This window comes from Pangasianodon hypophthalmus, chromosome 27, assembly GCF_027358585.1.
Source record: "Pangasianodon hypophthalmus isolate fPanHyp1 chromosome 27, fPanHyp1.pri, whole genome shotgun sequence".
Classification (NCBI taxonomy): Eukaryota; Metazoa; Chordata; class Actinopteri; order Siluriformes; family Pangasiidae; genus Pangasianodon; species Pangasianodon hypophthalmus.
In genome coordinates this window covers 9730457-9790121 of record NC_069736.1, presented here as the reverse complement: position 1 = coordinate 9790121, position 59665 = coordinate 9730457, and the positions used below count along the sequence as shown (strand labels likewise).

At 39.1% G+C, this 59665-nt stretch overlaps 4 protein-coding genes and 4 non-coding genes across 10 annotated transcripts; 6 read left to right on the top strand and 2 right to left on the bottom strand.

Moving 5' to 3' along the window:
- Window positions 1–855: 855 nt before the first annotated feature.
- fkbp15a (FKBP prolyl isomerase family member 15a) lies at window positions 856–22276 on the top strand. Of its 2 annotated transcripts, XM_026921642.3 has the most exons (27): window positions 856–1088; window positions 3804–3910; window positions 4021–4099; window positions 4229–4298; window positions 4421–4495; window positions 4584–4682; window positions 6263–6412; window positions 7869–7937; window positions 8046–8189; window positions 8312–8442; window positions 8922–8970; window positions 10692–10799; window positions 10965–11064; window positions 11154–11227; window positions 12258–12324; window positions 14051–14154; window positions 14384–14482; window positions 14631–14719; window positions 14927–15023; window positions 15225–15272; window positions 15615–15786; window positions 16558–16694; window positions 16991–17146; window positions 17964–18053; window positions 18143–18208; window positions 18873–18980; window positions 20410–22276. In XM_026921642.3, exons 1-27 carry the CDS (start codon window positions 1024–1026, stop codon window positions 20674–20676), a joined length of 2820 nt encoding a protein of 939 aa, XP_026777443.3. In that variant the 5' UTR covers window positions 856–1023; the 3' UTR covers window positions 20677–22276. The 2 variants fall into 2 exon arrangements, with proteins under 2 accessions (XP_026777443.3, XP_026777444.3); XM_026921643.3 differs by lacking the exon at window positions 15225–15272.
- A 25-nt stretch (window positions 22277–22301) lies between these two features.
- On the bottom strand, window positions 22302–41512 carry lrsam1 (leucine rich repeat and sterile alpha motif containing 1). Of its 2 annotated transcripts, XM_034300523.2 has the most exons (25): window positions 41381–41512; window positions 40988–41133; window positions 40808–40864; window positions 38634–38678; window positions 38475–38552; window positions 38320–38388; window positions 38129–38213; window positions 37732–37853; window positions 36171–36261; window positions 35961–36070; window positions 34874–34903; window positions 34650–34772; window positions 33933–34072; window positions 33764–33808; window positions 33234–33304; window positions 32000–32099; window positions 31832–31919; window positions 31638–31712; window positions 30224–30304; window positions 29783–29878; window positions 27165–27263; window positions 26919–27050; window positions 26329–26389; window positions 26054–26226; window positions 22302–24836 (listed from the first exon to the last, which is right to left on the bottom strand). In XM_034300523.2, the coding sequence occupies exons 2-25, from the start codon at window positions 41057–41059 to the stop codon at window positions 24714–24716; spliced, it is 2166 nt and encodes a 721-aa protein (XP_034156414.2). In that variant the 5' UTR covers window positions 41060–41133; window positions 41381–41512; the 3' UTR covers window positions 22302–24713. The 2 variants fall into 2 exon arrangements, with proteins under 2 accessions (XP_034156414.2, XP_026777893.3); XM_026922092.3 differs by having other exon boundaries at window positions 40988–41512.
- Window positions 41513–41624: 112 nt separating this feature from the next.
- Window positions 41625–47154, top strand: rpl12 (ribosomal protein L12). Its single transcript, XM_026922538.3, has 7 exons — window positions 41625–41783; window positions 44880–44953; window positions 45269–45367; window positions 46048–46129; window positions 46558–46644; window positions 46905–47017; window positions 47102–47154. Exons 1-7 carry the CDS (start codon window positions 41747–41749, stop codon window positions 47105–47107), a joined length of 498 nt encoding a protein of 165 aa, XP_026778339.1. The 5' UTR covers window positions 41625–41746; the 3' UTR covers window positions 47108–47154.
- On the top strand, window positions 44656–44782 carry LOC113531681 (small nucleolar RNA SNORA65). Its single transcript, XR_003403283.1, has one exon. It is a non-coding gene; the product is annotated as a small nucleolar RNA SNORA65 (small nucleolar RNA).
- LOC113531679 (small nucleolar RNA SNORA65) lies at window positions 45030–45156 on the top strand. The gene has a single exon (XR_003403281.1). It is a non-coding gene; the product is annotated as a small nucleolar RNA SNORA65 (small nucleolar RNA).
- LOC113531682 (small nucleolar RNA SNORA65) lies at window positions 46321–46445 on the top strand. Its single transcript, XR_003403284.3, has one exon. It is a non-coding gene; the product is annotated as a small nucleolar RNA SNORA65 (small nucleolar RNA).
- Window positions 46693–46819, top strand: LOC113531680 (small nucleolar RNA SNORA65). The gene has a single exon (XR_003403282.1). It is a non-coding gene; the product is annotated as a small nucleolar RNA SNORA65 (small nucleolar RNA).
- An 843-nt stretch (window positions 47155–47997) lies between the features above and the next one.
- pole3 (polymerase (DNA directed), epsilon 3 (p17 subunit)) lies at window positions 47998–52131 on the bottom strand. Its single transcript, XM_026921577.3, has 4 exons — window positions 51600–52131; window positions 49765–49850; window positions 49555–49673; window positions 47998–48854 (listed from the first exon to the last, which is right to left on the bottom strand). The coding sequence occupies exons 1-4, from the start codon at window positions 51663–51665 to the stop codon at window positions 48673–48675; spliced, it is 453 nt and encodes a 150-aa protein (XP_026777378.1). The 5' UTR covers window positions 51666–52131; the 3' UTR covers window positions 47998–48672.
- Between the last annotated feature and the right edge of the window lie 7534 nt (window positions 52132–59665).

Here is a 59665-nt window from a genome sequence, read left to right as displayed (position 1 = left end):
GTTTAGTATTTAACACCTTCATTTTGTTCAAACAAAATGTTCATTTTCCAGTTCGCTTTCATAATTAGTGAACTCAAGGTTCACTAGTGTGGGTTGATCCCAATATAAAGCTAAATTGTCAAGGTTTTCAACTGTGTCAAAAAAGTGCAAAGGGGTCTCTGCATGTGATTTACAAAAGGGACAACTTGTACTGATATCTATTTTAAATCATGCCACAAGGAAGAACTTGACTGAGGATGCAATGGATAGAACTTCTTTAGGTACTCGGGGTACAAGGTGGGGGGACACCCTGGACAAGGTGCCATTCCGTTCCAGGACACAATCTCACACACACCGATTCACACACTACAGACAATTTAGAAATACCAATCAGCCTACAATGCGTGGACTGGGGGAGGAAACCGGAGTACCCGGAGGAAACCCAGGGCGGAAGCAGGAATCGAACCCCCAACCCTGGTGAGGCAAATGTGCTAATCACCAAGCCACCATACCCCAGATTCCAAACATCCTTCCATCAAATGTTTTTGACACATTTGTACCAGGATATAACTACACACAGAGTAGAGACATAATCATTTTGGAATAAAGCAGGAAGTTTATTATTATTATTATTATTATTATTATTATTACTGAAAACCTATTTTGTTCATGGGTGTGTCAACTGGATCAAGTGATGGGATGAGAAAAATTCAAACAAGCAAATCCCTTATACACCATAACAGCAAACTGGATGGCATCAAAAACAACAGTAGATTGTGTCAGCCTGACCGGAAGTATGTAATAACTACGTAAGCAGACGCACTTTCTAATTGAATAATTGATTAACTAATATAGGTTTGCGCGTGAGCTTGTTTACCTGCACCTGGTAGCGTGACGTCACCGGCCACCTGCATCGCGGAAAGCAGCGGCGTCCTCGCGTGCGCTGGGTTTTAGGGACGAGCGCGTGCCCTGCAGTGTCTCTGTGCCCTCTCTCTCTCTCTCTCTCTCTCTCTCTCTCTCTCTCTCTCTCTCTCTGTGCTGAGGATGAAAGAAATTAAAGATATTTTTCCTGATTATCACGACGGGGAGTTTCTGGCTCCTAAAAGCGGGTAAGAGCAGCTGTGTTTAACAGGAGCAGGCAGCACTGAGGGAACTTTAGGCTAGTACAGCTCCTGAATTCACCACAACACTAGGCTGAACATGAACTCGAGCTGAAATGTTGTTGTTCTGTTTGTTGCTCAAACAGAATGAAGTGAAATGTTTCATTCTGATTAATAATTCACTCTCAGTCTGGCTAGCTTAAATCATTCTTGCTGACTGATGGTATGAAGTGATTTAAATGCATTTCCAGCAGTATCTGCTGAGCTGAAATGAAAATGTAGCTGTAATATTCAGAAATGTGAGCTTTCCACACTGGGCCTGTTGGTCAATAACATGATAAAGTTTCAGGACACAGCTCACTGCTTGTGAATGGGATTTGTCTAGACAAATACTAAATATTAGATAGATTCTTTGTCATTGTACAGGGTACAGTGAAATTGAGTGTCCCTCCTAATGGTGCATAAGAATAAAATAAAAGGAGTAAGGGATAACATAAATATAAAAGGATGCCATCTGAAAACTGCTGATAGTGGTGCAAGCGCTTCACCTCATTTCAGAGAACGATGCAGCAGCACTTTAGTCATTTATTCCATCTCTCTCACCTCATCATCTGTACTTTCTGCATAAAAACAGTTCAGCTTCCACAGCTTCAGCTTTTTTGTTTTTTTTTGTTAATGCCGCTTTCAATGCTGTTGTACTTATTTCGTAGATTGCAATCTATCCAAGCTGAGATTTTGCTCTAATGCAGAAATCCAGTGTCCCTTATGGTTGCAGTTGTTAAAGTTCTCTATAGTCAGTTGTCTTGGTCATCTTCATCCTTAGGGAATTTGAAAATAATCAGACCTGATATACATCCATTTTAATTTTCAGACATTTATAGAAGTCCTGCTTTATGCATTTTCTTTTTTTTCCTGCGTTTCCTATAGTCAGGAGTTTTACACGATTTGCATGATTTAATCTGCACTCATGGTTAATACTTGTGGCTTGTCTCGTAGATAAGCCACATTAACTTTCCCATTTATGAGGAAAATATCACAAAGCTCAAAGTTCAGTTTAGATTGGGTGATCTGAGGGGATGTTTGTGTTTTTATATTGCACAAATGCATGATCAGTAGTCTTTCAGGAAAAAGGAAGCAAGAAAGCCTGTAATAGCTTACACAGAGATTCCATGTGATGGGTAGAGCGTAGATTACCTCAAAAGCGCAAGACTCCTTGCTGTAATTCCTCTCACATGCTAGTTGTTACGGGGCAGGCTGATTGGGTGGAGTCACTAGCTGTGGTCCTCAGTGAGGAATAACACAGGATAGAGTGAAGGAAGTGAAAAAGCTTTTCATCTTCTGGAGCCTTCTTCCCTGCTGGGAAGTGACTGAAACCTGGTGCTCATGTCAGCTATGTGGGACACTGACTATCTGTGGAGGGAGGTGCAGGGGTCAGTACACTCAATTCTGAGCCCCAGAGATGGAAATCCTCCTGATGGATTTATCACACAGAAGGATGCGCTAAAGGAATATCAGCCAAAAGCTTTTTAGGGCTACAGGAACAGGGCTCAAGGCTGGCAGCCTGATTTTGAAGTTTTGGTGGCCACGTGGTGCCGTGATACTCTTCTAGTTAATCATTCTGAGAAGTTACTTAGAGTTATTTTGATGCAAATACGGCTTTCATTTTTCCATTTTTTTCATTTGTAATGTGTTCAAATTCAAATCGTGTGGAAGCTCATTAGACCTTCTGAGAGTCTGGTTTGGAGTTTCTGTTCTTAACTCATGTAAAGTAGGGGCAGTATATTTATAAATTTATATTTCATGATATTAAAAGGTCTGACTCTATTACAGAGAAATGTATATCTTTATTGCAACTTTATTAACTAGACTCACTTTTAATAAAATTGTTGCTGCTGTGTCTGCACTTTGAGTTATCAGTGCAGTTCAGTCAAGGAAATCACCATTTTTATATATATATATGAATATATATATATATATATATATATATATATATATATATATATATATATATATATATATATATATATATATATATATATATATATTAGTTGTAAGTGAAGGTAAGGGAAGTTGTTGGGGCATCCAACATTCATTGGAAACACATTTTTGGAGAATTCTTTGATGAATTTGTTAGTTAAAGCTATTTGATTTGTACAATTAAGCTCTAAGTTTAGAGCTTTCATCTTTTCAGAGATAGTGCTACTTTTTCAGAGGGACTATTTTGTGGTTTTGTGGGTCTGATCATACATCAGTGTCGTTAAAATATTATTTTAAATATTTATTAATAGAAAATGGGCAGACAAATCATAAATGTATTAGTTAGCCCACGAGGCAAGAGGAAACCTCAGTCAGTCACATGGTTTTACTCTAGGATCTGGGGTTTATTTCCTTTCTCTGGTCATTGAACACTTGTCCACTGGGCAACTATGAATTAAAAAAGAAAGGGCCCGGACAAGATATCTGCTTGTTTGGCACCCAAGGTAGTGATTCGTGCGCCTTGATAAAATTCAACAACTTCTCTTAGTTTTTCCACTATAAAGTTTTCCATTCTTTTTCTGTCTGAGGACATGTGTTGAAATTTTGGTTTGTCATCACTTTAATGCTACACTTATGGTTTTTGGAGATTATGATGAACAACACGTATTGCTTTAATAAACTACTTTTATGGATGAATATAAGATATTTAAGTGGTGTGTGTGTGTGTGTGCGTGCGTGCGCTCACAGGGCGAAGCTGGCCTCTCTCTTTGGTCTCTGCCAAGCTGAGTCTGAAGGAAATGATTCTTTCAAGTTCACTGCCCCCAAGCAACCCAAAAAAGTCCCCTCTACTCTTGGTACACATGATGGCACATTTCAGCATTCATAATATAATATAAATAATATTAAATAATATGTAGCATTAGTGGATGTTCATGGATGTGGTGAAATGTGTTTTCCATTTTAGGTCCACCTCCTCAGAAACAAGCCCCTCCTCCAACAGCACCAGCTGTCTTATTGGCTGTTGCTGTCCATGCGTTTCACTTGTAAGTAAATGTTACAATAAAATAGTGACTATGACTGAGATATATGAAATAGCTAGCTTATTCTTACATCTGATTATAATAAAACTATAACATAATAGCTAAGGGATGTCTAACAAAGTGAGTTTTCAGTGTGAATGGACAATACGTGAAGCATGGCAAGTTGGGAGCAGCCATCCTGGGAAACCATGTGACTAAAGAGGTGAGAGGATAATGGTGAAGAGAATGAATGATCAAGCACGATAAAATCAAATACACCAGCATGGTGAGTGAGTTTGCACGTATGTATGATTAATGGCCTGTTGTGTTGCTCTGTCCTCACAGTATAAAGTCCTGCTGTATGGGAGTCAACAGAAACAAATCACTACAGCACGAATCCATCATGGATTTGTCCTCACGGCAAGCGGATCCTGGCCTTTTTATTCACTGCTTGTATTGTTTTCAGTAGCATCAGTGCTCTAGAAAATAACTTCATTTCTTGCCACAGGTTCAGACTGGGAACTACACTGCCTTCTATGATGATCAGCGGCAGAGCTGGTCTGTGAAGTTCGACTCGGAGGAAGCTAGGATAGATTTCTGTAAAGAGGTACCAGTTTCTTAATTAATATGATTTTGGAGTCATAGGACAAATATATACAGATCTTAAATCATCATCAAGTTTATGTATATTTCTTATGATTAAATCAGGGGCATTTAATTGGAGTGTGAAAAGGCTTTGTTGCATTCTTGTAAGAAACAGCTGGAAATCTCACTTGAATATCTTAGAATTAAACATGTTATTGCTTATTATAGCACAGCGTGATTAAATTCTCGACTCAGAAGACACACAGCTCTGGTAGTAGTTCCAGCTGTAACATAAATGACAGGTTTATATTAATTCAGTCGTTCTAATGTGCTGTTGTTTGTATAGTAACAGCTTGATTGGTGGATGCTCCACATAATTTAAGGCTAATAAACAGATTTAATAAGATTGTTGTTATTTAACAAAGAAAATCCTATAACATAGTGAAGGTTTCTGTGAAGAGATGCTTATGTAATGTTTTAATTGTTGGCAACTTGCTGTGGTGTAAGACGAATAAGAGGAATAACGGTAATAATTTGCTGTTATCCGAAAATAATCTGCTTTAGGGTGGTAACCTGTGGCGTCACACCACTCTGTCATGGATTGTTTTCCTATAAATGCATGCCCTGTTGTGTTTTATTCCTTACATAACATATAAGAGCCATACATGTTCCAATATGCAAACTGTGTAGGGGTGGTGGCATTTCTTTTTTTGCTAATTGTATAAAGGCGAGAATAAGAACAAGTGTGTAGGAAGAAATGTGTAGGTGCTTCTGCGTTGTTTTCTGTTGTCTAATGACACTTTTGTGTTGCTTAAAACCACAGCAAGGGGAGATTTGTCCTTGAAGAGGTGGCATTTGTAACATTTCTGATTGTGGCTTTGTGGTAGAAACATCCTGAATTTGTTTGCTCTGTAATGATTCTAGCATGGTCTTAGTTTAGTAATATTTGTAATTTCTGAATGAGGTATAGCTGTTCTATTGCTGTGTTTAGACTGAGTAAAAATATTGCAAATGTAATTGCAAAATAAAGTATGAAAGCAAAAGTACCAGAACAAATTGCTAATGAGAGAGAAGTCTGTGCTTCAAAACACACTAATTTTGCTTATTTAGGGTAAATTAGTCACCTTTCACCAAGGAACATGAACAACATGGCAGCTAATAGCTTTGACAAAAGAACAAGTTTGCCTGCTAATAGCTCACTGCTGTGATCCACATTGGCTAGCTGTAGTTAAATGTAGCTACTGACAGACGGATAGGAAGGTCATGTGTGGTGTTTTTATATTTTGATGGGAGAAGACAAGAGCTTGTATGTGGTTTTTTTTCTTTTTCCTCTCTGGTATAAGACATTCAAGAAATATAAGATTTTTCTTTTAATGAATACAACAACCTCTGTTCTTGTTTGTCACATTAGTTTAGATTTGTTAAGAATTTTAATCAAGCGCTTTAAGCCATCTTTCATTTAAACCATACTTAAAGCAACAGAGTACTTCCCACTTCTGTTTTGCCATCAACTTGATTCTTCCAAAATTGTTTGAATCATGCTATCTAGGTTTTTTTTTTTGTTTTTTTGGATGTATGTGAATAAACTGTTCTGTGTCTCAGGTTTGTGTGGCCAAGTGGAACAGTCAGACCTGCAGGGACACTCTGCTGACTCAGGACTTGGTCCATGGAGAGGGACAGACCATCAGCATGGGGGACACAGTGGAGGTGGCCTTGTCTAGCTGGCTGCTTCAGAATCATGCTGTGCGACAGGTATGGTCATGTTTACAAATGTGTGTTTTTGTTTGCCAGGATTCCTCTAAAGTCCTTAAAGTGCGTGATTTGAGCTTTCACAAACTGAAAATACTAGAAAAAATATAAATGAGTTTTTGTAGGATGGTGCATAAAATAAAATAATAAAATGCATAAAAATAAGATGGGATTATATTGTACGTATGCTGGGTCCCTGGAGGACTAGTGGTTAGTCCATGGTGTTCTCACCACCGCGGCCCAGGTTCGACTCCCAGCCAGGGAACCGACCCCAGCCACTGGGGTTACACACGACAGTGCACTCCCAGTGCCGGACCCAAGCCCGGATAAAACCGGGGAGGGTTGCATCAGGAAGGGCATCCAGCATAAAAACTGTGCCAAATCAAACACACGGACCAACGATCCGCTGTAGTGACCCCTAAAGGGAGCAGCCGAAAGATGATCAGCAAAAACATATTGTATGTATGCTCTGATTACTGAATACTAGAGCACAGTGTTTTCTGAATTTTCTAGAATCTTTGGTCATGACCTATCTATGTGTTTAATAATATGACAGAGATATTTAATGTTTACTTCAGATTGGTCAGAAGGTATTATTTAATTTTCTGTAAATTTCATGCACTTGTTCTATTATGTTATCATTTCTATAGTAATTAATTCCCATTGACTTGTATCGTGGATGCTCCATGTAATCTAATTGTGATTTGTAAATGGATTTTTAAAAAAATTATTTAACAGAGGAAAAAACTAAATTCTAAACTGATTGTTGACATGACGAAACTTCTCACTTCCAAGAGACATTTATTTAACGTTTATAGAAGGAGTCTCTGGAGTCAGCGCTTTGTAACAGTCAGAGCTAAAGCTGTTCCTTTACGTTTACAGCTTCAGGAAGGTCTAAGGTTTGAGGATGTGCACTCTGAGATTTTTGTGTAACTTTATCTTTTGCTATTGAGGGAATGACTGTTCAGAGGTTTTATAAATTATAACAGGAACTAGCTTGTTCATCATAAAATGTAGCTGTTTTTATTTAATTAATTTTTAAAACATGTAATCGCAGACAGATTGCTGTGGCATAAGAGGAATAAAACAGTTTGAGATGTGAAAGAGTTTTATGTTGAAAGTAGAAAAAATATGCTGGGAAATGACCTTGAAAGTCTTTGATCTTCATTCACTGATGAAGGGTTTAGAAAAAACAGCGGGGGGAAAGGGGACACATAATTAAATCCAAAATGTTTTTAAATCAATTTTCATTTTGAACACATTCACTAGACAAATTATTGCTATTTTTAACTGAGGACATCTGAGCCGAGCAGCAGAAATTCAAGTCATGCTGTACTCAAGTCATGGCATATTTGCAGTTTGAAATTAAGCACATAATTGCTTCTCTGCTGTGTGTCCTGTTCCACTCAAGAGAGGTTTGTTACAGCAGGAGACATGTGACCTTTTTTTTTTTTTGCAGTTATTTGATTCCAACTCGTGTAAAGACGAGCTCCAGCGAGTGAGCCTGGGCTCTGACACGGCTATGATGGTGAGACTTTCATTTGATTTGTGAAAGCTAATCTTTACACGTTTGACTTGATAAATTGAAAACGAGTCAGATCTGCTAAGTTCTTCTGTTCATCACTGTCTTGGGTAGGGATGGGAAAAGGGGATGTTAGGGATGCAGAAAGGAGGTCGACGTCTTATAATTGTTCCCCCCAGCATGGGTTATGGATCAAAAGGCGTTCCACACCGTGTACCACCTTCTAGCACACTAGTGTTTGCCGTGGAGGTTCATCAGGTAGGCTGTGCCTGTTTCTTCATATTGCATTGAATGAGAAATCCACATTTCAGTGAAGGTCTGCTCAATGGTAGATAGCTGATGTTTAAACTAAGTGATGTTTTTTTTCCCCTTTTATTTAGGTTAATTTCTCCAAAGATGCAGATTGCCTTGCTGCAGGATCTACACACCGCAACAAGTCTCTAGTCCCTGGTCTAGACAGAATAAATATTGAGAGTTCAGTCCAGTCTGCTTTGAGCTGCTCGGACCAAGGGTTTGTTCAAGACTTATCACAGTCTGACACTACATACTCCACTTACAAATTTTGTCTCTGCATACCACTGCACCACCACTAACTAGCAAGCTACCTAGCTAGCATTAGCAAGTAACCTGTTTAATACAAGGTTTGTAAATATGCACAAGCGTTCATGTAAATAATGCAATAAAATCGAGGCGCTCCATTGTACGTCATTTTAGAATGAAGTACAAGTCTTACAGCATGGACAATGTCTATTTCCCTATTAGCTAAACATAATGCATAACATCATTTTGCAGCACCACACAAATTTAAGACTCCACTGAAATGAATAGGATACAGTGTAGCAAACCTGTAAATGGACACATCCCATGCACATTACGTCTCATGCTAGCTACATGTCTCAAGCTAATTTTACGTCTATTATTACGTCTTTAGCTAACTACACATCTCTAGCTAACTGCAATTTAATGACTTGATGAATGTTTAATCTTTAGAGATCAAGCTCAGTGGGTTAAGTGCAGAACTCTAAATGAGCTTCCAAAGGTAAGTCACTTAAAAGTAGAATTTCTGTTCTTGTTATTCTGTTTGATGCCTTCCAGTTTTCTTTTTTTAACTGATCTCTGCCTGTATTTTATTTTTTTGTCTGTCTCCACATGAATATATATGTAAATTCACACAATAATCTAAATTTTATATATAATGAGTAGTAATATTAATAATATGAATAATAAACTATTAACAAAAACAAATATAATAAACAACAAAGTCTCACGTATTTTATTATTTATGCTATGAGATTCAATTAAGATCAAAGGACACTTTTTGAGTTTGTACTGAGAGTTTGGTACATACACCGATCAGCCATAACATTAAAACCTCTGACAGGTGAAGTGATCTCGTTACAATGGCACCTGTCAAGGGGTGGGATATATTAGGCAACAAGTGAACAGTCAGTTCTCGAAATTGATGTGTTGGAAGCAGGAAAAATGGGCAAGCGTAAGGATATGAATGACTTTGACAAGGACCAGATTGTGATAGCTAGATGACTGGGTCAGAGCTTCTCCAAAACGGCAGGTCTTGTGGGGTGTTCCTGGTATGCAGTGATCAGTACCTGCCAAAAGAGGTAAAAGGAAGGACAACTGGTGACAGGGTCATGGGCGCCCAAAGCTCACTGATGAACGTGTGGAGCGAAGACTAGCCTGTCTGGTCCGATCCCACAGAAGAGCTACTGTAGTTAATGCTGGCTATGATAGAAAGGTGTCAGAACACACAGTGCATCGCAGCTTGCTGTGTATGGCGCTGCGTAGCTGCAGACCGGTCAGATTGCGCATGTTGACCCCTGTCCACCACCAAAAGAGCCTACAATGGGCACAGAGTATCAGACCTGGACCATGGAGCAATGGAAGAAGGTGGCCTGGTCTGATGAATCATGTTTTCTTTTACATTATATGGACGGCCGGGTGTGTGTGCATCACTTACCTGGGTAAGTGATGGCAGCAGGATGCACTATGGGAAGAAGGCAAGCTGGTGGGTACAGTGTGATCCTCTGGGCAATGATATGCTGGGAAACTTTGGGTCCTGGCATTCATGTAGATGTTACTTTGACACATACCACCTACCTAAACATTGTTGCAGACCAAGTACAACTCTACATGGCAACGGTATTCCCTAATGACAGTGGCCTCTTTCAGCAGGATAATGTGCCCTGCCACACTGCAAAAATTGTTCAGGAATGGTTTGAGGAACATGACAGAGTTCAAGGTGTTGACTTGGCCTCCAAATTCCCCAGATCTCAATTAGATCGAGCATCTGTGGGATGTGCTGGACAAATGAGTCCGATCCATGGAGGCCCCACCTCACAACTTACAGGACTTAAAGGATCTGCTGTTAACGTCTTGGTGCCGGATACCACAGCACACCTTCAGAGGTCTTGTGGAGTCCATGCCTCGACGGGTCAGAGCTGTTTTGGTAGCACAATATAAGGTAGGTGGTTTTAACGTTATGGCTGATTTGATGTTTTTTTTTTTTTTTTTTTTTTTTCCCAACTTCAAATAAAGATTAAGAAGAACATTATTTAAAATGATTTAAAGCCCTGATTTGTTCATCAGTACACTCAATTATTTGTATTTATTAAGTGTGAAAATGTCCTAATAGAGTTTTTTTAATTAAAAATTTAATTTATAGAGTTGAGTTTTTTAATATTTTGAGCATAAACAACATTCTGAAGAAAGTTCTGCTTTCTTTTCTTTCATTGTAAACTGCAGCTTCCAGATGCAGACAAAGCAAAGCTAATCTCCCGCATGGCTAAAATGGGCCAGCCCACGTTGCCTTTCCTGAAAGTACCAGCTCAACCAAGTGACCCTGCGATAGAGGTGAGAGGAGCATGGGAAAGTAGGGAATGAGAATGTACAATCATAATTTTTGTTTAATATCTGAAATTACTATAACATCATCTATTCCAAGCTTACACTTCAAATACCACATATATAGCCCATGATGTTTTGATATGTCAGTGTGATTTCGGTGTCTCTGTATAGGAAAGCAGAGAGTCTGCGTCAGTGTGTGGTTCGTCAGCCCAAGCCGCTTCTTCATCTCTACTGCCTGTAGAAACAGCTTCCTCAGTATCATCATCCGCTGGTGAGAGACTGCACTGTTTCACAACTACTCACCTGCTTTTCTGTTAGTCACATGTATCGTGCTTCATCTGCAATCTCCTCAACCTGCAGCCGTCCAACACCCAGAGGCAGTGAATACACGCACAGCTCAGGAGGTGCAAGTCTGCTCAGATCGAGCTTTCCAGGTGGGGTGTTGATCTCCTATATTCATTTTCTTTATGCTCCATCTTTATGCAACAACATCAATATTAGGTAAAATATCAACTAGCAACTGAGATGTGTCACTCTTTTACTCTACTTTCTTGTATACTATGAAAAATACTCATTTTTAAATTGGCTAGCACTGTTTATTTGCTTATATCGAGATTCCTCTAATGAAAAGCTAGTCAAAAAAAGATCAACAAATAGCAATAATCATGAACAGTTTAGACTAGGCCTATATTTAAGCTTTTCTATGACCTTTACTAATGAATGACACATGTTTTAATTAAGAGTGATGATCATCCTCTGCGATGTGACCACAACAACAGAAGTACTGATATGTGGCTTTTCTATTTTTATATCATTTAGATTTGAGTAATTAAATGCTGGTCAGTAGCCGGTGTGTGTAGGTAGGATAACACCTGACAATAGACTGTGATGTTTTTGACTGCTGCCCCATTCACGATTTTCTAGTATTTCAATGCTTTGTTGAGTATTCTCTTATTTAATATATCAGGCATTTGTTTTCTTTGGCTTTGGGCTTGAATCATAACTTCAATCAAAAGATTTGAACAACTTATCTTTAATAACTTTTTTTTTTTTTTTTTTTTTTTTGGCACAACAAAACAAAAAAGCCAGAAGCTTTTATTAACTGTTCCACCAAATACCTGTATCTTTGTATTTAAGTGGCTGTTCTTAGATTGTAATAATGCCTGCTTATGAACCCAATAAACCCACTGGCAGGTGAATTAGGAGTGTCACTAAATTAGGCCAAAAGAAAGACAATATTAAATAAACATTAGGCTAATATGTATAATATAACACTCTAATTTACTGTGTAAGTCACAGCACCTGCTAGAGTGCACAGATGTATATTTTCATAGTATGGGAAATATGGTCTATGTTTACAAAATTGGTTACAGAATTGTTTGTATTTATTTGGTTGTATGATAAAAAGGACAACAGGAAATTGAGTGTTTTTAAAAAAAATCTACTTTTTTCTTTAACAAACAGCCTTATTCTGCATCACAGCTGCAACCTTTCACATTAACCTTTCCACCCCAGCACACACCATACCTGAGTGAGTAAAATGGTTCCTTGCATATGGGTTGTCTCCAAGTCGTGATCCACTGCTACAATTTTTAACTCTACACCACCACAATGGATTTGAAATGAAGCAATATGTGATTAAAGATGTGATTGAAGTGTAGACTTTCAGCTTTTAATTCAAAAGCTTTAACAAAAATATTGCATTAACTGTTTAGGAATTACAGCCATTTTTTAGAGTCCCTCCACTTTCACAGGCTCAAAAGTAATTGGACAAAATAATAATTATTAATATAAGGATTATTTTTAATACAAATCCTTTGCAGTCAATGACTACCTGAAGTCTGGAACCCATGGACATCACCAAATGCTGAGTGTCCTCCCTTGAGATGCTTTGTCAGGCCTTTACTGCAGCCACCTTCAGTTGCTGCTTGTTTGTGGGTCTTTCTGCCTTCAGGTTTGTCTTCAGTAAGTGAAAAGCATGCTCTGTTGGGTTGAGGTCAGGTGACTGACTCGGCCATTTAAGAACAATCAATTTCTTTGCATTAAGAAGCTCTTGGGTTGCTTTTGCAGTATGTTTTGGGTCATTATCCATCTGTTCTGTGAAGTGCCATCCTATCACTTTTGCAGCATTTGACTGAATCTGAGCAGAAAGTATAGCTCTATACACTTCAGAATTTATCCTTTTACTTCTATCGGCAGTCCCATCAAACACCAAGGACCCGTACATACCTGCCCATGCCATAACACTGCCTCCACATGTTTGACAGATGATTTGGCATGCTTTGGATCATGAGCCCTTCCTTTTCTTCTCTAGACTCTTCTCTTCCCATCATTCTGGTAGAAGTTAATCTTGGTTTCATCTGTCCAAAGAATCTTGTTCCAGGCTTTTTTAAGAGGGTTTTTTTTTTTTTTTGGGAAGTCTAATCTGGCCTTTCTGTTTGAGTTTTACCAGTGGGTTTCATCAGGTAATCTGTCTGTATTTAGATTCATGAAGGCGTCTCTTGATTGTAGACTTTGACAATGATATGCCTACCTCCTCTAGAGTGTTCTTGACTTGGCTAGATGTTGTGAAGAGGTTTTTCTTCACCAAGGAAAGAATTCTGCGATCATCGACTTTAGTTGACTTCTGTGGTCTACCGGGCCTTTTGATGTTGCTGAGCCTGCCAGTGCAGTCCTTCTTTTTAAGAATGTGCCAAATTGTTGCTTTGGCCATCTCTCTGATAGGTATGTTTTTTTTCCTTCTTTTTTTTTCCCCCCTTCCCCCCAGCCTAATGATGGCCTCCTTCACTTGCATCGACACCTCTTTGGACCGTATATTGCAAGTTCCCATGAACAGCTATCAAATGCAAATTCAACACTTGGAATTAACTCCAGATCTTTTATCTCCTTAATTCACCATGAAATAATGAGGAAATGGGCCACACCTGGGCATGAAACTGCTTATCAGTCAATTGTCCAATTACTTTTGAGCCTGTAAAAATTTTACTGTAATGGCTGTAATTCCTAAACAGTTAATGCAATATTTTTGTTAATCCCCTTGAAGTATAGATGTTTAGCTTTAATTCAATCACATCTTGATTGCTTCATTTTAAATCCATTGTGGTGGTGAACAGAGGCAAAATTACAAAAATTTTCACTGTCCAATTACTTGTAGTCCTGACTGCATGTGTCTATTCTTTGTATTGTGTTTAAAATTTTGTGGCACTGCCACACTAGTTATGCAGATACCCGATTATTTTGCACACATTTCCTTTTAGCTGACATTGGCTCCTTCATGATGACTGAGGCACGGCAGCACAATACTGAAATCCGGTTAGCTGTTGCAAGAGTGACTGACAAAGTTGACTACTTGGCTTCTAAGGTATAGCACGTTTCCTTTGTTTCTGGGTTCAGCATACATTTAAGCAACCTGTGTGTTTACTAATGCTTTATTGTTTAGCGTGGAATAAAACTCAGCATTTGATAGTCATCTATGCTATGTGTGTGGACAGCAAAACCTTTTACTGTCTCCTATTGATCAGAACAATGCAGCCAATCTTGAATGCACAGCTTTACTAAAAGATTGGTAAACAAGTATTTTTCTCTTCCAGGTGGATGAACTACATAAGCAAGGTATCTGCTCTTTTGCTCTCTCCAGTGGATCTCTGGAAACAACCATGATCTTGCACAATATACAGAGAATTATTCAGGTTTGTGTTGCCTCAGGAAACATTTAGCAAGGTGAACTGTTTGTGGTACTGGGATTGTTTAATACAGCACTGCGTGTGTGTGTGTGTGTGTGTGTGTGTGTGTGTGTGTGTGTGTGTGTGTGTGTGTGTGTGTGTGTGTATACTGCAGGAAAATGCCAGTCTGAAGAAGGAGGTTCTAGAGAAGGGCTCTAGAGTGGAGGAACAGGACTGTAAAATAGGAGAGCTCATTGAACAGAGGCATGTCATCCCAAATCCAGTTTTAGTCACTAAATAATTATCACATTATTCTTTATCCAGTCAGCATCTTAAATTGGTCAGCAAAACATTTATAAAATGGAAAGTTCCATGAAAACAAGACATAAAGTGGATTTGCATAGCCCTAGGTGTCAGCTTTTCACTTCTGTGTGTCAGCGTTGGCTAAAATTGTGTGTGTGTGTGTGTTAGGTGTATGGAGAAAAGCAGCTTGCTGTTGGAACAGACAAATGACGTTCTTCAGAGCAGCAGTCATCATGCCAGGCTTCTAAAAGCTGAACAGGAGAAGGTGTGTGTAGTTGCACTCTAGCTCCAGTGGGGCTCTTTGCCGGTCTAGTGTTAGCTCATCATCACAATCTGTGTGTAAACCCTGGAACTAATAGGAAAATTGTTATAAATACACTTAAAACATAGGTTGAAGAAATACTCCAGTGTTTGTCCAAATCCTAATCTCTAATCCTCTCATCTGCTGTGTGTCTGTCTAACACAGTTCCCTGTACAGAGAAAAGAATCAGTCACTTCTAATGAAAACCTGAAGGTAGCTGTTGGGGCAGTAAACACATAGTTGTAACACTTTCATGAGTTCTTGAGCATTTTTTGGTTATTTTCTCATTACAGGTAAATATCCAAATTCTTGATTGTACATACACTACAGGTGCAGTAGATCAAGGTTTTTTTTTTTTTTTTTTTTAATAAAGTTTCCTAGCCCTTGTTTTGGGAACCCAGAGGTACACATTTTTGCTGCATCCCAGCACTGTATGGATGCAATATACAGTATTACAATGTGGGTTGGGTTTGAAGGAAACCCCAGTGTGAGCTAAAGAATTAACAATGGTTCAAAAGAGGATAAACTACTGACTGGTTTTGTTTCCCCTCTCAGGAGCATTTGGCTGAAGAGTTGGACGCGTCCTCTTCTCGTGTGTGTAAGCTGCAGCAGGAGGCAGATGGTCTCCAGCAGAGGGTGACGGAGCTGCAAGCCGAGCTCAGTGCCGTCCTGCAGGAAAGCCAGAGCCGCTGTGCTCTAATCAGTTCTCTGGAGTCTAAGGTGGAAGGTAGAGGTCAACATTCGCCTTCTGGTTGTTTAACAATTAAAATTGATTGTAATTGAATGACATTTTATTTCAAGTAGTGACATGGTTTGGTTCAGCTTGATAAATCATATGAGGCTGTCTTGGTTTAAGAAAAAATCTTGAATTGATGCAGCATTGAGGGTAATATCTTGGTGTAGGTTTTTAATAGTGCATATGTATGTGAGACAGGCCCAAATGTCCTCGCTGATATGATGATCCTCACTAGTCCTCACTAATTATCATGCAGATATTTGATGCAAATGGGCTTTTGTAATAAACTACAGGAGTATTGAATAACTTGAATAACATCAGTGCTTATAGTTGGACCGCTTTTTGCCCAGAATTCATTTGCGGTTGTTATGACTGACCCTTATGTGCTCCAGAATTATTTGCCATCTCAGTACATCTGTGCAAAGTGCACATGTGAGTTTTGAGGGGTATATATGATATATATGATGTAGTAGAATATTATAGACAATATTGTTCTTACCACTGAGAGAAGTTTGACTTTGCGTTAGACTGGGAATTTTGCATTTGTGGAAAAATGGTGCGATATGCCTAATTTCCAGCAAACCTTTTTTATTCAGCTGTCACCTAGTGGCCAATGTTAGAAACTACCACAAATAAAACCACCCACCAATTATTAATTTTTCATTTTTAAATACATAATTCCTTAAACAAATTTAACACATGCATTTTTTTCAGTTTATTTTGCTCTGGTATTAGAATTTGTGTAAATATAATAATGTACAGAGTTGAAGAAGGAGGTTGCGCAGTCTCAGCAGCAGTGGAGAGAAGAGAAACAGAAGTGCAGAAAGATGGAATGGAAAATGACGAACATAGAGGAGGAGATCCAAGACCTGAGGGCAGAGAATGAGAGCGTTACCCAGGTGTGTGTGTGTGTGTGTGTGTGTGTGTGTGTGTGTGTGTGTGTGTGTGTGTGTGTGTGTGTGTGTGTGTGTGTGTGTGGACACAAAACAAAATTGGAGCTTTCTGCCTAAATGCATCCGAACTGACCTGGTAAACCAGGTCACCAGGGTTTCTTTTTATAAAGAAAAAAATGGAATAGATAATTTCAGATCATAACATACTGCTTACAGTGTAACTATTTTATACATCATACCACTAAATCATCACTGTTCAGAGTTTTTCATATGATTTTCCTATATCTGTTTGTGTGTACCAGCTGCTGTCAGACAGGAAGAGGAAGTGGCAGCAGGAACGGGAGCGCTTTCTGCTGGACCAGGAGGAGCAGCGCAGCAGCAGTGAGCAGGAACAACAGCATCTCCTTGACCAGCTCAGGAAAGCCCGAGTCCATGCTGGAACACACAGCAGACCACAGGTGCAGTGTACAGGGACTCTGTGTGTGTGTGTGTGTTGTGTTATTATGTCCTGTGCGTAGGACACTGTACTTCAGTCAGCACAGACTGTAGTGTGCAATGTACAAAAATAGTGCATGTTTAATTTGGCTCAGTGTCACCTCATATTTATACACCAGTGAACTTTTATTTACTAATAAAATATGACTTATACTTTGTGTGAGATTAAGCTAATTAACCACAGACATTTTTTAAAATAATTTTTACCCATATTTACCAATAACGGCAGTAATACTGGAGTAGTTTTTCTATATTGTTAGAACATGACAAGTTCTTAGATAATGTTCAAGTTAATGTAAACAAAGTAGTGTGAACTCAATTCCCTTATTAATAGAAAATATATATTATCAGAGCTTTTACCTGTTAAAGGTGATTCCTTGTCCTCTTGACATGACATGACATGTCTCCGATTGTTGCATCCAAAGTGTGCCTGTTAATCTTAATAATCCAAATGCCACTCAACTCAGAAAGTTATCCGGTCCAAGATGGCCACACTGTTGACAAGTCTGGCCCAATGAGGCATTTTTATTTTTCTATCTATTGGATCAAGAGTCCAGCCCAGGATATATAGTCACCCAGTCATTTCAACTATAATCAAATATACTATTGTAATATACTGTACTAGTAGCCAAGGGGTTGCGTACAGGAATCGGTGTAATTTAAATGCAATGCTGACATGTATACCAATCACAGATGTTTGATATGCTGTTCATATACTGTAAGTGACTGATGTAGATCATTCACACAGCCCTGTTTTACACTGTCTGGGTTTCTGTTCAGCTTGAGCTGGAGTGGCAGGAGAGGTGTGATGCAGTACTGAAGGAGCAGAAATTAAAACTAGAAGAAGTGATTTCTCAGCTACAAAAACAGGTACCATGTTAGGAAGAGACCCATGGCCACATGTGTATTACCCATCATTATTTTTTCCTTAATTATTATTAATTTTTTCTGCTTTGTAGAATGAAAAATTACAAGAGGAACTGGAGAAAGACAGACAGCAACTTGAGGCCCAGCTGGCTGTACAGGTGAAGTGTGGTCATGGTGTGTCTGTGCAATAGTATTACATCTTACATTATATGGCCAAAGGTTTGTGGACACCTGTCCATCACACCCATATGTGCGTCTTCCCCAAACTGTTGCCACAAAGTTGGAATCACACAATTGTATAGAATGTCTTTGTATGTTGTAGCTTTACAATTTCCCTTCACTGGAACTAAGAGACCCAAACCTGTTCCAGCATGACAATGCCCCTGTGCACAAAGTGAGCTCCATGGAAACATGGTGTGTTAAGTTTGGAGTGTAAGAACTCAAGCGTTCTGCATCCCCACAGCCACACTCCAAAAACTAGTGGAAAGCCTTCCCAGAAGAGTGGAGGTTATTATAACAGCAAAGGGCAACTAAATCTGGAATGGGATGTATAATAAGCACATATGGGTGTGATGGTCAGGTGTCCACACGTTTTTGGCCATATAGTGTACATCACAAGCTGTATGATCAACCGTGAGCCAGTAAAGTGTAAATAAACAAGCAAAGCACTGCAGTGTTGTTTTCTGCTCCTCTGGCATCCACAAAGGCCATCTGCAGTGCTTCTGAGATGTACTAATGTCATGAAGCTTGTCTGTCATTATATATAATGTATAAATTAATTTAATTCATAAAGACATGCGTGTACATGATGTCTCGTTACAGGTGAAATGGGTGATGAATGGGCTGTTCCGCTCTCTGAGGGCAGAGTTTGATCTGCAGGAGTCTTATTCTGGTGAATCTGTCCTAAAGATAGTCCTCAGCACCATCAAGGTAGTGTACAGCTATTCAGACATATGATGCTGCATGTAAACCTAATAACTACATTATGAAACTTACTAACTAATGCATTTATTGTATTTATTCATTTGGTAGACACTTAGACACTAATTATCCAAAGTGACTTACAGCTGAGACTGGATACACTCCAAGCACACAGCTGAGCAGCTAAACTTGCAGGGCTGGGGGTTGAACTGACATTCAGCAGCTCACTGTATAGTTATACTGTATTTGATCCTTTCTCACTTGTAAGCCACTTTGAATAAAAGTGTCTGCCAAATAAATAATGGAAATGTCAGTATAGAATTTCACATCGCACATTCCCTTCTATGTCTACATTCCTTCTGGTCAAGTCGATCTTTACTGTCATCATAGCCATATACAGTGTCCAGTGCTGACAGCACATAAATAACGTGCACATGTACCTCCATGATTTTATGCATTGTGCTGCTACCACATCATTGGCTGATTAGATAATTGCATGAATGAGCAGGTGGACAGATGTTCCTAATAAAGTGGACAGTGAGTGTGTTAGTCTGATATTTATTTAATTTTGCTGGATATTATATTGTTCAATACATGATACCCCATGTGTAATGAAACATCAAGTGTCTGATTTACATTTAACAACCATGGCTGAGTTGTTTATTCTTATTCTTTATGGATGGAATAATCCATAATTCCATCAGTAGTAGTTAGGATTTGGGTGAATTTGCTTATATATGCTGAAGTGGCACAGTGCTTTGGCGTCGTATTTACACAAAGAGGGGGTAACTCGAGCGCATTTTTTGCAGCATTGTGGGCTTAAAAATTTCCACTGTGACTCCTGTCTCTGTGTCTACTTTTGACCATGAATATAACAAATGAGCAAGAACAGGGGGAAATGGCTTATGCCCAGCTAAATTATCAATATGCTGGATGTATACTAGTGCCTGCCGTTGTATGAGAGTAGTGCAGAGTCTTCATTGCAGCCATATTGCTCTGCAAGCACTGATCCAATTTCTACATAGTGATAAACTGATTACTCTGATATGGCAATTAATTAGGGGTAGTGTTGCCATCTCGCAGCTCTAGGGTTCCTGGTTTGATCCTAAACTCAGGTTATGGTCTGTGTGGAATTTCATGTTTTTCCCCCATGCCCATGTGGGTTTCCTCTGGGATTTGTCCCAACTCTGGTTTATAAGATTAAAAAAAAAAAACCTACACTGAACTTGCCCCTGTGTGTGCGCATAATGCCATGGTGATACCCTGGATGGGATGCCAGGCTATAAAATCTTACCTTGCACTCATTCACCCTGGGCCTAACATGACCAGGGAAAAGCAGTTACTGAAGATGAATGAGTGAATGAATGAATAATTGGGGGGCATATTATATTGTCAGTGACTGACTTACCTTACCTTTTATTTATTTACTTTTTTGTAGTGTGTGACCATGCGATTCCTTAAGGAGCAAAAGTCGGAGGAGGAGGAGGAGGAGGAGGAGGAGGAGGAGTACATCTCTGCAGAGGAGAGCCCGAGTGGAAGAATGGAAGAACATGGAATAAAAAGTGAGGAAATGGACAGCCCCCAGAGCCTAGACCGCACCTATGTGACAGCATATGAAAGCAACAGTCTAGAAGCCTCTGAAGTGAGCAGGGATTCTTCATTAGCTTCAGATGTAGAGAAGCAGCCATTGAACCTCACTGAGTGAAGGGTTTGAAAATGAGATCCGATGTTAATCGTAACTGGAGACATAAATTAGATGTAAAAAATCCAGTAATTGGAACCTGCACTCATTCACTCAATGACTGTTCCAAAAGGGCAATTAGAGGTGGTGTAGGACAGGACGGTCAAACTCCAGCCTGTTTACACACACTGGATCAACTTGCTGTTTTTTCTTTTACCAGGTTAGTAGTGTCTGATAACAAGAAAATATAAAAATGAATAAGAAATTTTTGAGCTGGATAATCACTACAATCATCACTACTATCACCATGATTTTGTATTAAAAAATGACTTTCTATGCTGGAATAGTTGCAGAACTTTAATTATATTGTATAGGTTATATTTATATGAACAGATTTAATGTCTTCACATTGCTCTGTTTATATTTCTTTGACCTGAGTATAAAATAGTATTTTTTTTAATGTAATAAAACAGCAGATATAACAAGACTAGGTAAGAAGTTAATATGTAATTTACAGTTGTATTTAGTATGTTAAAGATTATTTTAAGAACATTTTAGATATGAATGGACACTGCATAGACATACTGTAAGGTGAGTTTATTTTGAATATTCATAACACTACCCACAACAATAACAAAATTGCATGAGATCTATCAGAATGTCAAAGTTACTTAAATAATATATAATAATTCTTATAGAGTCTGTTGAGAGAAGTTTCAAAATGACTATTTCACATTTAAGGCAAAAACATGCACAGTATGTCTTACAGGAATTACACAGCCTTGGTCTTATGCAAAGTGTTTCAGTGTTTTCACAATGATTAGTTAGTCAAAGTTAATGAAATGGAACACAGTATATAATCGCTGCTGATTTTGCTTTTGCTACACGAGTCTCTATCTCTATCCAGGTCTGATTAGCAGAATGTGTTTGCATTAGATAAGCCTTCTTATTTTGGAATATGGAACATTTCACAATAAGCGTTAAAACCACATACAGGGATACATGTGTGACGACAGCAACATTGAGTAGTGCGTAAGTACAAGTGAGTGCTTTGGGAGCAGATTTTTATATTTAAAATGATTTGACATGCTTATGCAGTACTGTGCGAAAGTCTTGGGCCTCCTGAGAAATGCAAGTTATCAAGCTTTATCAAGTCTCCACCATACATCACTACAATCAATAAAAATGAACAATATGTTAATTACTACAACAAAACTAAGGTATTTATGTGAGCTTTGGTAGAATTGTATGTTCTTCCTTTAAGTCAATGACTGCTGCTTTTCCCTTTCCCACACAGCGGCTCTTACGCTCAGCTGAACGCTCTGAGATAGATGATTTAATACTGCACACGACCATCACACTGCCACCCACACTCATGCCTGCAGTGTTTGGATGGACTTGTGTGTTAGCTGCTTAAAGATACAGCGTGATGCGTCACATGGTTTGCATGTTTCGTTTTGCCCATGTTTTGTTTTTTTTTTTGGTAAAAGTTCCACCACAAGCACACCAAAATTTCTTGTTACTTTTATTGTATCAGTGTTAAGTTACATTTATTCTAACACTTTAAAGTATTTTACAAACACTGCCCATTTAAATAGCCCTAAATATTGCAGGACCTAGACTTTTGCACACTTTTGTTTATATATATATATATATATATATGTGTATATGTTATGACATGCTAAATGACAGATTTCTAGATGAAAGCATGCTTGATTATAAGAGCACTTCAGTGAATATGAGGGTAAAAACTTGGAGTATCTATATATTAAATAAGTTCACCCCTTTACCAAACTTTCATCAACAGCAAACTGAAGGCAGTGGCAAGAATATTGTGTTTTCCAAAGATTTTTGGCAAACACCACCAGTGCAGAATATTGATCAATTAACAGTTTCTTACAGAAATACAAATCACCTCAGCAACGAAAAACACCCTGGAGGTGCCTAGATGGAGGCTGGCCAACTAAAACAACAACAAACATGACCTACAGACCTAACATGACTGCTAAACATGACCTACCTAACTGCTGTTGGTCAGAATATGCCACAATAACTGAGACATTAACACTGCAAAATGTTGAAAATGTAGATATTTGATGTGCCTAACCATAGCGTTGGAGGGAGGCAGTGTTTAATAAGGTTGAGGAAGTGATTTAAATACAGCTTCAACTTGTTTATGGGCTATACAATCTAAGTACACATTTATAGGTATTTCCCCTTTCAGAAAAAGCTAATGGAAGCGAAGGGGATAGAATCTTCCCACAGACTGGGGAAAAAAACCCCTTTGGTGTTAAAGCCCCTGGCAACACTATTTCAAATGTTAAAAAGCTCCAATGGTAGAATCAAGAAATATACACTTACCAGCCACTTTAATAGGAACAGTTATACCCCTGGTTTGAGCTGACAGGAAGTCTAAAGTAACTCAATTAGCCACTCTTTACAACGACTTACAATTATCTCATTTTATACAACTGAGCAGTTGAGGGTTAAGGGCCTTGCTCAAGGGCCCAGCAGTGGCAGATCACATTTTTCCCCCAGTCTGATGTTTGATGTGAACATTACCTGAAGCTCTTGACCTGTATCAGCATGATTTTATGCGCTCATCGGCTGATTGCATGAATATACAGGTGTTTCTAATAAAGTGGCTGTTGAGCGTATAAATGCCAAACTACAATTTAGTTATAACTACAAGGAACAAAAAGCCTGATTAGAGCTGTGACATGTTTGTGTATATTTCTACCAGCATGGTGCAAGACTACAACTACAAGACTGTAGTTTGTGTAAATACATTCCTCTTTCCACCTAGCTACACTGATGAACAGAGCATCGCACTGCAACGTGAAAAAGCAGCCCACATCACAATATCACAACTGGCTTAATAAAGGAGATTAAAATGAGCTTTACTGTCCTCTTATTTAACTGCCTATTATCAGATGGCGAACAGCTTATTAACTGTTTAGGGTCATAAGTTTTGGCTGTGAAGCTCAGCAAGATCAGATTAACTTTTCACATTTCCATTTGTAACTTTGTGAGATTGTCTCATACAAACACAAAGCATTTTCTGAAATTGTAATCTTTTCAATGTGCTCCCATGTAAGTACTGAGGATTAAACAAAAACACTGCTTGCCTACCTTTTTACAGCACTAGGTATAGATCATGAGTATCTCAAATCGTAGCGAAGCCACTCTGCTAATTCTCATTCCTTTAACCGTTAAAAAGGAGAGGTAGAATTACTCACCAGTGCCACACACAAAACTTCTACACTAAAATAGTGTGTATAAAATGACAAAGATGCTGCTAGTTGCAGTTTTGCTCACGCTCAGGTACAATGAGGCGATCCAGCAGGAAAGAAGTTACTTTAGTAACTGTGGTTGGGGTAACAGTGGCGCTGGAGTAAGCAGATGGCTATTTCTGATTGGCATGCCTTTTGGTAGGTCTGACATTCCCATGATCAAATCTAGTCCCACCCAATTGAAACTGCCCAGAAGAAAACTGGAAAGAAAAAAAAAAAGAAATTCTGATATCTCTTAACTGGAGAAAAAACTTCTTATTTTATATTCACTGATCCATTCACCAGAGAAACTATAGCTAACAGTAAGAAGCTAATTAAGGAAATAAGGTGACACGGGCTTTAAGTCATAAGTCACAAGCATGATTAATAGGGAAGAAGTTTAGTAATTGATGTAGTTTAAGATCATGAGGATGAATTGTATGTAATAACAGTCAGGATTTGGGAAAGCACACATCAGACACAAAAAGGCACAAGTATTAAAATAGTGCAAATATATAACATGACAACCAGAGCTGTAGATTATCTGCTGAAATTCAGGAGAGTAAAATCTTTGAATCTTTCTCACTAAGTGAAACGCATAAAGTTAAATGACCTATCTCGTAGCAAGCCTCTTTTCCCATTTGAAATACTCCTGATTTATTGGCTCCTGGTTTACTGTTGGGAATCATAGCCTAGGACATCATGCATGACGAAAGAGAGTAACTGAGTTGCAGGTATTTTGTAAGCGTGTGAAAGTGCATGAGTGGTCAGACCAGGTCCTGGACGGGTTCAGCCGTGGTAAAGGCGGATGCGCTGAGAGATGTTGCTGCGGCACAGCGGGCATGACTGCAGAGCGTCACTGCAGACCTGGCAGCAGCATATATGACCACATGGCAAGAAGACCACCAGGGACTAAGAAAAGACACAAGAACAACGTGCACAGGTGAGACAAGAAAATGAGTGTATGGATATGGATACTATGGATAGATACTTTAACAGTAGCTACATTTACATCCAGCCTAATAGTCCAGAAATAATCTGACTGATAGCTGAATCAGAATAATAAGCATTCATGCATAATCTCAACCTGAAAAAACTGACTGAGGCCAATCTGAATGAAATTTCTGTCCAACTGATAGAGGTGGTTCATCTTTTTAATAGAAGAAGAATTTTTAAATAGAAGAATAATAGATTTATTCACCAGTTATTAAGAGAAGATGCAGAACATGTAAACAGTTAAAAAAAAAAAAAAAAAAAAAGGAGGAAAATGATTAAACCTTTATTTCTGCTGTGGTTATACCCAGACAATAGTTTGTAATGTTGGTAACATTAGAAGATGAGGTAATTCAATTTATCTGCAATGCAGATGGTTAATATGTGCATTTCCTTTTTCTGTGCGACTTTACTGCAGACACTAAACCGTGCAGACACTAAACCCTGACACTACTGCAGACACTAGCTTTGGACTGAATTATACTGTATATACCATGCACGTAAACAAAGATCGGCTACAGAGTGCTCAGTTTATTTTACATATAAACAGTTTACATGGAATCTGCAACCGGAATGAATTCATTGAGACTGGGGAAACTCTTTGAAGGTAAACATAACCACTATGTACATAGCCAGTCAAAGGTTTTTAAACAGAGTTTTCTTTACAATTTGTTAACTTTGCTGCATAAAACAATTCCAGAATAGTAAAAGAAAAAAATAAATAAACTAATGTCACCACAGACCTAAATCTTTATATTTAAGGAGTTGAAGGTGGCTAAACTTGGACAATAAATCAGTTAAGCCTGTAGCTAAAACACTGAGAAACTGCTAGCATCAGTACGAAGAGAAAGTGCACAATAACTGCCTAGTTATACTAATAAAGATCTAGGGATTTCTCAGTTCACTTATATCCATTCCTACCTTACTTTAACAGTATTTAACAGATTGAGCCAATTGTTAGTTTAACCAAAAATGCTAAAATATAGATTGTTCATAATTTTTCAGTGACACTGCAGCATTTTAGGAAGTTTTGCATTTAAGTTCTGCAGTAATCCATTCATGTATTCAAGATTTTATGCAGAAATTTTACACAGTTCCTCATTTCTGGACTAAAACAAGAAATACTGGGTGCTTACCCTATCCTCCATGCACACCACACACTCGTTCGTGCTGGGTGTGTCCAGTGGGCTGGGGGCTGTAGGGGTCAGGGGAGTGCTGGGGGTCAGAGGCGGGGTCAGCTGCTGTTGCAGGGGAGCGCTGGGTGCGGACGGTCCAGGTTCTTGTTCCTCCTGGAACTTCTTAGGAGAATCTGAGTTGTGAGACATTTGAACTCTTGAGTAAGTTCTACTGTATATAACTGTTAGTAAATGATTGACATTCTTGAGAAAGTGATATGTATGTGTCGCCTTACTCGGTTGTTCTCTGGCCCAGTGGAGGAGAGATTTCTGTACTCCCACTTCACTGATCCCCAACTGAAATAGCAGGACGCAAGAAATCTTAAATTGTCTTTCTAGCTGGAGTTGAGTCACTCAGTGTAACCACGAACCAGGTTAGGCCATTTGACTAACAATGCAAGTGACCAACCTGAGATTATTATTTTTGCATGATGTGAAGGTGATTATGAAAACGGTGCTACAGCGTTTCTGTAGCTGTTAAGCAAACATGCAGATAAAAAAATGAATGGAAACGTATACACACTGAGGTATGGAAAGGCAATTAGAGTGTAACTGGCAAAATTCTGATTGTTTTTATGCTTAGTATAGAAAATACATCAGATAGTCTCAAGGCTGTCATGTCTGAGGCTGAAACTACATTTTAAACTGTCAGTGTTACTATAGTATCCAACAGTTTACACTATTATGAAAAACTAATGCAGTTAAACAGGATTCATTCACCAAGTCAAAACAAGTCTGCTCACATATAAGTGCGTGATATACCAATATATTTAAATTTGACATGTGCATGTAAATAAAAAGTATATTGTGTAGTGGAATGACAGACCTTGCCGAGGTCTTTGGTGGTCATGTGACGCAGAGCCTCTGCAGTGATTCGGTGATGAGCTATGATTGGCAGGTAATGCTGAGCAGAGAGCTTACACAGCAAGTTCACCAGGTCATTATCCACACCAGCTTCCTGTAAGAAAATGAAACAAAGTGGTAAATACAACTAAATTTTAACATCTTAATGTGATTGGTCCATCTGAGTTACAGGTTTAAGTGTAAACACATCAGTCTTCATTAAACTAACCTGCATGCGCAGAGACAGTGGCTTGGCATCCAGCAGTCTTTGATACTGGATCATCCAGTAGTTTTGCTGAGTAGAGTCACTCTTCAGCTCCATCTCCATCTAAACATAACATCCATACATTTAACCTCTACAGTGTAGCCTCATGTAAGGACAAAGGGACCATGCGAGAAGAGTTGGGCCACACTGGCATTTTCATGTGCTTTCTAATGACCATGAACTGTCCTGCTAATGAATAACTATATTTTATTATATAACGATCAGCCATAATGTTAAAACCACTGACAGGTGAAGTGAATAGCATTGATTATCTCATTACAATGGCAAGGGGTGGGATATATTAGGCAGTGAGTGAACAGTCAGTTCTCAGAGTTGATGTGTTGGAAGCAAGAAAAATGGGCAAGCGTTAGGATCTGAGAAACTTTGACAAGGATCAAATTGTGATGGCTAGATGACTGGGTCAGAGCATCTCCAAAATGACAGGTCTTTGGGGTGTTCCCGGTGTGCAGTGGTTAGTTCCTACCAAAAGTGGTCCAAAGAAGGACAACCGGTGAACCAGTGACAGGGTCATGGGCGCTCAAGGCTCACTGATGCACGTGGGGAGCAAAGGCTAGCCCATCTGGTCCAATCCCACAGAAGAGCTACTGTAGCACAAATTGCTGAAAAAGTTCATGCTGGCTATGATAGAAAGGTGTCAGAACACACAGTGCAGTTACAGATTGCTGTGTATGGGGCTGCGTAGCTGGAAACTGGTCTGAGTGCCCATGCTGACCCCTGAGCATCAGAACTGGAGCATGGAGCAATGGAAGAAGGTGCCCTGGTCTGATGAATCACGTTTTCTTTTACATCCCCAGCGGAGGCAGTGTGATCCTCTGGGCAATGATATGCTGGGAAACTTCGGGTTCTGGCATTCATGTAGATGTTACTTTGACACGTACCACCTACCTAAACATTGTTGCACACCAAATACACCTCTTCATGGCAACGGTATTCCCTAATGACAGTGGCCTCTTTCAGCAGGATAATGCGCCCTGCCACACTGCAAAAATTGTTCAGGAATGGTTTGAAGAAGATGATAAGGAGTTAGAAGTGCCTAAATAAGGAGTTCCAAATTCCCCAGATCTCAATTAGATCGAGCATCTGTGGGATGTGCTGGACAAACAAGCCCAATCCATGAAGGCCACACCTCACAACTTACAGGACTTACAGGATCTGCGTCTTGGTGCCAGATACCACAGCACACCTTCAGAGGTCTTGTGGAGTCCGTGCCTCGACGGGTCAGAGCTGTTTTGGTAGCACAAAGGGGACCTACACAATATTAGTCAGGTGGTTTTAATGATATGGCTGATCAATGTGTGTGTATATTATTGAAGATGATGTCAGTGTGGGGTGTTCCTTGAAGAAGAAAGGCCATCATATGGACTATATGCACTATTAAAAAATAAATGTTATCAGTGACTTGAACAGGTAAACTTAGCCAACACTGAAAATATACAAATTTATGTAATTTGCTCATACTATAATATTTGCTCATACTATAATATTTGCTCTTCCTGTGTTAATACCACTGCAAACATAACCTGGTGTGTGTGTGAAGAAGAGTGCTTGTGCATTTCAGGACTGTAATTTAATTATAATTTTACACTAATAATGCTGGGCTGTGAGTGGGCTATGGGCCATTTCAATATTATTTTTCAGAAGTTTGCATGAGCTGAAATGATCTAATGGTATACAGTGAGTAAGAAATACATATACTCACCGGCCACTCACTCACATGTATACCTGTTCATTCATGCAATTATCCAATCAACCAGTCATGTGGCAACAGCACAATGCATAAAATTATACAGAAACAGATCAAGAGCTTCAGTTAATGTTCACAACAAACATCAGAATGGGGAATAAATGTGATTTCAGTGACCAAAACTGGGCAGTAGGAGTGGAAAAAGACCAGGTGACATTTTTTTGCCTGTCCTGTTTCGTTTGAGCCTGTGCCAAGTAGCATCAGATTTCTGTTCTTGGATGACAGGAGTGGAACCCAATGTGGTCTTCTGCTGTTGTAGCACATCCGCCTCAACGTTTGGTGTGTTATGCATTCCGACATGCTTTTCTGGTCACCACGATTGTAAAGAGTGGTTGTTTGACTTACTATAGCTTTCCAGTAAGCCCGAACCTGTCTGGCCATTCTCCTCTGACCTCTCTCATCAACAAGACATTTCCGCCTGCAAATCTGCCACTCACTGGATGTTTTTTTTTTCTTTTTCGGCACCATTCTTTATAAACCTTTATAAACCGGCACCATTCTTTATAAAAAGATACTCAAGCCAGCCCATCTGGTAACAACGACGCTGTGGCAGACGGGGCATGGTCGAGAGTTGGCTGAGGACAGAGAGAGGAGGGAGCACGCAACGCTCAACCATCTGATGTCTGATGTCAACATTAACTGAAGCTCTTGACCTGTATCTGCAAGATTTTATGCACTGTGCTGCTGATTGGATAATTGTGATCAAGAAGGTGTACCTGTGTTCCTAATAAAGTGGTCAGTGAGTGTACACGTTGTCACAAAGGTTGCTTATTCCAACACTCACTCGCTTGCTGATTTATGACTGCTTTGCTCTTACCAAGATCTGTTTGAGTTCCATCTCCCTCTGGTCCTTCTGTTTCAGCAGCTGCTGGAGCATATCTGACAGAGCTGTCCTCTGCTCTGCCAATGCCTCCTGACAAAGCCAAATACCACACACACAAGCAACCATATAAAGATACAAAGTCATTAAGAATGCATCTATGGCTGTTGGATGATCATGGTGCTGGGTTGAGTGTGTTGGAGTAAAAAAAAAGTGACAGAAGCAGAACAATGAATGGACAAAAAATAATGGATGCAAAAACAGAAAGGAAATAAGAATGAAGCATTTCTACTGAATCCAGTGTTTATATCGATAAAACATTGGGTTAGTTATATCAGGACGCTGCATCCCATACCGAACAACAACAATTTGGCTATTCTATACACAGAAATGTTACACTCCAAATTAGCCACATCAGCTTCCGCTTTTCCAACATACCTGCAAGGTTTCTGCATCCAGATTCCTCCTTTTAACCTCCAGCTTTGTCAGCTGCATTAACTCTGCCTCAATTAGCCTTATCTAGAGACATGAAGACATGATGAGGTGGTGCCAAAAGACAGAACCAATAAGAAGCCTCAAAGTGCCCCTGAACTATTATATGTTCGATATACTCCAAAATATGTTTTAATGCACACGAAACTACTAACATGGCTGCAGCTGTGTCGGTCATATTCTTTGGCATTTACACTGTCAAATTATGAGCATTTTATGTAACAATAGCCAGACATGTCAAAAATTAACCACAACAATTAATACTATTTGGTCTAGACTAAATATAGCTAAAAAGTTTACAACTGACACATCTTTTAATTTGTGCATCAAACCTTGGTAGCTTCAAGCCATTGAGCCGATTTTTTTGTTGCACTCTGAATCAGTTTCAAACTGAATTACTCAAAAAGTTTCTTCTTTTAAACAGAACTATGTTACTTCAGTGCTGCTTTAACATATTTGACACTATGTAATTGGAGTGAGCCACCCAAGAGGACTTAATCATTTGAAAATCCCATTTCTGAGTGCAGGGGTACTTCAAACACTACATCAGATGACACTGCTGGTAGTATGTAAACACAAAGGGTTGAGAGCAAAAGCTGGACAATGTAGGAAACAAAAAAAAAAAGAAAAGAAACAAAATGGTCGGCTGCAGATGAGCTATGCACTTGATAACTAAAAACCCAGATTCAGTATGAAGCTCAAAACTAATTCTAATTCTAAATAGTAGTGTCCACACAATCATTCTAAGGTTTTGTAAGCGAGTCTGTGAGTTCTGAGATAATGACCACTCAGAATTGTGGATTGTGAGTCCAAATCCTGGGACTGACTCTGTTAGTAAAGTCGCGTGTAAAAGTTTTAGTAGGCCACACTGAACTAAAAAAATCCTGCTAGATTTAAAAAGTTTCTGTAATGCTGATTTTCTTTGTCCTCATGTGTACGTCAATAAATACCTATGACCCGTAAATTAACAAGTGCGTTCACAGCTGATTTGCATTTAGTCACACCCATAAAACTTCATAAAAGGCAAAAAAAAAGATGACTAAACTGTGCAAGAGCAGCTCCTAAGTTGCTCATGCTAAATTTCCATTAATGCAGCTCAGCCACTGCAGCTAGTTAGCTGTGATAGAGTTTTATATATATATATATATATATATATATATGCATTATACAGGCAGTGACTGATTTTCACAAAATGTTAATTAAATTTGTGCAGACAATTAAATAAATAAGCTTTTTAAACCTCAAAACTAAATCTGTATGTAAAATTGCAACTTGATTTTCAAGCTCAATGCTACACTAGATTGTATAGTGACCTGCCAAGTAAATAAATATAAATATAAACATAAACCATGATATCTACCTGGTTGCGAATGTAGCCATGTACACTGTCCCTTTGGAGCTGCAAGGCCTCAAATGCTGCCTTCTGCATCTCCTCCTGCAAAACAACCCAAATTCATACTCAGTCTCAGTAAATCTAAAACAGAATAGGTTTTGCCAAAAGGAAATCTGAGGTGCAGCACATCCAGTCTGAGTAAGAGAAGAAGAGCTTTTTACCTCCTGAAGGATCTGGCTGATGGCTTTGCTTTTATCAAGCTGCTGCAGGGCCAAAACCTGCTCAAACTTCCTGTCCAAGGTCTTCATACTGAAGAGAAACAAATTAAGACTTGAATGCCTAAGCAGAAGTCTATACTGTAGAAGGCTGACTAAAACATTTGCTTATACCTCTTGCAGGCTTCAGACATCATATTCTGTCTCCTGGTCTCACTGGCCTCCTGCAGTAACCTCACTGCATAGCTCTCTGATAACATGGTCTGCATAGCAACTATACACACAGACAGACATTGTGAGCTGACATATAAATTTCACCAGTCGTGTAGAGATAGAAGAACCAAGATCTAGGTCCCAAGTGGTCTAACAGAAACCCATTCACCTTAACATGGGAAGATTATGAGTTTGCATCTTGGAGATCTGCAAGCTTGTGTGTGGAAGAGGCCAGTTAATGTTCTCCTCTGAGTATGTTCAGCTATGCAGTGATGTAACACAAGCAGCAGTTTGAAAAGAGCTAGCTAGTGGTTGGGAATTGGTGACTGGCCAAATTGAGAGAAAATGGGGTATATATATATATATATATATATATACACTGTATGTTTTATATATATATATAAGTCCAGCAGTAAATACTTTAAAAGGAGAAGCAAACTGCTCCATTTTGCTTTTGCTCTGGTTGTGATTCTGGTTTAGGTTGAGTATTTTTTGAGTTTCATGCCAACCCCTCTTTGCAGAAGAATAAATCAACCCTAAATAGAGCGATAAATCTGCATGACTTGCCCATCAAGCAAGGGAACTACTTTCATCATCAGAGGGAACAATTTGTGGTTCTGTGGTACCAACATAATCAGTATAGCTCAACGTTTCCACCTTATCATGCAGGGATGCCACAAAACCTTCAGGAAAGTGTAATTAATTAAAATTACTTTTTACAGTGATGCTCCAGTCATCAAATGTTGGATAACACTACATAAGACATTCTCCTAAGACCTTTTTGAATTAGTTTTGAATTCATGTTATATGGTCAGACAATTTATTGATGGAACTGCCTTTTCACAGCCACTATAAATAAGGACAACTTGAGAAACTCTTTTCTCAGTACAGTGAAACATGGCGAAATTCTTGTCTGTTATATTCGCCCCTAACATGAGGTAGATGGAGACTAAGCTGTAAAAATGTAGGCACATTTATTTAAGAAGTAAAAAAGAAATAGATCTTTTAAGACATTGACTTTAACCAGCATTGTCACTTGTTTTGAAAGGATATTTCATGAACTGAAAATCAAGTGAATTCCTGTAGCTAAAGACTACTGGTGATTAAATGCTTCTAAATGGTTTCTGAAAATTATTTTCTGTTGTGATTTTTTAAAAAGAATACTTCTAATCTGCAGATTAACTGTGTATCTCACCTGCAACGTCTCTCTTTCTTAGAGAGCTGGCTTCTTCCTGCGTGATGGCTGTAAGATGCTCCATACGGATTCTAAAGACAGGCAGGAAATACATTTATAACTGTGTTTATATAAATATAAAAACTAATTCTGTGCTATGTGGGTATTCACTTTAAAATGCTGAAATCAGTAGCTCCTAAATAAGATCCTAAATGGCTACTAGAATATAAATCATAAGCACTCAAAATAGACCTAAAGTCTCTTTGATAATAAACCAAACGAGTGCACGTATGGAGCGTTTCGCACCCAGTGTTCCTGGGATAGGCTCTGGATCTACCACGACCCTGACCAGGATAAAGCAGTTACAGAAGATGAATGAATGAATGATAATGGACCAGGGAAAGCAGCCTAATGGATTGTGTGTATATGTGTGTGTGCCCTGTGCAACTAGGGTATCTTGCAGAGATCCATTTGGAGTGAATAATTTGTTTAGCACATTCTGTGTCTGTGCCAAATTTCGGAAAGATCAATAGAGTGCAGCATGTACTTACCGATCTTCCTCTAAAGCCTGCAGAAATTCAGCACTTTTTTCTTGGCTGTAGAAACAAGAATTCTCAGAGTAAGACAAAACAAAAGAATTTTGCTCATTTTTCAAAAGTGGCAACTGAAAATTGTTCAGATATTTTCCCTCCACTCCACACATTCCATTTGTTCTCGCACCGTTTGTTGTCCAGCAGCAGATTAGAGATACGGGTGGAGATGCTGGCTTCAGCCTGCCGAACTTTCTCCAGCAGCTTCTGCCTCTCAGCCTCCTGGAACTTTTGCTGCTGACTGACACCCTGCTCTACACGCTCCTGCTCCTGAAAGACAGAAACACAAGGATTATACCAGAAAATTACATACGTCAAAAAGATTATCGATTTTCAATCCAAATTATGCGCCTGCAAATCTGTTAACTCTGAAATTAAAGATGAAACTAAACCAAGCTTCATCAGGATTACGTGTTCACAGCAAACATTAAAAGTCTCCCCCTGGGCACAAGTTTCTAAATAACTCTCAGGTATTTACAAAAATACTTGACTGGATGTGAATATTTGACTGGATTCATTTATGTGATGGAAAAACAAGGCTTGATGCTAGATGAACGGCCAGTCATCCTGCAGGTTTTATTAAACGTACAGTATCTCCAGTGTTATAGGTTATAAAAATTTGTCACTGGCAAAAATATCAAATTTACATATGTGTAAATGTAAATATGTGTAGATTTGCAAAAGCTGTAATCTGTTACATTGGACATATGCCATGTGCCCGCGAGGGACTAGTGTCTCTCGTGTTCCCACATCACACCCAGCGTTCTCAGGAAAAGCACCACGACCCTGACCAGGATGAAGAGGTTACTGAAAACGAGTCAGTGAGAGAGTGAGTGAAAATTGGTACCAGTTTGACAGACAGCAGCATGTCCTCTTTGCGAGTGTTGTTGAGAATAAGGAGCTGTGCTTGCTCTCTCTGTTTCTCTTCCAGCTTCTTTTCAAAGTTCAGCTTCTCAAGCTGCTTCTGCTCCTGATAGAACCAGACAGAAAGCGAGAGAATGAGAGAGATATCTAAAGAAACACAGTACCGAAGTCCACTACAATGAACCGATGAGGACTAATCCAACATACCTTTCTCTTCTCGTAGTCCATAAATTTGCTCTGTCAAATAAGAGAACGAGTATCAAATCAGTATTGAACACATGTTGTATGGAACAAAACGCATCTTCGGGGCAAAACTATCAATGGTCATTTCCCCTCACACAACAACTGCAGTCTCCTTTCAATGCAGTTAATCAACCAAGACATCTTTGGTGTCCAAGGTTTGTGGATTCAGGTTGAAGGCATTTATTGCACTTTAGAAGTGCATCATTTGATAATATTCTGGCATTTTGATTTGTGTGGCAGTTTAGGAAAGCCCGTTGGACGTAGCTGTGGCTCAATTCTGGCAAACACCCAAAAACAGTTTTTCTGTTCCTGCCTATAACATATTTTGACACCTCAAATCTTTAAATGTGACTTTCTTCCTTTTCATTTTTGGAGGTGACCAGACTTTAAAATGCTAGAATTTTATTTGTGATTTAAATAATAATAATAATAATAATAATAATAATAATAATAATTTTTATTTACATAGCGCCTTTCCACAGCTCAAGGACACTTCACTAAAACTAATAGACGTAGGACAGGAACAAACAAAGAGCAATGATATCAATATTTCAACTGTTAGGAAAAGAGCCAAAGTACTGAAGAAATAAATGTGTTTTGTGATTAACCCATGCAAAAACATTTTTAGGTCAGGAAAGCTTGTAGTTTTCAGAACTATATTCAATGTCAAAATTGCAACAAGTGAAAGGTCTTCCTAGCCCGCCACACATATCTATATATTTTTTTTAATTCAAACGTGCTATTTTGTTTAACTGGTTTATGTATAAATGGTATGATGGTGTACTGGTATACTGAAATGAATTTCAAATGTATTTTGCCTGTGTGACAATTTGGACATTGGCTTCACAATGCTAACTAAAGGCTATAAACCTCCTTATGAAGCAAACTTGAGACATTAAACATGTCTTGGTCAATCGACTACATCTGGAGTAAGTTGCACACCGTGTACATTTCATTTATGGACAAACTATTTCTTGAACATCTCAGCTCCCTGTCCCTGATAACTAGTGACATGCTACAGGTAAAGCTAATCAGTGGGCCAAACTCCCACCTGCCAGGCGATATCCTCCCCATCCACACAGTCCAGGCTCGGCTTGCTGCTATCGTTTTCCAACACGGGCAGCAGGTACTGTGAAGGAGGACAGTACTCCAGCCCCAACTCTGCAAAACACACCTTGAATTAGCCACAGAGACAGAAAACATTTACAGTGTGCATTCTGAGCTGAGTTCTGTCATATTTGTAGCAGAAATGAACTTTTACCTGAGCAGAGAAAGCGCTGGATTTCTTCTGTGCCTGCTGTGCAGACTGAGGCAGGTGGGTAGCTCATAACGCATGCATCAAGAGTCAAGCTCTAGACACACACACACACACACACACACACACACACACACACACAGAACAACTGTAATGTTCTGACTACCTCTTTAATTCATGACATGTCCTAATAATGTCCTAAGCCCTGGAACTATGGAGCACTAGTCCACAAGGGTGCATGGTATTAAAACCTAAGCATTTGGAACAAAGTGTTTTATTTAAGCAATATCGCGTGAGCAAGAGTGCTGTTGTACTGAATATCAGTACGACTGTGATTGGGCCATAGGCACGAAGCCGCAGGTAACCACTGATATTTAGTACAATTGTGAGTGTGATATTGCTTTTATACAAGTTCTACAAACAAGCAATTAATATTGAGTTACTGACATTTCAGACAGAATATGTCCAAATATTTTGTTTAATTTTGCTCTGTCAGTGAAAATAGTTCCCAAGGAAGCCATAGCTAGACAGAGCATTGCACACTGCCATGCAACGCACAGACTGACTGACAACCTGTAGTAAGTGTAGTAACGGATTCAATGCAAATGTAACTACTGCAACAGCTGGAATTTTATGTAGTGAACACAAACAAGTGGAGTGATACACACAGAGAAATGTACCAGTGCACTTATACTATAAATACAGCACTCTTGGAATGCCACTTGTCCAATCAAATTAGTGGACCAGAACTAACTGATGTATAATAATCTTTTAAAAGATGGCAAGTTTTGGTCATTTCTCATTTGAAGAGAAATTAAGTTCACCAAAACAGAAATTACATCAACAAATACTACCAGAGCAACTCCAACTACTCACAGCCTGCACATTAAGTCCATATGAAATCACATGACTTATGGTTTCTGTTTCATACAAGTTCCCCACTGTAATGCTGACAATTAAACCAATGTTAAATCAATGACAAAATACACATTAAGAAACATTTGAACATTTGAACAAACTCGTCTGCAGAAATTGCAACCGGCTAATATAACAAGGGGTTTTGAGTACTAGACCGCTGCACTGATGCAGGATTCACTAGAGGGGGTATTAAGGGCTCAGAGACGGGTCAGGAGAACACTTTTGAAGCCAAAAAAATAAGAATTGGGACACTGTGTGGCCTGGTGGATCTCACAGGCATTTGGGACAGAGCGTTTGACCATTCCATTAACACCAGTCACTTCCTGTGGGTACGACCAGAAGCATAACACAATAACAAAGATGACCGCATATACTTACTAAGCTATAAATATATTGTCATAAATAAAGAATTACTATGAAAATAAGACAACCAATTCACTTAGTCACATAAAACATTTATGCAGTAAAAGTCGATTTGGCTTAAAAATCTTATTTCTAATAATCCACAACTTCACCTTTCAATTTACAAAAACTATTTGATGTGCAAAACGCCCAATTGTGAACCTTAAGCTAAGCTTTAACATACATTACATCTGAAATACTTCCTGTAAGTGGACCAGTGTAACATACAAACTGGTTTCACTCTCACCTCCAGGGTTCGAACGTTGGCCAATTCTTTGGGCAGCTCTCTGATGCTGTTCTCACTCAGGTCCAGTGTGCGCAGACTGCACAAGCGTCCCACAGACGAGGGCAGCTCACGGAGGCAGTTCCCTTCACACAACACATTTCTCAATTCATTATTTTTTTCTATGTCAAAGAGCCTTGCTATACATGAGATGGTTTAGCTACAGAGTGCTAAGCCTGAAAGAACAGATGGGAAATGGTTTTAATGTCCATCAGCATGGAGTTTTCCTTTAATTCTTTATACAATACAGAAAAACACTCTTTTTTTGAGACACCACAGTTTAAGATAACTGTGTCTTCAGAGAGACAGACAGATCTGTGTACATGTCTAATCTGTACTTGATCCAAACGCAAAGCCACACCTTTCATGTTAAGCGTCTGTAGATTCCGAAGATCCCCTATAGACGCTGGAAGAGCCTTGATCTGGTTATTTTCTGCATTCAACACCTAGAGGATGTCATCATCATCATCATCATCATCAGTATGGTTATAACAACAGTAAAACACAAAACCCAAACAGAAGACCATGCAATAAAAAAGACCACAGTGTTACCTGCAGGGAGGACAGCTGTCCAATATCGTCTGGGAGCGAAGTGAGCTTGTTTTCATGCAGGTCCAACACCTAAAGAATAGACAAAGTAGCACAGTGACACTGGGAGTACAGATAAAATGATGAATTCTTTAATATCTCCTGCCTGAATTTCATACCTTTATAGTTGCAAGAGTGCTTATGACACAGCTTTTGGGCACCAGCGACTTGAGCTCATTTCCACAGAGGATGAGCACCTGCAATAAAACAAATGTTATAACAATGGCTTACGTTTCTCACTCCAGCTTAAGCAGTGTGATATTTTTAAAAAATCTCACCTTTTTCTGGAGCACCTTGCACATGGAGAAGACACTGGATGGAACCTATGAATAATACACATTCTATGTAAACAAGCTTCACAAAATATGAGCCACATCCATCAACAGCAGCGTGCTATTGTACCTGTTATTGTTTACCTGTATGTTGTACAGCTCAACTTAGCATAGAACCAAAACTTTTGTGCTTCATGTCCAAGCAGAACACAGCACCGCACCATATTCCAGGGTGAGAACTGTCGGATGCACAGAGCCCGAAGCCCACAGTAAGAAATGGGACACTACAGTCTTGTGGGACTTACAAAATCTTAGGACAGAGAGTTTCACTGTAATATTAATACTGTTTGCTTTCAAATCACTGGACCTTAGTGAATCTATAGAAACAATGTGTGTGTTTTTTTGGATGGATCCATGATAAACTTATATGTCCCTGGAGGACTAGTGGTTAGGCCACAGCACTGTCACCGCTGCGGTCAGGGTTTGATTCCTGGCCAGGGAACCAACCCCGTGTGCTACAGTGTGCTCTCAGTGTTGGTCCCAAGCCCAAACAAAATAATTGGGGAGGGTTGTGTCAGGAAAGGTGTCCAGCGTTTAAGAAAAAATAAAATTGTGCCAAATCAAATACAAGACCCAATAATCCACTGTGGTGACCTCTAATGGGAGCAGCCGAAAGAAGAAGAACAACAACTTGATAAACTTATAAAGCACCTAAAGTTAGTATCTGCTTATTTAGTTTGAAAGTATTAAGGACACTCTTTGTTTGTAGCACTGTAGTATTAAAGAAAAACTTCCCCCTGAATGACTTGCAGATCAATGCTTATAATCAATATTGTGCAAAAGATTTCTTTTGCAATAAAATTCTGAATTGACTTTTTAATTTAAACTTCTGTCATCAACATGTTGGTCTATTTCTGTTTCACTCTGGTTAACGGTTTCCTACATTATCCACGATGCTGCTCGATGAAATGCTGGTAGTGGTGCAGTGGGATTCATTGCTTAAAGAGAGTGATGCAGCAGAGCTTTAGTCCTTTAGTCTGTCCAGCTCTCACATCTCCTCTCCTGTACACTCTGCTCAAACAGATCAACTTCCAAAGCTTCAAATTTCATGCTAATACCTCCGTCAATGCCGTTGTAGTTATCAGATTATAGATTGTTAACTAGCACAACTGCATTATATAGCTGCATTGCATTCTGGGTCTTTGAGTCTAAAGTTTGCAAATACACGGGTCAGAACCTTTGTTTCTTTAATCCAAATTTTTGGGAGAATTTATAAATTTATTTATTTTTAAGTTATGGTGCACCTGTAGCACTTAAAAAAAAAATTAAACCTCTGTTCATAACAATTTTTAATTCATTTATTTTTGTAGTTTTATACAAAAATGCGCATTGTTTATTACACAGAAATCATTTTTAATCATACAAATTTTCTCAGAATCATATGGAATCCAATCATGAACGCAATATCTTGAATCGAATCGAATCAAATTGTGACCAGAGTGTATCGTTACACCTCTAGTGGAAATACAGCACCAACCAACAAATTAGCACCAGAGTATGTTTCAGGGTGGAGTTTTCCTTTAAAGCATTAGGCTTTTAATACTTCATCTAACACTTTGCTGACATTTCTATGTTCTATGTACAATGACTATAAACAGGTCACACTGAACACACAGAGGAACTTTTGTAAAACACACAGGCTATTTAACTAAAACTTAGAGAATTTGCTGTAGCCTCTTTTACATATAGCATACTTTAAAATCAACTTGATAACACAGTGATGCTCTAAAATGAATGTGTGGTGTTACATAAAGACGTAACTAAAATGATGTAAAATATTCAGGTGAATAGTTTTATTTTTTAAATATGTGTGCTTATACTTTTTAATTTATACAAAAATAGAAATACAAATTGACAAAATGTCAAATATCAGATTTTTTTTTCTTTTTCTATATTGCCATCGTATTGTTTAGGTATAATGTCTTGTGATATCATATTTGATATCAACGTCAAAGTCAAAAGAATGGTGACGTGAACTCCTGACACGCAGCAGATATGTAAGGAAAGACTGCTGTTGGAACTTCGAAATGTGATAAGATATAAAAACAAGATAAATACAGCTGTCCTGATGAATAATAGATACTCAGACGCAGGACGGCAACCTTCTGCTCGGTGCTCACCTCTGAAAGCTCACAGTTTGAAATGTCCAGGATGTCATCTGCTCCGGCTTCTTTAGACTGCCAGAGGAAGAGACAGGGGAATATAAACATGCATATAACTACAATATGTACCCTTTGGTAAGAAAACGAGTTTCAAATGTAAATCCAAAGCCTTAAACCCTGACAGCTTCTCATACTGACCAGGCACAACTGATACTCCAGGCGCTTCTTGGACTCCTCACTTGGTTTCTTCTTCCTGTAGAACAGAGGCATCCTGAAGCCACTCTTTCTTCAGCTCCCTTCTGAGTTCAGCTGCTTATTCCATACGAAGCTGTGTTTCTGTCAAGCTGCAGAATTTCAGCAGAGTGCACTAAAGTGACAACAGCTCCCTTCTGACAGGTTTTATAAGTCTAACTCAGTTTCTAACAGTCGCTGCCATTACAGACCTAAAGCCAGTAACAAGCCTGTACAGCACAGTTAGCTAGCAGCCTCCTTTATGTTTATTATTACAGGTAACCAGGCCGCTGGCTAGCTAGCTGTTATTTTACTCAAAAAGGAATTAATAAATTTATATATCTCCCCTATACAGAGTACCTTTCCGATGATTATCTCTTCAGACTGTCAATTTAGCGTTGTAGATATTACTGAAAAGTAACTGAACTAGCCACATGACATTTCCTGACATCACTAACCATAATATTTCTACCGACGGCGCTGACGGTAAATACAATCTCGCGATACTTTAGAATCTCGCAGTATTTTGATCTGAAAAGTCACTCGAGTTTAGTCTCGCGGCGATCTCGCGATAGTTCGAGGTCCTATATTAAACCGCTCCACGCTTCATTCGGTCCTTTTCCTTTTTCACTTTAGGTGGTGAAGGTGCAACAGTAATCGGTCGTCCCGAATCCGGGTTCATCCGACACCCTCACCAATTCAAGCCGAACTGAGCTCAGCGACAACATGCCTCCTAAATTCGACCCCAACGAGATTAAAATCGGTACGTTTCAAAGAAAAAAAAAACAAAAAACGGTGAAGTTGAGGTGGATTATTTGGACGGTTTCTTCTTTAACACAGGCCTCGGCTCTGTGACAAGGCCCTGAGTACTGCCTTCCTCTGGGTCTGGCTTATACATACTACTGTAACTGTGTGTGCCTGAGAGTTTGTATAGGAGGCTAAGAGGCTATAGGAGCTACATACATTTTTTTTTTAAATTTATTTTATTTTTTTTTCGACGCGTTTTCGGTCTGCGCTAACGAGTTAGCAAGCCAGCTAGCTAACGTTATAGCTAAGTTAACTACTTTTATTTATTTATTTTGTAGCTTGTGCCTACATAGTTATTGACCACATTAATACCCCAGAGTGGTGTTTCTTTGTGTCCGTGTCTCGGCTGGTGTCTGGTCTCTAGCTCAGGAGTCAGGAGTGAGGAGTGAAGTGTTGGTTGTACAGCACGTGGCTGTCGCTCCGCAGCCTGCAGAAGACTGGAAAAGCCACCAGCAGGCCGTATAGCAGCTCAGTGTAATGACAAACTCCTGCTCATCTTAACCACGCTCTCCAGTCTGAAGTAGTGGTTCTTAATTTAACGTTTTTTAGGGCTGGGCAATATAACCAATACAATATCACGATTCTCGAAGACTTGGACGATATGTATCACGATATTTTCTTGCTAAGAAACCTCCAGCAAAACACTAGTGTAGCATGAAAAAGCTGAGTTTAATGCTACTTTTATCTAGTGTGTACAAAATTAATTTCATATTGAAAAGGATGAGAAATTCTGTAGTGTTTTAACTTTTACAAATGTCACTACAAGTATTTAATGTCAGCTCACACACGTGTGTGTGTGTGTGTATGTATATATATGTATATATATATATATATATATATATATATATATATATATATATATATATATATATATATATATATATATATATATATATATACACATTATATAATGTGTATATATATACACATTATATAATGTGTATATATATACACATTATATAATGTATATGTGTGTGTATATATTTACATATTACACACACATGTACACATATATGAGAGAGAGATGCATCATAATCTCAAACAGTTTTCCATGATACTGATATTGTTGTTTTGCCCAGCTTTAATCAGTGACATTCCTCAGTTGTATTGTAAATTGATCGAGTGTGTGCTGTTCATCAGCTACTTCACCTAATTTACATCTTTACAATGCTCATGTTAAGGCTGAGGATCTCTGTGCATGTGGATGTCATTCTTACATTTGACACCTTTCAGGATTTTGAGGATTTGCACGAGCCCAGTTTGTGTTAAGTTGAACAGTTAGTTTTTTTTCCCCTGAAGTCATATTTGCAAAATCGTGTCATGTCTGTTATGCAATCTTATTAAATTGTATTAAGTGAAAGTTCCCGCAAATGTCCTGATGTAATGCAGAATAGTGGCTTGATTTCACTGGAGATGAAACGATGAACCGGTTGGAGTGAAAGATTTGGTCCTGCATCAGGATCCAGTTTTCTCTATGTCTGTCACTTCTGTGTCTGGAGTTAATGAGCACTTGGTGAGAGAGAGCACAGTCACTAGTCCAGCGTACGTCAGCTAAGATTTTTACTCGTCCCAGTGTGTTTGAGGCACATAGTCGGTAGTTTGGTTCAAGTAAGTGTAGTATGTAGCAAAGACCCTCTGCTTTAACAGGAAGAGGTAGATGACCAGCCACTGACTTTTACTCTGTAACTGTGTGATAGAATCTCATTTACTCACCAAATACAGCTTAGAGATTAAAAGTGGGGTTTTGTGATACAGTAATGACATCTTGAGCAAAAAAGCTTATGCAGTTTTCAAGAGTTTTTCCTGGCTGAAAGCTGGCAGCTGATTGGAGTGCAGTCTACAACATTCTGAACCTTATGGCCAGAAAAGTGTACAAAAGATATTGTACTGTGAGGCAGAGAGTATGTGCAGGTGAGCTAGGAGTGAGCATAGGAAGCAAAGTGTGTAACCCCAGTGGGTCTAACTTGAACTGAAGGTATTATTTCTATATCGCAGCTTATTTCTGACTCAATCTGGCATTTTTGCTCGAACTTACTTGGGCACGGGTTTTGAAGTGACATTAGAGACTGGAAAAGGCTTTTGCTTCTAGATTGGTGATGGTCAATAAAGAAGTGTTTTGGATTAATACTGGTAAGTTTTGTACATAGACAGTATTACCAGGGATGGTGGCTATGTTTACATTCAGGTCACATTCCATTTAAGGTCTATATTCAGGTTTCCCATATTCCGAATACAATGTTTATAAGTGTACAGGCATCGGAATATTCCTGTATACATGGTTGTAAGTACGTCTAAGTTGCTATTCCTAAATACCTAGCCTACAGCTAAGCATCTGTTAACACCCACAATTCCTTGCAGAATGAGCATGTGTGTATATACATCTCCTTTCAGTGGATTTTCTGAATAAGGCGTTTACATGCAGCAAATTTCCGATTAAAACAGGCATATTCCGGGGGCTGGGAATCAGAGTCGGGCGATCGGATTGCAGCATTTACGTGACTCGGTACTAATTAGAATATTGCCAAATTTCCATTAATATTGGAATACTGATGTGCATGTAGATGTAGCCATTGATAAACAAGATAAACAGAAACATCAATTACAAGATTAACTTCACGTGGTTTATAAACTTGGGTTGAGTTAAAGTGCAACCCTGCCTTTGATTAAGGTGTTATATATAACTGCATGAAGCTTTTCTTTTAGTTTGTTCAATTAAAGAGAATAATTACAATTTAATTTGTACCTGCAGGTGAGTTTTTGCCTTAGGCTAAATGAAAATGACAAAGTTTGGATAGTATAATCTGTACAGATGTTTAATTGATCAGCCTCCCGCCACTATGCTAGTCTGTGTGAGTGACTTGGTATAATCCAGTGGAGGCTGAGAGAAACCCAGCTCTAGGAAGCAGAGCTGCTCAGTCTGATGGGTAACTCTGTGCCGAAAGGCCTGGGACACACTGAATACAGAGTACTGTTTCATGGTGTACGTGATTCTACATCAGCCGGACTGCACTAATGACTTCTCTTCCTGTTTTTTTTTTTTTAAATTCCTCAGTGTACATGAGGTGCACAGGTGGAGAGGTCGGTGCCACTTCCTCTCTGGCCCCCAAAATCGGACCTCTGGGTCTGGTAAGTGACATGCTTGCATACATTTATATCTCAAGGCTAGAAAATGGGTTCTGTATGATCTTATGTCGATCAGCCTCCCGCCACTATGCTAGTCTGTGTGAGTGACTTGGTATAATCCAGTGGAGGCTGAGAGAAACCCAGCTCTAGGAAGCAGGGCTGCCCAGTCTGATGGGTAACTCTGTGCCGAAAGGCCTGGAACAGATAAAACCTGCATGCAACTATAGTATTCAAATGAAAGCATAGATCAGGATTAAAAAAAAAAAGTCAGTTTTGGCAGTAACAGCATTATAATGCTTATGGTGCTTATTCCTCCAGTCCCCCAAGAAAGTGGGTGATGACATTGCCAAGGCTACCGGTGACTGGAAGGGCCTGAGGATCACTGTCAAGCTGACCATCCAGAACAGACAGGCAGCGGTAAGCCTTCCCTGTGTCTTAAAACAGCATTTACATCGGAAGAAAGATTTTCATATGGATGTGTTGTCTGTTGTTTGAGTGAACACAATCCAACTTTTGTGGCTCTGGTAAATGAATGGCAGTCAGTCCTTCAGTTAGTGTATGTGCATATCGGGTTACTTTTAAAGTTATTGAATCTAAAATGAATGTTGACATACTAGCTTTCAAATTGTCCAGAAGCAAACTGGCCTATAAAGATAAAGCATTATTAAAACCTATTTCTTTGGTGACCGTGAAGCTTACCAGAGTATTAGTTAGAATGGGGTTGAGATAATGAAGGGATTTTTTTTTTTTTTTTTTTTTTTTTTTAAAAAAGCAAACTTGTTTACAGTGACGTGCATAAGATCCAAATGCAAATGAAGTTAAGTTGTAAAGCTAAAGCAGGAGACTGGTTACCTCATGCCATGCAATTGAAGCAAAGAACTTTTCAGTTATTTTGCAGTTCTGCTACCCTGGGCCTAAAATCATGGTTCACAATCCATTGCCTGTCCCTGATTTAATCATAGCTGAATTGTATACCCCTACTGGAAATGACTAGAAACGTAGCTTCAGCTAGCACATCAGTCCAAGTGTGCTGTAATGCTCTAGTACTGGAAGCTGTTCATTTTTGCAGTGCTTATAGAATTGTCTTGTTCCTGCAGATTGAGGTGGTGCCCTCTGCCTCTGCCCTCATCATCAAGGCCCTGAAGGAGCCTCCCCGTGACAGGAAGAAGGTCAAGAACAGTAAGTAGCCCTGAAGATCATGCTGCTACTACAAGCTATGAAGTTCAGTAATGTTGACTCTGATTGTACAAGTTTGTCATGAAACTGTTGCTCTCTCTTTAAATGGTAAAATACAACTAATTTGAAATTAAATGATTAAATCATGAATGGGGGAAGAATCCTAGCGAACTAGCTAGGACTAATATCAGCCTCCCGCCACTATGCTAGTCTGTGAGTGACTTGGTATAATCCAGTGGAGGCTGAGAGAAACCCAGCTCTAGGAAGCAGGGCTGCTCAGTCTGATGGGTAACTCTGTGCCGAAAGGCCTGGGACACACTGAATACAGATTTAACACTTGATCAACATGTAGTCTTGTCTCAAGTAAATGGATGTGGATGGTAAAGAAATGGATTTGTAGACTAGCTCTAACGGTGGCACTTTTCCTGCAGTTAAGCACTCTGGCAGCGTTTCCTTCGACGACATCGTCAACATTGCCCGAATCATGAGGCCACGCTCTATTGCCAGAGAGCTCTCAGGTGTGTACAAGTTTTGATTTGTGTAATGCAGGCATTCTCCTCCAGCCTCCCGCCACTATGCTAGTCTGTGTGAGTGACTTGGTATAATCCAGTGGAGGCTGAGAGAAACCCAGCTCTAGGAAGCAGGGCTGCTCAGTCTGATGGGTAACTCTGTGCCGAAAGGCCTGGAACATCTTTCCAAATCTTTTTCTCATACTGACGGCTGGAAAGCTTTCGGAACTGACAGGTGAGATTAAACTAAGTTTGTGCTGTCTCCTCAGGAACCATTAAGGAGATTCTGGGCACGGCTCAGTCTGTTGGCTGCACCATCGATGGCCGTCCACCCCATGACGTCATTGATGACATCAACAGCGGCAAACAGGAGTGCCCATCTGTAAGTACCGGACATATGTGGTCTGTGATTGATATTTTCCTTTGCGCATTTTAAATACTAAACTACTTTTTTTTTTATTTTTAGGATTAAACAGCTGACATGGAGGAATGGAAAATAAAATTTGTTAGAAAAATAAATCCTGGTTTGTGCGTGTGGGTTTTTTTTTTTATTTTTTTTTTTATAAACATTATCAGATGGGAGATGGTCCTTTTTACCAAAAGAGGAAATTGAAACTTTTGTCAGATACTCAGTTTCTGGTCCAGGGCAGTTAGCAGCACTATATTAATGGACAGCTAATTGTGAAACTATCAGTTCATTGCAAAGAAAACTAACTAGGCTAATATGTGCAGGAAGATTAAACTGGTTACTCACTAGTGAATTGTTGCAACCTGTTCAGATAACATGATTTGTTGGTAGCAAGTCTTGTATGTTCCCATTGTGCTGGGTTTAAGATAACTTGTCAGAACCATAATAAATATATATATATATAAATAACTAAATACAGCCCTCTATCTCATTCAAATGACATGTTAAACTAGGCCATTAATACAGAGTCTGATCACAGTATTCTGTTGCAACATACTTGAACATAGAGGCAAGTTGTTATAAAAGCATGATGTTTTTGCATTAGGTTACTTGGTAATTGCCTGTTTGTTGGCTTCAGCTTCAATAAACAGATGGCCATAAGATTACAATGAGATTGTGAGCCATCAGAGGTATTGGTTTACATCCAATCCAAACAGCTGGAGGTGTTAATTTTCTGTAAAGCTGCCTTGGGGTCAAGAATGAAGTTAGATGAAATAAACTTAATTGTATTGGCTATCTGAAAGGACCACTTCGACAAAGGCCTGGTTTAACAGAACTTACACAACTTGAATACTTTGCCTGAAGTTTGTGTAGTGCTGAATTACCTCAAAATGAATTATTGTCCATGTAGCTTCATTACTTAAATTGCAATTCACAACATGCAAATGCAGATATTTACACAAAAAACCCTTTAATATGAAAACCAGTTCAGGGTGGGCTGACTGAGTCCTACAAAAGTACAAATTTATTTGAAAGTTAAAACATGTATCAAGGCCTGATACCAGCAAAGCCCTGACCCAGATGTGAGGAAACTATCAAAAACATCCCTGTCTCTGTTTCAACAATGCATTTTCCACATTCCCTGAATTTTACAATGTGCTGCCAGACTTTCCTGTACAATTTATTCCAAGATGAAGCACCAAAAGATGTGGATGACTTTTTAACAATACAACTTCACCTGCAGACATCAATTCCACAAAAAGAGACAATCCGACTTTTCAGAATGTACGCACAGCCTCGCGCTCAGTCTGTTTAAGCTACAGGTACACTGATATGGTCAAATTTCATTTCTAAACCATGCAGGTGAAGATACCAAGTATACTGCTACTGAGAAGACAAGTACAACATGAACCTGGAACATAAACACTTCTCATAAACAGGGTAGAGATGGGAACAAAGCCATCATTCAAGTATCTTTTAATCCTCGGTGCCTAATTTTATTTTTTCATAGAGATCAAGTGCTGGCTGTTTGTATTCTCTCCCTTTTCTTCTCACAGTGGACACACAACTAGAGTGTCTTTAGGAACCAGGGTGGGTAGAAAATGGTGCTGAACTTCTGCCATTCTCCCTCAATTCTCCACATCTTCCTCCTCTCCCTCGTTCTCTCCATCCTGCTCATCCTCTATGTGCTCTTCTTCATCCTCCTCTTCCTCTCTGCCCTTGTCATTTTCTTCTGTGCCATTCTTCTTCTCTTTATCCTTACGTTTCTGTTCAGATGCCTCTTTTTTCCCCTTCTGGCCCTTTTTGTAGGCTGTTGACAGACGGCAATTTTCACGTTAGACAGAAGTGAAAGCACTAAAAGGAAGACGCTGATGAATTATAATGCTGAACATGTGGATTTTAACAGAACATAAACACACAGCAACCATTTGCAAAAAGTCTACTGCAATTTGTAAGGTTTCAATCTGTTTCTAGACCTACAATTAGTAAAAACACAAATTCAATATAATAAATGTTATTTTAGAGACTTGGACACACAAATGGAAAATTTGTTTCTACATTTTTTTCCTACTATGTTACCTTTTCTTAATCATCTCACTAGCCCTACACAGGTCCAGCAGAGGCCCATAACTGGCTGAGGAAGTAAGAATTATCAGCTTATCTGTTTTCTTTGCTTGTTCAGTTCACCTCACAGGCAGCAGAGGGCGTAAAATATCACAAACTGCTCATTTAACACTTAGCTATTTTACATGCTTTTATCAATAAATGTAAAATCAAGACAAAAATGATCTTTTTTTAAGAACATGAAATGCTGCCTTGTTATACAAAGAAAGTACAAGTAAATAAAGTTCAATTTAGTAATCTAAAACAGGTTTAGGTAACATAACCAGTAACGTAATGTGTTTATCTGTATACACCAACAAATCACATAAAAATGAACAAATGTTGCACATACACCAGTATGACCTGGAGGCTACAACATGACTTAAGTAAGTTGTAATATCAGTTACCCTCAAGAGCCTCGCGCAGAGGTGGCAAGAATCGCTCAAACTCCATCTCCTCCATAGCAGACATCACATCCCCGGCGTTTAGAGTCTTCCTTTTGGCTTTCATGGCAAAACTGTTGGCACTGGTGATTAGATCAGTAGTCTCAGTGAGTGTCATCATGGTTCCTGTTTTATGCCAGACAGCTGTGATTTGGATATTTACTGCTAACCTACCATGATGTAGCATACAGAACAAATACACTGGCTGCTTGAGATATGGCTCTTCTTGCCTCTTTGGACACATTTACACCATCTGGTAACTGGAAGAATAAAATCAGAAATAAAGTACACTTAGCCATCCGGATTATATAACTCACAAAGACAAAATTATATCAAGTTTTCTAATCATAATAAGGAAACTCAAGACAGCACGGTGATGCAGCGGGTAGTGTTGCTGCCTCACAGCTCCAGGTTGGAGCCTGAGCTCGGATTACTGTCTGTGTGGAGTTTCTGTGCAGGTTCATCCTGTGGGTGTCATTCACATCCACCATCCACTTTATTAGGAAGCCCTGTCCACCTGCACATTCATGCAGTTATCTAATCAGCCGATCATGTGGCAGCAGTGCAATGCAAAAATCATGCAGATACAGGTCAAGAGCTTCAGGTAAAGTTCACATCAAACATCAGAATGGGGAAAAAGTGTGATCTCTGTGACTTTGATCATGGCATGGTTGTTGGTGCCAGAAGAGCTGGTTTGAGTATTTCATAAACTTCTGATCTCCTGGGATTTTCACAAACAACAGTCTCTAGACTGGTGTGGAAAAAAAAAGGGCACAGAATGAGTGATAGTTCTGTGGGTGGAAACACCTTGTTGAATGGAGAGATCAGAGGAAAATGGTCAGATTGGTTCAAGCTGCCAGGAAAAAAAAAATAACCTGGTCTTTTTTCCAGTCTTCAACTGTCCAGTTTTGGTGAGTTTGTGCCCATGATAGCCTCAGATTCCTGGCTGACAGGAGTGGAACCTGATGTGGTTTTCTGCTGTTGTAGCCTATCCACCTAAAGGTTTGATGTGTTGTGCATTCTGATGTGCTTTTCTGAATACCACGGTCGTAACGAGTGCTTATTTGAGTTACTATAGACTTCCTGTCCAGTCTGGTCATTCTCCTCTGATCTCTTTTATCAACAAGGTGTTTCAGCCTGCAGACCCTCCGCACACAGGATGATTTTTTGCACCATTCTGTGTAAACTCTACATTTTCATCTACTGTATGAAAATCCCAGGAGATCAGCATGGTTAAAGTCAGACATTGCCATGGTTAAAGTCACAGAAATCACACTTTTTCCCCCATTCTGATGTTTGATGTGAACAGTACCTGAAGCTCTTGCTATATATCTATATAATTTCATGCATTGTGCTGCTGAAACATGGTTGGCTGAATAACTGCATAAATGAGCAGGTGTTCCTAATAAAGTGGACGGTGAGTGTAGGTATGAGTGTGTATGTTAATGGTGTCCTGCAATGGGCTCCAGATCCACTGCAATTAAGCTGTTAGTGAAGATGAATAAATGAATGAGGAAATTCAAATGCTTATTGTACAAGAGTGGGTAACAGGTATTAGAAATTAATAAGTGCAAGGCAGAAATGTCTGTAATACATTTAATGGGGAAAAAAATTAAAACAGCAACAACAAAAACAACAGTGTGGTAAGGGCTGCATCATCATCTTCAACCCTGTAAAAGCTCATGGCTTCATCCCAAATGCCTCACTCGCAGACATGTAGTGCACTTTCCGGAGCGCACTCATTATTACAAACACCATGTAGAGCTAGTGCGCATAAATAGGGAGTATGGAGTCGTTAGGGACACAGCCTGCTTTATAGTTAAAGCTGACAATGTTTCAGTGATGAAGTCGAGAACTCTCTGCGGCTTTGTTTAACGACCAGAACAAGTTGCAAAAAAAAAAAAACAAATAAATAAAAAACTAACCAGGAAAAAAGAAATATATGTGGCACTACAGAAAGTGCGGTGTTGTATGTGTAGAAAAGGCGTGAAGAGTCGTGCGGTACTTACAGCCTCTTTGATAATGCGGGTGATAACAGCGTTGGGCAGGTTCAGGTCCTCAGGTCTCTCCGCCATTACTACTACACCGACTTAGCTCAGCTAGCTGTATGTTAGCCAAATTAGCGAGGGAACTTCACCTTCACTATACTGCCTGGCTTAGTATTACAGAATAAACCCGCGGGTGTTTAAAAAGGTTTGTTATAACAGTGTGTAGTGAGTGCAGTTTTATTCTACAGCTGACTGAGGAGCAAAACGGAACACTAACCCGGGAAAAGCAGGCAGCTAACTGTTAGCCGCTAACCAACTACAGCAAATGTATCTATATCAGATAACAAACCGGAAGCGAAAGACTTCTTTAGCGATAAGACGGGATTTAAAACGAAACCAAATGTCCCAGTCAAACCTGGTTACATGCAGTGGATGTGGTCCTTTCAGACATTAGGTGGAGGGGAAAAAACTAGCAACCGAGTTTGTTTTGGAGCCCGCTAAACATCCAAACCACGAGTTTCACCTTTGACCTTTCCCGTGTCAGACATAACGTCACAGAAATCAGCCAATAAACGGCGGGTGTTGCCTTTATGCTTACTAATACATGTTAACTTCATCTCTCCAAGTTATCCTAGTAATAATACAACAATATTTTCTTACAGCCCTGCAGAAATGTAAGACTATAGCTGCTTCTGAAGTGATTCAGCATCTGAAACAGGTGTGTTAGAGTAAAGAAAAGTGCACACTGAACTGCACACTGGACCATGTGTGACCAGCTATGAGTAAAGTGGCATAGACAAAATCTGAGATATATTATTATTATTATTATTATTATTATTATTATTATTATTATAGAGCATATTTAACAACTTAATTATAAAATATAGTATGGTTCAAAGTACCAACTTAATATTTTGGATATGGATTTCCTAATTAAAACATGCTCTTTCAAGTGATATCATTCTTTTTATGCTTGACCTTATCATACATGGCCAATATGCATTTGAAATATAGGTGCGAAATTATTGTTGAAATACCTGATAAATCTGAAAGTTTGAGAAATTTGAAAATTAGCTGCATTTAGCAAAATGAACAAAATCTGTCATTCAGTACAGAAACTATACTCTCCTCCACCATGTTGAAAGTTTAGGACTCCTCCCATCTCGGAAACTCTGGTATCAAAATTATCAACGAGTTTCCCAGTCGTAATTAAGACTTGAGGGGTCACTGAGGGGTCAACATCCTTGTGGGAAAGCCGTATTTATGATAATTCTGATATCATGTGAAGGCAGCATAATTCAAGGGTTTAACAAAAATATTGCATTAACTGTTTAGGAACTACAGCCATTTTTGCAGAATTCCTTCATTTTCACAGGCTCAAAAGTAATTGGACAAACTAACATAATCATAAATATTAGGATTATTTCTAAGACTTGGATAGAAATCCTTTGCAGTCCATGACTGCCTGAAGTCAAAAACCCATGGACATTACCCTTGAGATGCTTTGCAAGGCCTTTACTGCAGTCACTTTCAGTTGCTGCTTGTTTGTGGGTTTTTCTGCCTTCAGTTTTGTCTTCAGTAAGTGAAAAACATGCTCAATTGGGTTTAGGTCATCGGACATTTAAGAACATTCCATTTCTTTGCCTTAAGAAGCTCTCGGGTTGCTTTTGTGGTACATTTTGGGTCATTATCCATCTATACTGCATAGCGCTGTCCTATCAGTTTTGCAGCATTTGACTGAATCTGAGCAGAAACTATAGATCTATACACTTCAGAATTTATCATTTTATTTCTATCAGCAGTTACATCATCAATAAACACCAGTAACCCAATTCCATTGGCAGCCATACATGCCCATGCCATAATGTGTTTGACAGATGATGTAGTATGCTTTGGATCATGAGCCCTCCCTTTCCTTCTCCATACTTTTCTCTTCCCATCATTCTGGTGCAAGTTAATCTTGCATCAGAAATGGGCAGAAGTTTTTCTTTCACAAAGTCTAATCTGGCCTTTCTGTTCTTGAGTGTTACCAGCGGTTTGCATCTTGAGGTAAACCATCTGTATTTACATTCATGAAGGCGTCTCTTGATTGTAGACTTTGACAATGATATGCCTACCTCCTCCTGAGTGTTCTTGACTTGGCTAGATGTTGTGAAGAGGTTTTTCTTCAACAAGGAAAGAATTTAGCATTCATCCATTTTAGTTGTCTTCCGTGGTCTTCCAGGCCTTTTGGTGTTGCTGAGCTCAACAGTGCATTCCTTCTTTTTAAGAATGTACCAAATTGTTGATTTGGCCACATCTAAAGTTTCTGCTATCTCTCTGATAGGTCTGTTTTGTTTTTTCAGCATAATGATGGCAAATATGCAGCTGTGGACCTTCTGTTTTCGAAGTTAAAGAGATCTTATACTAGACAAAAGTCCCTGAAAATTTCATGCACCTAGCATGAATATTTCAACAGTAATGACTTATGGAACTTTGTAACTTTTTCTGTAGCACTCATTTTTGCAGTAAAAAATAGGGCCATGCCCCCAACGCCTCCATCCATATCTTAGAAAATAATGCAGACACAAGCCTGACATTGTGTACACATTGTGTTTATTGTGTATAAAGCAAATTTGAGATGGTCAGTCAGGAGGCCGCAGGTGATTTGACATGGATTGTCCCTAAAGCAAAACAACAAGATAAGTGTGGCCACAGCTTAATAAGGAATGATGATTGTGTTGGACCCACAAGAAGATGTAGCATGTGACATCAAGGGCTAGTGAACTGATTTTTTATTTTCATCTGGTAATGAATTATGTTGATGTTTTGGAGTCAGTCCCTGTGACAGCTTCTTACTTTTATGCCTTATGTACCTAAGCTGTGGCCATGAATTAATTATCTCGTTCCTTACTAAGTTGAGGAAATTACTTAATTATCTTGTTCCTATGACTTAATGATCTCATTCCCATGCCTTCATTAGTTGTGTCCATGCATTATTTTTATGAAGAAGTGATGGCACCAGCAGGGCACTGTAAGTTGCTCTAAGAATTCAAGTTGCTAGACCTATTACTCATAGGATTTCAGATATAACTTAGAAAAAATGTAATCTGCAATAATTAATTCATATATATATATAGTCCTGCAAAGACAAGAACTAAGATTTCAGACATGTCTTTGATTCCAAACGTGAATGCGTGTTTGTACAACTGAAGAGAAATTTTCATTTTTTTTAAAAAGCTGGTTTTAATTTGCTCATTTTGTGCTTTTACAACTTAATTGCATATTCTATTATAATATATAAAATAAGAAGGCCCACTTAAAGAGCTGTGGTTTGCTAGAGTATAAATACCTAGGCTGTATGACACTGGGGGAAAAATCTGCTGAATGCTGAGATTTCCACTGAGCTCATTTTCCTTTGAGTTGTATTTTTGGAGCTTTGTCTAGTTTTGAACCATTTGCACTGTGTTTATCTCGATCTCAGATCGTGTGAAATGTCTTATGTTGAAACTGGCCAAGGGCTTTGAGAAATGTCTTTTCTGCTCAGAAAGCGTGTTCTTATGGTTCTTAGCATAGTTAATAGCACACAAAAAGCTGAATAGGTTTATTTGTGTATTGCTGGGGCCTGCTGCAGTAGTCACGTAGCATTTCGACACAGTTCAGTGTGAACGTCCGTTTGGGTCCAGCAATTTCACGGTTAAATAAACATGAAAAGGAGTCATCATTTGGGAGCTCTTAATGTTTTTCCATCTGAATGTGTGTGTGCTGCTATGAAAATGAGGCTGAAGGATATATTGCTCTTCCTTGGCATGTGGACTAAGAGTAATACACCTCAATATGAATGGAACGTGAAAAGATTCCTTCCCATGAATTTAGAAAAAATGTTACAGAGCCAGTCCCTAGTGTTAATAACAATGATGATTTATTTTTTACAGCGATTCTTACACTGCATTGGATTTGATCTAACATGAATGGCCAGGTTTTTGTGGAGTCCATGCCAGCTTGTGTGTATGCTGTCATTAAAGCAAAAAGGGGACATGCCAAATACTAAGAAATTCTGAAATTCATGTAAAAAAGATTCAACTTTTTGTAGAATTTAATATCACATTCACATCCTATTCAGAGTATTTAGACCCTTTACTCAGTACTTTGTTGAAGCACCAACTGCAGCCATTACAGCCTTTTCTTGGATATAATTCCACAAGTTTGACTTACCTGGATTTAGGATTTTCTCTGCAAAGCCTCTAACGTTCTGTCAGGTTGAATGGGGGAATCACTGTACTTCTGTTTTCAGGTGTCTTAAAAGATGTTCTTATCAAGTTCGGGTGCAGACTATAGCTGGATGACACAATCAAACCATTGGACCAATCTGAGGTCCTAAGCATTCTTGAGCTGGTTTTCTTAAGGATGTCTCTGTACATTGATCTGGTCAAATTTTCCTTGATCCTGAAGCCTCCATGTCCCTGCCAATAGAAAAGCATTCCCACAACATGATGCTGACACCACCATGCTTCACCAAAGAAATGGATTTGGCCAGGTAATAAGCCATGCCTAGTTTCCTCCATAACGCTTGGGGCAGTACAGTGGTGCAGCAGGCAGCGTTGCTGCCTCACAGCCCCAGACTCCCTAGTTCAACCACCACAACCCTGTCCAGGATAAAGCAATTATTGAAAATGAATGAATGTAATGTTTGGCATTCAGTCCAAACAAATCGGCTACAGTCAGTAAGTGTCCACCTGCAAAGTGCACTTGTAGGTAGGTTTATCTGAAATAATGGCCAATGAATATAACTAACAAACTTTATTAGGTCTGCCTAATAAACTCAGTGTGAATTGCAATGTGAATTTGAGGTGTGTGGTTGTGCACAGTGGGGTAATTGTGAAAGTCTCTTTATGTACACAGGGCACACAGACATGACTAAAACATACAAAAAAACCCCATATTACACATGTGGTCTTGCACAATAGAGGTTAACACTTCAAATTTGGAATCTTCACAAGCCACGTAATCAGCTGAAGCCCAGTATGTGCAGGGAGTGGCAGGCTCACTCTGTCAACACTCTAAAATAGCCTTCATGTCATACAGTTAAGTCAGATTTGATTACAGTTAACGGCAAAGAATTTCCATGATAATTTTTTTTTTCACTCATTTTCCCATTGTTGTAATAACCCTCATCAAAATGCTTTGAGGTTTGTTTGATATATTAGGTCAGATGGCAATTAACTTTTCCACTCTTTTAAGGGAGGTTTAAGAGGCCGCATAATAGTCAGCCGCACTGAAGAGTTGAAGCATCTCCTTAAAATGTTAACATTAGCTAAGACATCATATTGCTAAAACCTACCTTTTATGGTTCTGTGGTTTATAATGGTTGCAGTGAGGTAGGAAAATCCTCCCAAAAAGATGTAATTTTCATTAACAAAACAGAATCTATATATAGCAAGAATGGTGACAGATTAAAGGAGAATATGTTAGGTCTGTTTTATTGTGGAGTGCATTTGGGATGGTTTGGGTCCATTAGGGAATTGTCACTTCAAATCAGTACAAAATTATTCTGACAGCTTACCCTTATCGAGGGCTCAGTAAATAGTTGGATGAGTATTAAAATGATATGGTCACACCTGTAAGGCAGACCCATGTGTTTGGTAGTGGTCAACAATGAAAATTTAAGCGACATGATATTTCCAGATGCCTAGGCTCTTTTAGTGAATTGTGCCCTTGCAGTGTGGTCACTCCCAGATATGGCGCAAAACTGTTTTAGTGTTGTGGGTTTGTGTGGCAACACCACTGTGGCCCACACTGTATCCTGTATAACTCTGTTTATCTGCTGTTGCGGTTTCTTTCATGAATGACTCAGTCTTTTTGAGTGTGTCACTAAAGTGAACAAATCCAGCTTGGTTACTGCCATGCTCTGAGTTTAATGAGTCCTGTTCAAGCTCTTCATTCTGAGGTGACAAGGGATTATCAGCAGATCACACAGAGTGTTTTACTGGGCACTGGCATTCGTATTTGAGCTGGTCAACTTCTCATCTAATTAACCCACTCAGTGATCTACACTGCGATGTCCACAGAGATTGCTTGGAGTGCTGCCTGTAGGATTTCTGTAGGATTTCTGTCTTTCATTAAGGCCAGGAGCAACTATATCACTATGTTAGATATACAACCCAGATTTGCCATGGAGTCAAATGCTTTGAAAATCAGACTGTCCGTTCTCTTATATTTTGTGTGCATGCTGCTTGGATTTATGTACAGAGTGTCTTCAGCCTATACCACTAGCAAGGCCACAGCTGTCTCTAATGAACATGTTGGTCTTAACCCTAATGCTTCTGGAGCTGCAGATTGCAGGAAGTATGCATGTTCTGTTATCAAGCCATAGCATCACCGCATTACTGAATGTGCAATAAGAGCTCTTTAATGAAACTGGGAACAGCCAAGTCACTTGCTAGGGCATCTGTACAGCAAAATGATCAGCTGTGTTAAACGGCAGATCCAGTTTTATTCCACTAAGGCAGCTAATTTGCTGTTGCGGAACCACACACCTGCTTAACCCTCTGATCATCTGAATGCTCCAATGGCAGGCTATCAAAACTCTCCATCAAGGTGGACACATTACCCAAGTTAAGAGAATGATAAGCAGCCACTGTAGCCACAGGGTCTATCTCTCTATGCAAAGCTGCTGTACTAAACTTCCGTACTTCTGTACAGAGTTCTGTACTCCATAATGGTGTTGCATTGTTGCTAATAGTTCTTGCATATGGCTCATGTCTGGTTCCAACTTCTCTACTCTGTGTTCCAATCCAGTAAGGTGCTCTCTTGTATCTTTTTCAGAAATAAAGCCTTCTCCCCATTTGTGTTCCTGTTGCAACAGGAAATGGTATACACTGCTTATTAGGGAACTGAGCCACAAAATCTTCTGCCCTTGTTGTTGCTGCAACACTGCAGCTAAGGAGCTTACTTTTTTCTTTTTCCTTGAGGCTCAGCAGCCTCATGTACTATTTGCTTCACACAGTGTCAGTTAAAATTAATGATTAGTCAGCAGTATTCTAATAGCCTGCAAACTTCACATTACTCTCATAGCAAGACTCTATAAGTGCTTATCAGATGCTTTGGTCCCAAATTGGCCACTGATCATGTGAACAGAACAAATAATGTTCCATCTGACAAGAGGTTGAGAAGTTGAAAAAAGTTCAACAATTCACGAGAAGTTATGAAGTTATACCAAGAATGTTACAGATTAGAATGCTACGTTTGAGCATTCTTAGCATGTTTTAGGATTAGAATGCTATGTCTTAGCGTTTTAAATTCACTTCCTAAACTCTTCTTCTTCTTCTGCAAAATGGCAATGTAAAAGAGGACAAACGGGGGGCATAGCAGCGACCTTTATATGTTACAGTACATGGACTCACAGAAAAAGTCACAGTAACAGTCATTTTGATATTTATACAGAGCAAGGAATGAAAACATATTTTGATATTTATACAGAGCAAGGAATGAAAACAACTTCTCCAAAAGTTAACTGCAGTCAGGTGTTCCAATTAATGAGATAAATATTAAAAAAGGCTGAGAGTCTGCTCTTCTCAACAATCTAAACAAATCTAAACAAATTTCAGAGGACCTTAGAAGAAAAACTGCATGAACATGGAAAGTCTGAAAAATTATTTCTTATGACCTAAGTGTTTGTAAGTCCACAATAGCATAAATGGTTTCCCCAGTTTGGCCAGTTACCTTCTTGTGTGTGTGCGTACACATGCTGAGATCTTCCAACAACGTCACAGTGTAAATACCATCTTTCTCAGCCATCTTTCTTTTTCCTTCTCACATCGTACGTCTGTCGGGCCACATGAAGCTATCCACTTAGCAGCTTGTGACCACGGTTGGAGCTACAGGTATCCTGTCCTCTGGTTAGCCTCCTCTCATCCTCTCATCCTGGATAGCTGGGGATAGCCCCCTTTCATCCTCTTCTGACTTGGAAAGTGTATTTTCATACATTACCAAGCATTTTGTAGAATGCTATGGAGCTCTGTGGTATCTGTTGTGGTGTCTTCAAATCGGCTTTCCCCTCATTAGCATTGCTAGCTTGAACTCACAGAGTTGTTTGCCACATTATGTCT

Bases quoted from the DNA above. Each gene is read 5' to 3' on its own strand.
- fkbp15a (XM_026921642.3), top strand. From the start codon at position 1,024: ATGAAAGAAATTAAAGATATTTTTCCTGATTATCACGACGGGGAGTTT. The intron at 8,971-10,691 runs GTAAGTCACTTA...TGTAAACTGCAG, and splicing joins CTCTAAATGAGCTTCCAAAG to CTTCCAGATGCAGACAAAGC. The intron at 18,054-18,142 runs GTACCATGTTAG...TCTGCTTTGTAG, and splicing joins TTTCTCAGCTACAAAAACAG to AATGAAAAATTACAAGAGGA.
- rpl12 (XM_026922538.3), top strand. From the start codon at position 41,747: ATGCCTCCTAAATTCGACCCCAACGAGATTAAAATCG. The intron at 41,784-44,879 runs GTACGTTTCAAA...TAAATTCCTCAG, and splicing joins CCCCAACGAGATTAAAATCG to TGTACATGAGGTGCACAGGT. The intron at 46,645-46,904 runs GTGTGTACAAGT...CTGTCTCCTCAG, and splicing joins TATTGCCAGAGAGCTCTCAG to GAACCATTAAGGAGATTCTG.
- lrsam1 (XM_026922092.3), bottom strand. From the start codon at position 41,059: ATGCCTCTGTTCTACAGGAAGAAGAAACCAAGTGAGGAGTCCAAGAAG. The intron at 36,071-36,170 runs GTAAAAGTTCAT...TGTGTTTTGCAG, and splicing joins CCAGCGCTTTCTCTGCTCAG to AGTTGGGGCTGGAGTACTGT. The intron at 26,390-26,918 runs GTCTGTCATTCC...CTGCTATTTCAG, and splicing joins CCACCAAAGACCTCGGCAAG to TTGGGGATCAGTGAAGTGGG.
- pole3 (XM_026921577.3), bottom strand. From the start codon at position 51,665: ATGGCGGAGAGACCTGAGGACCTGAACCTGCCCAACGCTGTTATCACC. The intron at 49,674-49,764 runs GTAGGTTAGCAG...TCTAATCACCAG, and splicing joins GTTCTGTATGCTACATCATG to TGCCAACAGTTTTGCCATGA. The intron at 48,855-49,554 runs GTAACTGATATT...GTCTGTCAACAG, and splicing joins TCTGCGCGAGGCTCTTGAGG to CCTACAAAAAGGGCCAGAAG.